The 72,089-nt window shown below is 42.9% G+C and overlaps 1 protein-coding gene and 1 long non-coding RNA gene across 2 annotated transcripts; one reads left to right on the top strand and one right to left on the bottom strand.

The window, feature by feature from the left end:
• Positions 1-13,747: 13,747 nt before the first annotated feature.
• On the top strand, positions 13,748-66,593 carry MAPK6 (mitogen-activated protein kinase 6). Its single transcript, XM_032778615.2, is given in 7 exon segments — positions 13,748-13,889; positions 53,413-54,619; positions 56,068-56,187; positions 56,189-56,216; positions 61,821-61,985; positions 63,373-63,574; positions 64,352-66,593. Coding segments are annotated over 6 exon segments (2,169 nt in total). The 5' UTR covers positions 13,748-13,889; positions 53,413-54,064; the 3' UTR covers positions 65,451-66,593.
• Positions 27,203-45,756, bottom strand: LOC142047326 (uncharacterized). Its single transcript, XR_012656554.1, has 3 exons — positions 45,260-45,756; positions 33,783-33,922; positions 27,203-27,282 (listed from the first exon to the last, which is right to left on the bottom strand). It is a non-coding gene; the product is annotated as an uncharacterized LOC142047326 (long non-coding RNA).
• Positions 66,594-72,089: the final 5,496 nt, after the last annotated feature.

Below are 72,089 nucleotides of genomic sequence, written 5' to 3'. Positions count from 1 at the left end.
AGGTTTTGGGTAGACTGCTGCCTGGAAAGAAGCTTGGAACTGTGAGCGTAGAAACCATCTGCAGTTGTTTGATTCCTGCTGTGTTCAGGAAAACAGGACTTTGTGTACATTCTAAATAAACAAGAGTACACCAAAGAAATATCTGACTCCATCATCAGTTTCTCCAAATGAAAACAACCACAAGACCCTGAATATTGGCTAACTGCTCAGGTCAACAGGGGTAACATTATTATACCTGTGGTTTATAAATACACCATTGAACATATGTCAAGAGTAGGTCTTGATAATAAAAAAATATTTTCAAAAAAGAACCACATGGTGTGGTTTTAAAGTTGTGGGCTTAATAAGGTACATTGTTGGAGTTATCTGGAAACTGTAAGGTTAAAATAATACCACCTGCTACAAACATGTTCCGTTCAGATCTGGGCTTTGAACAGTCAATCGCCTATACTTGTGAGCTCCATGGAATTGCAATTCTCATTATTGGTACTTCCTGCTCCCCATAAGCAGTAACTTCCTGGCTGTGTGAATCAGTGCTTGTTCTTACCCTTTCCAGATGAGTGTGACCCCATGTGTTTATTTTGAAAAGCTGTCTGCAAAACTTTGTTGTTTTTCCATATTGTTAAAGAAAAACACCTGTTTTGTTTGCTGACTTCCCTGCGGCAGCTGGCTCTTGTTCCTAGATCTGAAAAGGATATTGGGTAAAACTTTCAAAAGCTTAAGTGACTAAGGAGCCTACATCCCATTTTCAGAAGTGACTTTGGCTATGTCTATAAGATGAGCTAGGGGTGTGATTCCCGGGCTTATGCACCCACAGTCACGCTATCCCTTGTTGAGCTAGTGCAAGTATAAATAACAATGTAGCCACAGTAGCGCTGGTAGAAGTAGCAGAGGCATGGCTGAGCCAGGCCACACACAACCCTGCCTGAAACCGGTGGGTATTTATTCAGCACGGTTCAGCTGTGCCTCCACTGCCTGCTTTACCATAGCTACGCTGCTATTTATGAGGACAGGAGCAGGGGAATCCTACCCCTAGCTCATAGTGTAGATTTAATGTGTGGCAAGGTCTTCTCTAGAAAGATTTGCCAGTATAGCAGTTTGGTTGGGGGATAATTTTTTAATGATATTTGTATACCAGTAAAAGCCCTAGTCTTTTACACTGGCATAAAAGTGGTTGTGTGAGTGTAGCTTATTTCACTTGCCAAAGTTGTAGCTATACCAAGAAAAGCCCCCTTTTGCTGGGATAAGCTCTGTCTACACTAGGAGGGTTTGCCAGTACAACTGTATATATACAGCAATCCTGGGAGAAGTTTCCGGTGTAGACTAGGCCTTACACATTTAGGAAGCTCAGTCCCATTGACTTTCAATGTCGCTTTTGAAAACAGAATTTAGGCTCCTAAGTCACTTAGGTGATTTTGGACATATTACCCCACTGGTCTGAGTGTTTGGGAACCCTGTGCAGGTTTTGCTTTTTGCCTGGAAAGCAACTGAAGCAGAGAGATAGTGGGAGCTGGAAACAAAAAATGTATCTGTCCTGGAAAATGAGATCTATTTTTTGACCAGGAGAAGTTAATATATTCATTCTTCCTTACAGAAATACTGGTATCGGAAGAGTGAACAAAGAGAATCAGTCCTCCCAACCATGCAAGTTAAGGGAATATCATAGCCGAAACGGAAAATCAACCGATTCAAAGGAGATTCTAGGAACTTTTCATTTTGGTCCTGATTCAGCAAAGTGTTTAAGCACATGCCTGACTTTAAGCATATGAGTAATCCTATTCTTATTCAGCAAAGTACTTAAGCACATGCTTAATATTGCTATAGCTCTGACATCAGTGAAGAGCATTAGCAGAACAGCAGCACAATAGTGGAGATGAGGCAAGTGTAGTGGCAAGTGTAGTGTATCCTAGCACTGGGGTGATAGGTGTCCCTAGAGAGGTGGGGCTGCCGTGGTCTGGAACAGCTGGATTCTTTTTTTAAATCAGTGGGAAAGCTGGTAGAAAAAAGAAACCGCATCAAAATGTAATGATGCCACCGAAGTGGTTGAAAGAAACAGAGGTGACAAAAGGTCTCTCACTCATGTGAACAGGAGTGGGAGCCAAAATGGAGGGGAAAACACTCTCTAGATTTGGATTGATATGACATCACTGTAGCCTGGATAAAGCTTTGACATTAACTTCTTGTTGTTCATGTTAAGTTTTGTGCATTTTCACAATAACTGATGAGAATGGCAGAGGGGAAGAGAAATAGCAGGAGTGTCAGTGTCAGAATGGACGCACAAGTGAGCTCACTTTTGAAAGTGAAGAGATCCAAAGTAGCAATTTATGATTTAGGAGCGCTATTGAGGAAAGCTCAAAAGTCATAACACAGAGAAACAAATTGCTTTTGTGTCCTAGATTTCTAATATCACAATACCTTGTAACAGAGGAGGAGGACAGGCTGCTAAAGAGAATCGGTGAAATAGATTCCTCACTCAGAGTACAACGTTTCTAGAAGGGAAAAACTAGACTACAATTCTGGGAAAAGGCAACGATGTGGCAATTTAGCACAGAGAGCCAGGGGTAGGGAAGGCACAGAGCACCAGGCAAGCACTGCAGAAACAAACAAAAATAAGATGCAGGCACTCAGAAAGGATGCAAGCCCTCCCCCCTGTTCCTGTTGTGTGGTAAGCATAGAAACACTCCCTCTCATGACCTTAAGATGCAGCCATTATGAGGCATAGTCTCATCTTGATGTACAAGGATTTATTCAGCTAACTCCCATTAACACAGCAGGCTCTTTGTCAGCTGAGAACAGAACTGAACCCTTAGAGGCTGATGTCGAGCATCACATGTCACACTCACATCAAGAAGCGCTGTGGGTGTGCAGCTCCTCTGAAAATCAGGCCCAAGGTGTCTGACTGTGCCCAGTTTGCCTGCACTTCCATTCATCCGCCATTCCAGGAGCATCACAACCTGGAGAATTCTAGAACTGGGAGAAGTTATTTTTATAACCAGTTCCTTCCTGATTCCTTGACCAGGCCAAAATTTGTGCCACCTCTGCAAACCTGGATTGACACATTTGTTTTGGCCGGAGATCACACAACTCAAGTGGCTCAGCAGAGTTTTGCTTTGAGCTTTGGTGTTAATTTGAATTAAAAACATAGCTCAAAGGGCACAAACCATGAGAAACAAAACAGCGAGAAAAGTTCACACAAACCCCTGGAAGCTGAAACTGCAATTTCATTCAGCTTTAGCACATTTGCCTTTTGATAGCCAGGATTTTGACAACAGTATTAATAGAAGTGTGAGTTGGTTGCTTTTTAGGCAGCAAGTTTCCCTCCTTTCCATATAGTTTTTTCTTTAAAGTTTTCCTTCAGCAAGGCTATTTTAGCTGGGCAGGTTTTCTATTAGAAATTTGGGTTGGTTTGTTTGACCAAAGGTTGTGCACTCACAATAAAGGAATGTAGGATGCTTGCTCTCAATTTGATGTGAAAGTGAAAACCTGCAGGGCAGGGTGGGGTGTGGCTGACTGGAAAAGCTTCTGAGTGCACCGCTGTGATGCTGGTTTAGGAGGCTAAGAAATATTCTACCTGACCTACTAGGCCCTGCAAAGATCAGCAAAGGTAGACGGGATGTGGGGAGGGAGGAATAACTGGAAAAGCCAGGGTACTAATGCTTACCTTGCAGGGCTTCTCAAAGGTGAGGGGGTCTGGATCACCTGTTGGAGGCCAGGAGAGCTGGTTGAGTAGGAAGTCATGGAAAGGGAGGAAGGGATTTTAGGAGCAAAGGGAAGAGAGCTCTGGGAGTCTGTTGGTAATTGTGAAGGGGAACCTATCTGGGGGTGAGGATTGGGGTTGGTGGTTGAAAAGAGGAAGTGGCCACACTAAGAGAACTATCTTCTATCTTAAAAAAGGGGAATGAACCCAAGCTGAAACCCTAGATCAAAACATCCCCTGACCTTGAGGAGTCATGACCTGAACTTTGCACTTGAGCCCCATCTCCAATATGTTAGAACAAAACCCTGGATCTAAATACACCTTCACTTTGGAGGTGTTTGAATTCTCATCTGTGTCTTTGGGCTTGTCTCTGTGAGGCGTACGTAGAAAGGGCAATATGGGCATGATGCGGGCTTGATGCTGGATGCTTGTATGTTCTTAATGTATAACATGGTAGTCCTTCATGGTAATGTATGCTGAATGTACAGGCCCAGTCCTAGTGTGGTATTAGTGTGTGTTGCACCACTGTCAAATTCTGGGCCTAAAGCTAGTGTAACCTGCCTTTACCCCCAGGCAACCACTCATGGGCTCTTTGGAATGTCTAGGGTGAACTCTGTAAATAAATAAAAACGAAGTCAAACAAAAACTGCAGAACCTTTCTTTTCCTCTTTGGGTCAGGGCAAAGGTGGCTTCAGGATCTGGATCTGGGTCTAAATTTTTGTTTCTTCTTGGTCCCTGTATTTATAAGAGGCTGAAACAAACACTGAATCTTAACACCCCTGAACTTGGGGACATCTATATTAAAATCCAAATGATTGATCCTGCTCCAGTATACTTTGGCTGTGTGCAGGAGCCAGGACTTGCTGATGTCTTAGCTGAAATTTCTAGATCAGACTCTGTTTTTAAGTTCATGGGTGCAGGGACCTAGTCTTCTTCCATATAGTTGCAAATACTGCTGGCACTTGACTAGTAATGACCAGCCAGGTGAGCATCACCAGCTGGGGCTTGAAGCACTAGCTCTACATTCCCAATATGCCCCAAAGACCCACTTAGCAAGTGGGAGCCCAATAAGGTGTGGTTTTGGCTACTTGCTATTGCACCTGTCCTGCAAGAACAGAATGTTTAGAGGTTAGGCTTTTCAAACAGGCACTCTGTGGAACTCACCCAGATGTCAGGAATCATCTCAGAACAGGTAGATCTGTAAGGATCTGGGAGAGTATCTGGTCTATAGGTAACTTGTGGCTTTATTAAGTATGTCTTTGTCCTAAGAGAAGTAACCAGGAGACAATCCCCATTCATCTTTGTAGACAATGGGAGCTTGTCCTACATCAGCAAGGCAGGACTTCAGGCCCATTATGGCCACTATTTGTGGCAGAAGCAAGGGTAATAAAACAGGAAATGCGGTACCAAATAGAATAGCTTGTAGCAAACATAAAACTGAATGGGGAAGGGTGACAATAGAAACTGATGGGGAGCATGCAGTATTCTACTCAGCATCATGAGGGCAAGGCCATAACTAACTAACTGGATAATCTGGAGAAGACTTGGCAGAGGGATGACTAAACTCTATTTTCCATATAGAAGGAAGATAGTGAATAAAACACACTTGTTTTGATTCACAGCCGATGCCTTTATTAAATTTCCTTCCCTATCTCAGCATGACAACTTAGTATTTATTGACTAACATCCTATAAAGCTTTGATGTATGAATAGACTTTAGACAGCTTCCATTTGAACTTGACAAGATGATCTAAGGAGTGCAGTGTACTGGACCCATACATCCACACCAATGTCACCTTAGCAGACACAGAATGAAAAATGGATCGTTACAGCGCTTTGTAACTATATTCAGCTAGTCACTGGAAACAGTAAGACATAATGTCTTCAAAAGCTGCCAGTTATTTTAATCTACTTCTACAAAAACTGGCTTCTCGTTTATTTTCTATAAAGCATCTTATGGCATTTTAAGCAGCCTGATTCTGGAATACAATGCAGTCTATGTAGAGATTTGTGTGGTTTTTGTTTTTTTCCTTTGTGTTCATTGGTTATGCTTCTGTGGCACTCCAGAAGGACCCAATGAAGTTAGGTAACTGGGTAACAAAATGGTACACCATGTTCATTGTAGAAAAATTGAAGATACTGTAATGAACACTGGAAAGCAGAATATAAACTATTTCTGCTCAACGATGAGTTCTGAACTGGCTGTAAAATCTTAAGGTTAGGGAAGGGAGAAGTTACAAGGATCACTGTGGACAGTCCATTAAGGTGACATCTCAATGCAAAGAAACAAGTCAAAAGGAAATGTTAGGATGTATTAAAAAGAGGAATGAAGAACATATGCAGGCAATATTATCATATCCATTTTTAGAACATGTCCTAGACGTAGGACTGAATCAAAACCTCTGACGTAAGTCCAAATGCTGGAGCGTTTGAGGTCCAGAACAGAACTCCGTAGCCCAGACACCTCTCTAGTGTTTCTTTGCCTCCAATGTTGCATTCCATATTAAACTCTCCACATTTATTTTGTTTTTAAAGACTTTAGAAAAGGAAGAGAGCAAAAATGACTAGACACAGTGAACTGCTACAAATGAGATGACTTGATTTACAAGGAAGTTAAATAAAAGCATTCAATATGTTGAATGATCTTGTGCCAAGACAGCCAACAAAAGACCTCCTAATTACATTCTTCCTTATTACAAGAAAAGCAGGAGACTTTACATTGAAGGAAACATTATCAATTAGAGAAAAGGAAATGCCTGTCAATTCAGTATGTGTGGTGTTTGCCACCTTATCCGCTGTGCACTGTATCAGCTATACTGTAGGCGAGTTTAATATTTAGTGATCAGCCATCATTATATGGGTCAGTAAGGAATGTCTCGTTACAGTCAACTGCAGCAGGAACTCTCTGGGATTATTACCATGTAAATATTCACTTTTCCAGAGGTTTGAAGGAAAACATCATAATGGTTTTAATGTGTAACCTCTTAAGTATTGCGTTCTCTAGAGAACTGAACTGTTGGGATAGCACCAACAGCACAGTGTGCCCATACTCATGACATTAGGAGTTCAAGACTATTGCTACAGCCAGCTTAGTAGGCTCATTCTTGCCAGGCATGAGCCTAGGAACAAAAGGGATACTAAATCATTAAAGGACCTGGACCTAGAAAGGAAGGATCTGAAAGGTGGGTTGTCAGCAGCCGCTGGAGATGTGTCTGACAGACGCTGAGAATGCAGCAGAGCAGTCTGCTTTGCCTAGTCCAAAAATGGAAGGTTCCTGGGCTCAGAGGAACTTACCAAAGCTTGCAAGGAAAGGTTAAGGATTAAGTAATATACTTATAGGCCTCTATTGGTTTGCCTGTAGGATTTATGGTTTTAACCCTGGTTTCTGCATGCTATATACTGTTGGGGTGAATGAATAAATTATGCTTTGTTTTGAATAAGCCGTTTTTTGAGTCACTTTAATCAACTGCTATCACAGGCTCCTGCAGAAAAAGAGCTTACAGGTGCCAAAACCAGTTGGGCCTGTTGAGTTAACATTGTTGTAAATAGGTGCTGCAGCCCAGACAGCCAGGGGCAGCTCTAGCTTTTTTGCCGCCCCAAGCACGGCAGGCAGGCTGCCTTCGGTGGCGTGCCTGCGGGAGGTCCCCGGTCCCGTGGCTTCGCATACCTGCCGCTGAATTGCCGCCGAATCCACGGGACTGGCGGACGTCCCGCAGGCAAGCTGGCGAAGGCTGCCTGACTGCTGTCCTAGCAGAGACTGGCAGGGTGCCCCCAGCAGCTTGCTGCCCCAGGCATGCACTTGGAGCACTGGTGCCCAGAGCCGCTGCTGCAGAGAGCCATCTCACAGGACCAAGTGGTTCTGCCCAGAGTGAGGGTCAGGAAGCCAGGCCTGGCACCCCAGACCTGGTGGACTTGAGAGGGACTAAAAGGGGTCTCAGAGTGCAGTTCATCCTTTAACCACAACCGCAGAGGCAGGATGAGAGCTCCAGTCACGGTGGAAGCTACCCTGGCTTGTTACATGCCAATTCAACCGAAGTTTGGGATTGAGAAGTCCATTGTGGTGAAGCTGAAGTCTCTAGTCCCTGACCCTGCAAACCAAACCCCCATTGATAGAGTTTTGGTATTAATTATATTTATTATGGTAGTGTCTAAGGCAGGGGTGAGCAAACTTTTTGGCCCAAGGACCAAATCTGAATATGGAAATTGTATGGTGGGCTATGAATGCTCACAAAATTGGGGTTTGGGGGTATGGGAGGGGGTGAAGGCTATGGGATGGGGCCAGAAATGAGGAGTTCAGGGTATGGGAGGGGGCTCTGGGCTGGGGCAGGGGGATTGGAGTGGGGGGGGAGTAAGGGCTCTGGATGGGGGTGCAGTCTCTGGGGTGGGGCTGGGGATGAGGGATTGGGGGTGCAGGAGGGTACTCTTGGTTGGGATCAAGAGGCTCAGAGGGCAGAAGGGGGTTTGGGGTGCAGGAGGGGGTCAGAGGTGCAGGCTTGGGGCAGTACTTAACTCAAGCAGCTCCTGGAAGCAGCGGCATGTCCTCCCTCTGGCTTCTTCGCAGAGGCATAGCCAGGTGGCTCCGCATACTGCTCTGTCTGCAGGTACCGTCCCTGCAGCTCCCATTGGCCGGTGTTCCTTTTTTTTTTTTTTGCCGCTTGGGGTGGCAGAAAACCTGGAGCTGGCCCTGCCCAGATCCCACTCCCTGGTGAGAGCTTGAGCCTATATTAAAACGTCTGAAGGACCATATGTGGCATACAGTCTAAATAGATCAGACGGGTTGTGGGTTTTTTCAGGGGGAGCGGATTTGAACACACAAGTAGAGAGAATAATGTGATGGTGGCAAATGTTGTGTTACCTCCAGGATTGTATTGTTTTGTTAGTAACAAAAAAAACAACTGTGTACCTACTGCAGGGGGTGTCTCACTCCCTAGTTTCTCCTCTTCTTGCTGAACCTGTCACAAGACATGAAATGAGTGTAAGTGACTAACATGGCCAAAACTGAGATAATGAGGTGGGGAGAGGGGACGAAAGCATCCTGGAAGGAAGGAGAGATGGTATCAATAGTGCCCCATTTCTCTTGTCCCCCGTTTTTCTCTTAGTGCACTCACAATGAAGAGAGAGGTCACTTTCCTATCTGGTCCATTATATAGAGCTGCTGAATCACTGATGGTTCTTGGGGTACCCAGGGCTGTTAGTCACTTGTAATCTCCTGCCTCTAGCAAGAGGTAGCTTTGCCCACGGTACTGGCTGTGTAACACCACCAGCCCTTCAAGAACTTTTCTCTGGGCTATGCCAGCCTGTCTGTGCCTTGCTGGTAAACAAGAGTCCCATTGAACTGTTCTCCTTTGAGAACCAGCCCCTGACACTGGCTACTCACAGTAATCCCAGATCCTCTGCCCCCAAAGGAGCAGTGTGCCCCAGTTTACTAATTTTCCCCTATACCCCTGCTCCTGTATAATACTCAGCAAAGGTAATCAAACAAGGGAAGGGTTATTTAGGAAAGAACAGAGATTCAGCTAGAACCAGTGTGATGGAAACAAATGGTTACAATACAAAACAAAATCATGAAATGTGAATTAGGGCATATATTTACTAATGTTATCTTTCCTAGCGAATGAAATAAGCTTCCCCCCAAAGTTCAGTCTGTTGCAGAGCTGGTTGGCTTCACAGGAACCAGAAGCCAATTTTTTTTTTTTTTCATGAGAACATCGTTCCTCCCCAAGATGTCTCCCCAGTGAAAGGGGCTTCCCCCATCCTCTGTAGTAGTGAAACAGTCTTTTGTCTTTATTCATGCCAGGGCGATCCCCTACTGTAGTAGGTTTGATTGTTTGAAGAAGTCGGATGATCTTTTATTGATAGTCTTCCTTTGATAGAGCAAAGCTAGGCAATTGAACCTCAGGCTATGCTAACCAGGGAGGGGACAATTCCCTCCTGCTTGAATGGGCCTTGGTGGTTAACCTTTACTCTAAGACCATAAAACAGACTTTAAATATAGTTACATTATTCCTTAAATATTACCCATGCATACATTTTGTAATGGTTATGAGTCTTGATAAGTTACGAGCTGTGTAGATACTGCCCATGTTACCCCTTATGGATAAATACCCTGCAAGATATGTGTTTGGTGTAGCGAGTTTGTCAAATCTAAGACAAGTTGTTTGCAAGGAACAGGGGACGTTTTGCCAAAGGGTGTCTGTCACAGTAACTTAATACCAAACTTCAAGAGTGTGCAATGAAAATGAACAAGTCCATAAAAAGATCACTCCCATATTTTGTTGCTTGTGATCTGTAATCTGGACAAAGGCTAATGTTTCAGCAGATAATTATCTGCCATAGGGCACTCTGTCTTGCACATGCGGTTGATATTGTATTTAATACAAACCATTCACTAATTTAAGGAAATAATCTTGAAATCCTTGCTCAGGGAAAATTCTTGGAAGCCAGTGGGATTTTTGTCTAAATCTAGAGGACAAAAGTGGGCTTTAAACTAAGAACTATATCACAGGCTCTTCGAAGCACAGAACTTCTATAACTGGTAGTGGGAGGAGGAATGTGAGAGAGAGGGAGAATCCTGCCCAAAAAAGCCTGCCACTTAAATCAAGCAGAGAAGGCGCTGGCCCTGTCTTGTCATGGAATGAATCCTGAGAAATACTAAGCACAAATAGATTGAATGCTTGGATCCTCATTTTGGTAAAGAACCATTTGGGAGTTCCTAAAATCTGGCCTAAAATTTTTTTTAAAAATGTTAGTGGTTGTTGTTGCATTCCTTCCCCTTCCTGCCATGCCCGCCTTCTCCCCAGTATCTTGAGCAGCCTTTTAATCATCTGAACAGTATGTTGGCTCTGAGGATGTTAAATTAGGTTTTGAATAGAAATATGAGATAAAACCGCCTGTTCTGTTTTAATAACTGCCTCTTTTTATACCTCTAGATAAATGATATGTTAGACAACTCATAGGCTTTATCGCTTTATATAGTTCGTGCTATAAATAACGACTAGCCTTTTCTGACTGATAAGCAGTAGTAAGGCTTGCAGTGTTGTGTAACTCAAAACCTAAGCAGTGCACACTGAGACCTAAGCAAAAAGGCCCTGTGCTTCTGAGCAGAGCATTCGTTAACTAGCCAAACAGCCCCTGTCGCTCATAATGTTCAAAGGTTAACTGTGCCCAAAGTGGAGTAACTCCACTTGCATGACCTTCAACTGAAGTGACTGCTCGTTTTCATCTATTTCATCTAAAATGGCCAAGCAAACAGGACCTGCATGTGTGGGAAAAGTCACTATGTACAGATCTCATCTGGCTCCGTCTGGAGCTGGGCAAGGTGCCCAGTAATCTGCATCTGACTGTCATGAGTTTAAATCCTAGTGCCACTGGTTAATTTAGGATTCAGACTTGTCAAGGGTTTTTGTGGGCCAGCTGTAAGTGGGACTCTGTACAAAGAGTTCAAATGTAATCTTAATCCCTCTGCAGAGTTAGGGTGGATGTTGCAGCAACTGCAGTGCTGTTCATTCCAGAGAGCTATTGTGCTCTGGGAGTTAATGCTGGGTTACTAAATTGCCCAGTAATCATTCCAAAAAAGCATTGTTTTGGGGTGTTGAAAATGAATGCATGGCATTGTCTCCTCCACACTTCCTTCTTCTGGACTGATGCTGTGCAGTGTAGCCATTTAGCCACTACTCACACTGGCAAACGGGGGACTGCTGAAATTAAAGATGTAGTACTTTCCCCTCTTTATATTGGCAAGCATCACCATTAAAAGCCTCAGCACTTCACACAAATGGGCACTAGCCTGGTTTTGCAGACGAAGTACTCATGGTGCAGACAGGTTAAGTGGCCACACAGGAAGTCAGTGCAGCCAGGAACAGAACCAGAATACTTGTGTTCAATTCCTGGGTCTCACCACTAGAGAACGTTCCCCTGAATTCTGTCCCATCTCTCAAATACCTGTGCTGATCACTTCTTTGAGTGTATTTGCTTTTCACTGCAGCGAGAGTAATTGCATTGGCAAGAGCAAGGCATCATGCAGGAAGGAATTATAAAGCAATATCCAAACCACTTTGACCTTAAAGGAGGTATTATCTAGTCCTAGGCCTCTCCTGAGCAGAGACTTCAAATTTGGACTAAATTAGCAACTTCTTTTGCATTTGTAGCCTAAACAAAATCTGAGCCCAGGCCTCCAGAAATGATCCAAGCTAGTACACTAATCCATCATGCCACTTAGCCCAGTTTGAAACAATGCTTGCCCTTGCAAATGATGATATAAAAGCTTTTGCAAGGTTGGCACTTTACTGGGGTTATAATAACTGTCACCTGACTCAATCTGTACCTGCAAATGTTCTTTATCTCTTGTCAGGCATTCACCTTTTAACTACCCATTCAATGATTGCAGAGGCTGTTTAACCCTTACACACCACGTTTTTTTGTTAGGCTTTGCTTCTCTTTGCCAATGCTTATTAATGTCTTAATACCCTTTTAAAAAGACAGGAGGCAGAATGGGCAAAAGAGAACTGAAGCCAACATTACTTTTGCTTCCTAACTTTCATGGGGTACAGGAAGAGATCAGTGAGGCAATTTGAAAATATTCTGCAGATTACCCTAGTAATTATGTAAATGAATACTTGGAAATCTGTATTGCTATTTGCTGCAATAAGGCAAACAGGGTTTGGCCTTGAAATACAATGCATGTGCATGTACATAACATATAGTAGATGATGAAGATTTATAATCAAACTTACACCTAATTCTTGTTATCTTAAATCATCTTTGGTCCTAATAGTATCATAAGCAGCAAATCTCTTGTTCTGCTGTCTAATCGAACTGGACCAGCCACTGATCCCTAGTTCTGTATGTGGAAAGAGATTCTGCTGTTTCCATGACCTTTTTCCTTCTACCGCCCTTGGCTTTGCTTCTGGATCCCGCAGAGACCTGTCCATGCAGACCACCGTCCATGCTGCTGGAGGATTAGGTGTACCAGAGGCTGGGCTGGTAGTATGAGGTTGGGCTGGGGTGGGGCTTGTCTGACAGAAAAGATGATACACTCTGGGCCTGTATTTATCACTTCTGTATTGCACACACCCTCTGCAGCTGTGGCTAGGAAGCTGGATAGCGAGGACTGTTCTCCTAGGTTTGGGAGTGGGCCCTATGACCATTTCTGTTATGAGGGGGACGAACCCCACCCTCCTTACAATGATTAATGTGGTACTAGTGGTGAGGGATCCTCATGGAGACTTCCTTCATCCCATCTCATGGGAGATTGGGTTCAATATTCTCTGCCTCTCCCAGCTTTCATAGTGCCCAGCACTCAGGCCTGGCATTTGACACACACATTTTAATTGCTTGTTTCAGCTGTTTATTATGAAGATCCATTGAAATGGCACTTGTCTGGGGGAGAGTATAACAGTAGGAAAGGAGAGGTTCTGAAGAGAGATGCCCTTTGATAATGCAAACTGATACAGCAGCTATAATTTATCCACACTATGTGAGGCACCAAAAATAAAATCAATTGGGAATTCTCATGAACAAGACGGAAGGGGTAGTTGTCTATGTGTTTTGAGAGCGAATACCCTTGATATGGAATTTGTGTTCATGCAGTGGGAGCTGGTGTTGCAACGTTAGCATATTAACTAGCTTTTAGGATTTGTACTTAGTATACACTATTGGCTTCTCAAGCTGTATGTTGATCTGAGTATTTTCAATGGAATTGTTTCCTATCATAACTATTCTGCATTTTGTGGCTGCTTCTGAGGTATATGTCTTACTTTTCACATTTAAATATAAAAGGCAATAAACAACTGTTTGTAAAACCAAGCACAAGTGGGTCAGCCAGGGCTGTCTTGGTAACAGTCTCTCCCCTAACAAATAGAGGAGTTATGTTGAAAATGAACATGTGATAGGTGGTATTTATACAGAATCACTGGACGCAATTATGCAATCATGAAAGCAACCAAACATAGCCAGGTTTCCTTGTTTCATCTGGGATACCACCCAAATTTGTCAGCTGTACTTCGGCATTAGTCTCATGCTGATCCTCCTGTCCTTGGGTGTTGCTGTACTAATCTGTGGAGCTCCCCTCTGCACTACTCTATCAACGCTTTCCCCTACAGACTCTCTCCTTTCTGCCTCTCCTAATTTTGTGGACCTTCTGAAGCTTCACCAAACCACTCTGACCTTCAACAAGCTAAGGATGATGAACTAGGTATGGAAGCAAGGATACGTCTATTGCATGTGCTGATGTCTCATTAGACATTTATTTAGTATTCCTGGCAAGGTATAGTTGCAGTACTAGGATTTAACAGGGGCAGCCAGAGTTCACTAAACCACCTTTTTGTATAAATCCTGTGGGAATGTACTTGGAAGTGCAAAGTCAATGCATACATGTTTCAACACTACTATCCTGGTAACATTGATCAGCTGTGTCTGGTCTCTCTTTATCCTCACTTATTAGCACCGAAAGAAACCTAGATCCTTTTCATCCCTGGTGTAATTCCATTTAGGTCTATAGAGTTACCTCAGGGATGAATTTGCCCACTCTGTGTTGAAAAAATATTTAAATGACTTCATTCTTTATAAATTGCAAGAACTTTTACTCTGTATTTTCTGAAACACTTTCTGTAGGGATGGTCTATTTTTCTACCTAAGGACAGGGAGTGACTCTGTGTGATTTAAGCAGCAATCTCTCACCCTCCTCCTCGTCTCATTTACATATTTATATGATGAATTATTACTAGAGTAACAGCTGTACACAGCACTCATATCTCAGCAACGTAACCTTCCCCTTCTCATCAGATCACTTCTATTTCTGACTAGAAATCTTCTGGTCGACGTTTTCACTGGCTGTTGATGATTTTTATTTTTTTTTTATTCTGTTGGTTGGTAGATCCTTAGGGATATTGTCTTCAGTATCATTTATATTTATTCTCTCTGCTTAAAACAAGACACCAGATACAATGATGCTGAAGAGACAAGACAGCTTAAAAAATGGTAAGTTAAGTGTGTGTGTGTGTGTGTGTGTGCGTGCGCTCTCCAATGAATTGTGCATTAGTTTAAAGGGGTTAGTATGATGAACTAGAATTTAGGTTCTAACTATCCTAATAGTCTAACATTAAAACACAGAAACAAAGTGTATGTGTGTTTAACTTAAAAATTAAACAGGAATATGCTGACTGGAGTCCTAGTTATACAGAATGCTTTAATACTTTTATGTAAGCTAGGTATGGGGTTATTTTGTTTTGGGTTTGATTTGGACTGGTATGTGTTTTCACATGGCACCAAGAAGAGCGAATGCAGGGTATAATCTCTTTAGATAGATTGTATCTAGTGTATTTTCTGTAATGATGCATGGACAAAAATGGGAGGATGACTAGTTAGACTTTCCATTGTGAGAAAAGATAGGGATGACAAATCCAAGCAGCACCGATATTATATCAGGATGATGAATTGCCCAAATATGGAGAGAACTACAAATGTAAAATCTTTGTTCTTACTAGAAAGTTTTGAAAGTCACATCAAGACTTGAAAAATATGAAGCATAGAGAAGTCTTAGAGTTCTCTGCTGTGTGAACCTGTAACTGCAAGATTTTTTGAAATATAACTTATTTGCATGCCTCTTTAAAACGTGTCTTATGTATTGCATACTACAGAACAAATGACTTTGGGTTGGGCTCCAATGCAGTTATGACACAGAACTTAATATCAGTGGTAATATTTTGGAGGCAGTCTTTTTTGCACACCTGCCTTTTAAATTCTAAGGATCGTATTGTACTACAGGGTTTTGGTTTGGTTTGTTTAAGCAGATTTCCCCTGTGAAATTGGCATGGAATTATGACTTTAAAAGAATCAATTATGGCTTCTTAAAAGAGAGTTCGGTCCATGCTTTTGTTTAGATATGAAAATGTTGCTTTTCTTGTGTCTAACAGGATGTTTTGTAGTTGGAGAGTTAACTGAGCTCTTTATTATAATATTAAAGGCAGCACTAGAGTTTACTGTCTTGTGTATCTCTTTCCCTTTAGTGCTCTTCCTGAGACAAACAGAACTGGGATTACAGAATGAAATGGTGAGAACAATGGTGAGAGCAATAGGAGTCACAGATGCTCAATAGCTCTCAGGGTCTAACCTTGAGATAGCAAAGGATGGTTCCCCTGAGTCAAGGTCTTGCTGACGTCCATGGATGTTGGATTGAGTCACAGGAAAGGGCTCCCATCTTTTAAATTCACTGTTTGTCTCAAAAGTTTGTTTTTTCTTATAAAAGTAAAATGAAAGTTTTGGTATCCCAGACCAGTTGAGAACAATGGTGTTTTTCAAAATGCCTTAATATCTTGCTAAACTTGTAGTGTATCTCTGAGGTAAAACCGCATTTCAAACAATCCCTTCAGTTGATTATCTCCACTGATTATTACCATCTTGCAACAACTGTCCTTCTGGGCAGAAGAGAAACCCATTGCCAGAATTACAAATAATTTACATAACCCAATTTAAAGCTCTAGCAAAATGTTCCAGTGCTAAGAGGATTGTTTTACTGTAATTAACATGTGGGATGAAAATACTTTCTGAAGTTCAGAAACACTCAAAAGATAGATTAGATTCCTAGGAAAGAAAAAAAAATTAGCTTTTTGCCACCACTGGCAATGTAAACAAATGATCAATTTAAAAACAACACATTGCACATGATGATGAAGTATTCCTGGGCTGTGAGAGTTCATGCCAGTTTTGCAAACCATTAGTAACGGTAGTTTGTGTTTTGTTGGTGTGATATATATATATATATATATATATAATTTTTAATGCTCCCAAAGCACTTCACATACTCTACACAAGCAGCATAACTAAAACGCAGCCAACTGGTGCACAGCTCACACACCAATGTATGTGGGAAAGGGGCGGGTGGAATTCTGGCTAAGGGCACTGTGTCATGAGATCGTTAATATCCTTGCACCTCATTTTGGACAGCTATGACTCATGTTGAGTAGTCCTAATGAAATGAATGGACCTACTTATGCAATAAGGTAGTAGTGTGAGTAGAGATTTCTTCCGAAGGACCTTCACACGGTGAACTTTGTGGCACACAATCTATCCACCTCAGAATGACAAAGGCCTGAATCCTCCCTGCTAGGACCAGAGGCCGCTCAAAACAATCTGCTACTCTAGACAAAACTTTGGCAGGCCGCATCCCTCCTTCTAGGCCTAGGGCTGCAGATTTGGCCCAGCCACATTTCTGTCATGATGGAGGAGCTGCTGAGCCAGATGTGAGGGAGTGGTGTTGCAGCCTGGTGGATGGGGCTGCGGTGCCTCTCAGGTTTGGCCCAGCCACCTCTTTGTCAGGAAAGGGTCTCTGGGCCAAATCTGCCACCAGAGGCAGTTGCCCAGAAATCTGCCAACCTAGGCAGCTACCTCATTTGCCTATAGCTAGAGTGGCCTCTGACTAAGACTGGAACCTTTGGTTCCAGAAAGCCTGCATAATCCAAGGAAGATGATCAGATCATTGAGCCTTCCCCTTCTGTTGATCAGTAACTTATTTTATTGTGCTTAAGTGTTAAAGTGTTCCTTTTAAATCAGCCAAATACACCCATAAAATGTCAAATATAATCTCTGGGGACCAGCATTATGAATAGCCAAGCTCCATAAAAGGATGCTTCCGGGATGCTGGAGGAGAGAAGAACCTGTCCTTGACTTGCTGCTCTCAGGTTTTGCAGTCCAGGCAGTTTTCCACTCAGGCTAGTATGAAAATGGAAGCAAATGAAAAGAAATGACACTATCTCTAATCATTGTAATGTGGGGTTGGTGTGTTTCACATACACCCCTACCTCAGCCAACAGCACCTGGCAATGTAAACAAAATGATCAATTTAAAAACAACACCTTGCACGTGATGATGAAGTATTCCTGGGCCCTGACTGTTCATGCCAGTTCTGCAAGCCAATAGTAACAGCCAACAGTTGAGGTGACGAGTTCTTCTGAATCTTCAAAGTAAAAAACTACTATTAAAGGGCCGTGGAAGTGGGATGTCTGAGCAGAGGTCAAACCACAACAGGTCTGTACAGCAGGAGAGCGTCTGTTTAACATGCAAATCAAAACAAGATAACAGAAGTAACTAACAAAGAACTGCAGCCTGGCGAATGGGCCTACCTTCTTCCAGCCATCCGCATCATGTCTGTTCAGCACCCTGTGTCACATCCCATCCCCTGTACCGAGGAAAGGGGAAGCTAGAGTTAGGACCCAGTACACAAGGGGCTGAGCTGAGAGCACCCCTGCACCCTGTCACAGGCTGCTGGACAGCATTAGATGGGCCCACAAGTCCTCCACCTCTCCCTGTCCTTTTAAGAGGCATTTACAGATGCCAGCTCACTGTGGCAAAGTGCATGACCCACTTTTTCCACTCTCGTCTTGCAAGAGAGCTATTTGAACAAATGTGCGGTTGCAGAGGGAGAGTGCCATCATTGAATCTGTACTTGGATCCACATCTGAGGATCACAAAGAAACTAGGAATGTTATCACATCTCATTCATGCGCTGCATGTGATCTGGAATGACCACTAAGGCACAGGAACAGCCTGCAGGGGTTCTTAAACTGTTGCAGTGTTAAAGTGAACAGTGTCTTCCTGTTTAAAAGCGTAATCTCTTATGGCAGTGTATCAAAAAAAGAACTCTTTGAATCTTTGAGTAGATTTAGATGGTTTTTAAGAACCCCAGGAGGGCAGGAAGTGAACTTCCTAGAAAAGGTAACACAGACCCAGACCCGTATTAACTTCTGCTGGGTCAGAGTGTGCACCCTGCCCTCCCTCCCCCCACATCGTTGTGGGGATGAAACATAGGCTGAGGTGACTGGAAGCCAGGATGAGAGGAGGGATGGCTTGGATGATGAGCCATGCAATGGAGGGGGCGGCGGGAGGAACAGGACTGGCTGGGCAAGAAGTCTGGGATGGGGAGTCCAGAGGATTGACGTTAGGACTTGCAGGACAAAGAGGCTGGGCCTGGGATAAGAACCCTGAGGAGTGAAGATTGCAATCGTCTAAGTGAGGAGAATGGGAGTGGGGTGAGGTGTCAGGGATGGGAAAGAGACTGGACTGGGACAGGGTAGAAAGGGGCCATGTTTGAGTGGAAATGAGCAGAAGAGTCTGTGCCCAGTAGAGGAAATTCCCCTCTACAGCCTGGAATGGAATCCAGCATCCCTGAGTCTCAACACTCCTCTGCTGTCAGCATATATCTGTGAAACCCTGAGTCTAGTGCTTGTCGAGAGAGGATGACAACTTACTGCTGTTATCAGTTAATAATGAGCACCTTAGAAAAACTCATCTGGAAATTAATAAGTGGGTTTAAATAGCATGCAGTAAACAAGGAACAGAGCCACACTTTGAACAACGAGGAGCAAACAAAACATTGAGTAGCTGCTTATTAAGTGAGTGCTGTCCGTCTGGTGGCCGGAACGATGCAGGGGTCCTGTGTGTGGGAACAATGTGATTAAAGACTGTATCATAATGCATATTCACAAAAGGACCAAATTAAGGTGCACCAGCAGATTAATTCTGGCATTTCCTAACTTTTGAGTGCTTGACTTGACATTCTCTTAATGTGTGTATGTGTGGGGTGGGGGGAGAGTGAGAGAGGGAGATTGAGATGTATATTCCTTAATTATGGGTTTTAATCCATTTTGTTTGACATATGGTGGGAGATGTGCTGAATATTGCAAATTCAGTGTCTTAATAGTTCTTTAGAAAAGAAATTGGCAAATATACTAGTTCACTTATTTCTTTGCACTCCTGCTATGTGAAACAGTAGAGCAGTCAACAGGTTGATATTCTCTTGCTTGTGTCTGTAAGAAGACTTTTTAAAAAAATTCCATGTCCCTCTTGCTGTCTTATTTAATTATACCAACTAGGTTCTTAGTTTGAATATTCCTTGTCATGCCACAATATTTAAACCCTGCCACTGATTTACAGTTGGCTTGTAATGATTACATTTTTATTGTTTACCAACAAATACTATTGGACCTAGGATTATAAACACAAAGTGCAGTGTGGTACTTTGATCTGAAATTGTACATTCTCAGTCCTTGAGTTGTTTTACCACAAGCAAATGAATTGCCTTCATTATTTAAACAGACCTGATATCTCCAACCATCATAATCTTATCTCCTCTGTACTGCTAGAAAGAATTTAAACAGTCATTGCGGTTGTGGAAGTGCCAGCTTAACTGGTCTCAGGTTAAAAAAACGGGTACCATCTCACACAATTTTGGTAGGGTTAGGAATGAATGATTTACTGGATAGCTGCATCTTCTGTTGGACTGTTCTCTTCTCTTCTCTTGAATTCCAGGGGCAGTAATTGCTAACGGTGTCAATTCAGCACATTGTACAATTAAACTCCTTATTTTATCCTTAGAGCAGGTAGAGATCAGGCAGTGGTAATAGAAGGCTCTTTGGCATTGTATAGTATAGCTCTGGTAGAGGGCGTGAGACTTAATTCAGTATCTATACCCATTCCGTCCTTGGCCTCTGAGCTACTTAGAACCAATTGTACTGGTACAGTTGAAATAATGAACAAGTATGTACTGATAACTGGATGAGGTCCACCATATATCAATTGTTGACCACTTTTGGTTTCTACTGACCTGGCCTAGATTTGAACTAGCTGTCTACACGTGAAAGGTTCCTAATCCCACTGGTAAACTCTTGAGCCTCTTAGATCCTTTCTTGTTCTCCCTTTTTACTGATGATTAACTTTTCCATGATGAAAGAATTTGTATGAGTGGAAAAACACACTATCCTGCCACACTGGTATTCTCAGCAAATTAAGTTTTCTCTTGCTATTGGCTTAACAGGAACAGTTTTTTGGTTGTTTTTTTTAAACCAACAGAATTACACATCTAACTTCCATGATTATGAATGCATATGGCTAATTATCTTCACCTGCATGCACAATCAACTGGTTTCGTGCACGCAGTCAAGGTAACTAATTATAGGCCCATGTATTGTATTGTGCTTAGTACATAGTGCAGCTCTCATTCCATCAACGGCCAATCTACAAGTAGGTTGAGAACAGTATATTAAATCTACAGTGACCGTGAGGCCAGCTGGCAAATGGCAGGAAGCCTGGAATTAAAATTTCTAGGTAGACTTATTTCAAAAAGTGAAAAGCTACCTTTGTGAATAATCTCAAAGTTGTTTTTATTATGGGACTGTTTGGAATGGACTTGCTTTTTTTCCTGAGCAATGTCATGCTTTATCTCTTTTTATCAAAATGGTCATTGAATTTTTTTGTTTACTAAAATCTGCATTTTCAATAACTTTATCAAGAAAAAATATTCTTTTAAAAACCAAAAAGGCACTAAAGTGTTTCACAAGAAAAACCAAAAATGTCAATGAGGCTGCTTTGAAAAATGTAGTTTAATATATTATTTCATTTTTTTGGAAAACGTTCTCTTCAAAACCTAGAAAACTAGTTGTTGTTGCAAGCTTTTAAGGATTTGTTGGAGTTTAAAACTAGCAAACTTTTCAGTGTAGTGAAATATTCATACTACAGAGTTGTACAAAAACATTAATCTCTTACTTGTAACTGAAAATTTTTAACAACACTGAACTTAAAATCCCTGCTCCCGAGCAAATGAAGTATGGACTTTAAGATTTAGGTCAAGGGTAGGCAACCTATGGCACGCGTGCCAAAGGCAGCATGCGAGCTGATTTTCAGTGGCACTCACACTGCCCGGGTCCTGGCCACTGGTCCGGGGGGCTCTGCATTTTAATTTAGTTTTAAGTGAAGCTTCTTAAACATTTTAAAACCTTATTTACTTTACATACAACAATAGTTTAGTTATATATTATAGACTTCTAGAAAGAGACATTCTAAAAATGTTAAAACGTATTACTGGCACACAAAACTAGCATGAATTAGGGTGAATAAATGAAGACTCAGCACACCACTTCTGAAAGGATGCCAACTCCTGATCTAGATCTTAGATAAGAACCTCCAGCTATGAACAGACAGTGGAACATTGTATTAATAACTATCCTTATTAGACAACTTTCTGTCCTGATAAGTCACCCAAAATACATCATATCCCCAGTATGATAGTGAATAATTACATCTGATGATGGAGTTAAACCAGAGAGGAATTCAGTCCAAGCAGAACAATTCTGTTGTACCTTTATTAGAAGAGAATGCCCATTAAGCAATTTATTTGTAAATCCCTTGAGTATGTCTGTGATTCTATGAGTAGGCACTTAAGATGGTTTTCATTGTACTTTTAAGTGGCAAGGAGGATATTATTTGAATTTACTTCCTGTGTTTGGGAAAAACTTGTCCGGCTTTTAAAAATACACGATCATTAATCACCATTTTTTAAAATATGTATGCAAATTAAGGGCTTATTCTAAACTCCACAGGGGTTAAGCAAGAAGTCCCTAGCTTTCTCCTGCCTTCAAGCCCCTCTCCCCCTTCCTACACACACACACACACACACTGCAAAACATGGCCCCTAAACTGTGAGCCTAATCCTGTCTCATTAAAATTGTGGGAGTAGATAAGTGTATGATGTCTCATTTATCTGTATTGTCTTTTCTAAGAAGTTTCATGAGTTACCTAGCTTCCAACATTGGCCATCACACTGGTCTCGGCACAGGATATGGTAAATCCTATAGTTGCAGAAGATTGTTTGAACTTGTTATTTTGTATCTAATTTTAAACATTTACCTGGTAGAGTATTGTTGAATTGTGTTCATTTTTAGACCATCTTTAAACCCATACATTTACTTAGTATAAAGACTCTAGAAAAGGTGCCCTTATACCCTATATAACATACTCACTCCACAAGAAGGACGTACTTCTCCTGTGCTGTTCTGGCTGTCAGAAGAATAGATCATTTATAAGTGATTGAAAGGAATTGGTAAACTTCTGAAAGAAGTGGAGGGACTCCAAGGTACAGTAATAAAGGAGACCCAATGTAGAATCCTTTGTTAAAAGAAAATATTTTTTTTTATTATTTTTTTCAACAGGGGAGACTGAGGGAGCCCCACATGGGACTGTTCCATGGCTCAGAGGATAGAGAACTCTTCTGAGAGGTGCAGAGACCCTGTTCAAATCATTTATCCTCCTTTGGCAGGGAGGGGGCAATTGAACCTGGGTCTCCCATATCCCAGGTGAGGGTTCTAACCACTACGCTAAATGTTATAAGGTAGGCACCACAGGCAGCAGTGACTCCTCTATCATTTTGTGTAGGGAGAGACAGGCTCCTATCTTATTTCTGAAGGAGGTGCCTAAGGCATCTGACTCCAGGCCACAGGTGTCTGTTCAAGCATAGCTAATTTGATGTAGGTGCCTCCCTACAGCCTGGATTTACATGCCTATGTGTGAGAAAGGGGAGGGATTTAGGACACACCCATAGTGTTGGCATCTCCCATTGTCTAGTTTTAGGTGGCTCCCCGCCTACCATGTGGTGCTTTGTGTATCACATTCTAAGGCGCTGTCTGCCCCTATTCATTGCATAGGAATCTAGGCACCTCACTTGGCTTTGTGATTTCTGGATTTTCTAGGCACCTAAAAGTTAGACAGTGTGATGCTCTGCATAGCAACATTGAAGTCTCTTTGTGAAGCCCCCTCAGCGTCAATAATATATAAGCCCCCACAGTGCCCAATAGAAGCTGCAGAATAGGCAGGGAAGGGAGGTGTTTATTGCTACTGTGAAGAGAAACCACTTGCAATGAGGTTGGAGTTATTGTGGGGAAGTGTCTTCCACACATACTGTGAAATCCTGGCCCTACTGAAGCCCATGGAAGTCTTGCCATGGGCTTCAATGGAGCCAGGAGTTTGCCTATAATCCAGATATTGCTATTATTTAGAGACAAATCATCAGACTTTTATTCCTAAAGAAACATGAGCTTATGCCAAGAGATTCCCAATCCTATATTATAACAGCAGAAGAAAATGAACAGGCAGAGGCGAACTCCTAAAAAGCCATTGTCTGATTCTGATAACAAGAGTAACTCCCCTGAAATTGAAGAGGTTACTCTAGTATAAGTGAGAAGATGATCACGGTGCCTAATCTTCATCAGCATCATGGGAATCTCCACAGCCCAATTAATCCATCACCATTTGTAGGCAGTAAGAAGGCCAGTTACTACTCCTGGAGAATGGAGAAACAAACATTGGTCTAACCGGTCCCACTCAGTTTTGCTGTATGTAGATAATTCATTCCCCTTCATTTTAGTGGCAGCTTAGTTGCCAGTAAATTTGACTCTTGGCTGACATGTAACTGGGGGCGGAGGGAGATACCTGGCCTATTTTGGAGCCCTGATGCAATATGGAGTAAAGATGCATGCTGTGTTTAGGACTTAAGGGAAATACATGTAATACTATCTGGCCAAGTGGCATGAGTATTCCTTTTTCTTGGGCAAAATAGACAAGTGCCATCTATGAAATGGATTGAGACCTCAAACTCATTTCTCATAGGCCAGTGTTTCTCAGACTGGGGCCGCTGCTTGTGTAGGGAAAGCCCCTGGTGAGCTGGGCCGGTTTGTTTACCTGCCGTGTCCGCAGGTCCGGCCGATTGCGACTCCCACTGCCCGCAGTTCGCCACTCCAGGCCAATGGGGGCTGCTGGAAGCAGCCCGGGCCAAGGGACGTACTGGCCACCACTTCCTGCAGCTCCCATTGGCCAGTGCACAAGTGGTGGCCCCAGTTTGAGAAACACTGTCATAGGCCATCAAATGGCCAACCCATAGTGACTACTGATTGTGGCATATAGACCAATTGCAAGGGACCATGTCAGGGAGGGGAAGAAGTAGTTAGGAAATACACTTAATGATATTGTTGAGAAATCACGAAATAACTCAGAAAATATTAATGAATATTGGTGAGATGTAATGAGAGGAGGAAGGAAGATGCTTTCCTATATGAAGTGAAAGTCTTGAGAAATAGGTTGTGTAGTATTTACTGAGAAACATAATAAAGAGACTAGATTGTGTCATGGCTGCTCAGTTGCTAAAAGTAGAGTTGTTTTGAAACTTTTAGCTTCTGAGGGTTTTAAAAGCCATGCAGCACAAAGAGCTAGCTAAAACAAACTGAGATGCTTCTGCCTTCCTTATATCAATTAATTGGTGACAAAGTGAAACAAAGGGGAAGACAACTTGGCCAACCAGGATACAAATAATAAAAAGTAATGAGATAGTGCCTAAGGGCCTCAGTCATGGTCCAGGGCCCTATTGGGCTAGGTGCTGTACAGATATGGTCTCTGCCTCAAAGAGCTTATAATCTAATTATGATGATGATGGTTTCATGTGATAAAGAACAAAATTACCAACCCACGACGCACAGATCCTCAAACAGCCTTTTCGTAGACAGTAATGACTTTCAGCCATAGCTGGCCAGGGCTGGATTTGAACCAGAGTTCTAATCAAGGAGGCTTCTGCAATCTGTTATGAATCTCCTAAAAGTAATACTATATTTGAGACCATTACGTTATAGCAAACTAGCACAAACTTTCTGCTCTCCTAATTTGTTCTGGCAGTAGGAGATCTCAGCTCAATCTGAGGCAAAAAGCAAGATTTATTCTGGGGCATATGTTGATTTACATAAACAGTTACTGCAGCGGCTTTTTGATAGTGCAATACCCATCCCATTCTGTTCCTCCCCGCACATCCCATCCCCAATTGTTTAACTCTTTAGATAACAAATAGCAGTTAAAATTATGTAACAATTCTGCAGCTTCAGACTGCAGAAGATGTGTATTTGCTGCTCGTGGATATTTATATTGAGCTTTACCACTATAAACTTATTTCCAGGGGGAAACATTATTTCTAACGTTGATGAAAATGTCCTTTGGCCAAAAATGAGGCTTTTCTCTGTATATGATAACCACTGCACATGAGCTTTATTTACAGATGAGCAGCAAAGGTTTCATCTGTGCAATGTAATAAAAATGCAGCTGTGCTGAGCAGTGCTGCATCTGTTCAATAGAAGGAAGGTTATTCATTCCTCTAGAAAAATAAAAGTATTTATACCATAAAAATATAAACCTTAACATCAGACCCTACAATTATTCTCAAACTCAAAACACATTTAGGGTGTGCCAACATAAATAATGTCTACACAGTATTATACTGACTTTGCAACTGTAGTGTAAATGCTGTCACAGCTATAACTCGAGGAAGGTATCTTAAGCAACTACTCCAATATCACCTCAGTAAGCAAAGTGTCATGTTCTCTTAACTACGTCACTTTAAAGATTTTTGAAAGCAGAGAGAACAAGCTTCACCTAGTGCAGCGTAACCCGAAATGTGCATCAGTGGGAGAGAACATAAAATGTTTTAGGTACAGGAAAACCTATTAGGCCAAAGGTCCCATTGCTTGTTTTTTTGTTTGTTTGTTTAATCCCACCTTCCTGCTTTTTCACAAAACTCTTAATCCTCTTCCCTCCTTCTCCAGAAATAAACCCAAGCACCATTTTTCAGTGTAGATGCTTTCACTGAGGAACCTTAAAAGGTATGTTTGCCTCCCCATCCCAAAAAAGGACTGAGCACTTACTCCTCTTATGAACTTCAAGAGGAGTGCAGAGGGACCCATACAATTTAGGGCACTCATCTTGATAATTTTGATACTAGTCACCTTTTAAAACTCACTTACTGGTGTTTCTCTCCATCTTTTTGTTTTGTTAAGTGGCTTTCCTTGGTAAATTATTCTATATGTTTACTACCCTTTACCTAAAACGATTCGAGGCCTGGTTTGTGCTAGACAATGAAGTCTGCTTAACTACATTGCTCAGCGGTGTAGTTAAGCCAACCTAATTTCCTAGTCTAGACCAGGCCTTGGTATGTATACATTACAACTGCTACAGCCTCACAGCTGCAGCTATGTCACTGTACTGTAAACATTTACTACAGCAATGGAAGGGGTTTTTTCCCATCACTGTGGTAATCCACCTCCTTGAAAGGTGGCTGATCCCTTGTTCAAATCCCTTCTCCCCCACCCCGCCCTGGAGGACTTGAACTAGGAGTCTCCCAAGTGCTGGGTGAGTACCTTATCCACTAAGCTAAAGACCATGAGGGAGTGTCTCCTCCTCCCTGTTTTGTGTGAACTAGCCTGAGGGCCTGATCACATAGGTGTGCTCAGAGGCTGCCTACCAGATCAGGACCACTACCCGACATGTAACTTGAGCTGGCCAATGCCTATCTTTCCCAGTTTGTGAATCAAGCTGGGGCTTAGGCATCCAGATGCATGCCTGCCTCTCTGCTGCGTATCATCAGGCAATAGTGTGCATGCTCAGGCAGGGGATAGGTGCCTGATAATCTAGAGGGAGGCTGCGATGTGCATGCCCAAAGGAAAAAATGTAGGTGCTGAAGTGAGTTTAGGCACCTAACGGGTTAAGTGGCAGCCAAGCAGCAGTGTTGCGGATTGCAACAGTGTCTGAAAATGGGACATAGGCATCTAACTTCCTTGGTGGATGCCACCTGAAGTAATATATATACCAGAGTATTACAGGGAGGTACGTTCTCCTAAGCTTTTCAATCTTTTACTGCTCTTGCCTGGGTTCTGCTTTAGCCAGCTGCTCTTCCTCCAGGTGCTCATTTTGATCAGGCAGTGAGAAAGCTGGGAGATGGTGTCCCATATCTGTGACATAAAGGAGATGTTGAGCTGGATGTGGTCTGCACCCAGGTGGCATTTCAGCACCTGTTGTCACACTGGCTGTCCCAATAACTTTGTATAAAGGTTGAATACTATTGTGGGAGAGGACTGAGCTGTTCTGCTTTAGGTGTTCAATGACATTACATTTTTGCTGTAGAAACACAAACCCCTGATCTCTCAGGTCTCGCAGAGAAGAGTTCATTTACTTCTAAAATGCAATGTAACTTGAGGGCTAAACATTTTCTGTTAATGTTTTTAGCTATTTTGCAGTTTTTACTATTTCACTTTAAATTGCACTTATGAATTGTGTTTTTTCTCTGCATTCATCACTTTGTTAATACAGTTTGAGCTCTCCCATTCTTCTACTATTTTGAATAGGGATGATGGTTTCAGTAATCTCCCAAATCCTTTTTCCTGATCAGAATGCAGATGGATACTGAAGATGGATACTGGTATCTTTCTTTATTCCATCAAATGAGGAGATAATACAGTGCTTCTTCATAATTGTTTGCTTGATCATCAAGTTTTGCATCATCCCCACTTGTTTCAGTAGGAGCTCCGTACAGAAAAGACAGCCTTGAGACTACACAAAACTAAAAAGGATTTTGACTGAATTGTCCCCTGTATACGATTTAAAACCAAATAAAACTCACTCGCTTTGATAAATGGAGCTTTTCTATCACTACTAATAATACTCATGTAGAATGTTCTTCACACTTAAATAGTTTTCCCCTAGAAAGTTTTAAAAGAATTCAGAAAGCTGTATTTTGGGAAGTGCACATTTGGATTCAAAGCCCTATCTGTGCGGCTACTACATGTGTCTTTAGAATGACCTGTTCCACCAAGCAGAAATACACTGCAAAATGGTACCTTGCAGCAATGACATTGGAACAATTTGTATGGTGGGTGTGTTGAAAGCCACTGAACAAAACTGCAAATCCTGTATATCATGGAACCCAATTCAAGCCAGGGGGTGCTGCCACAATGCCAGTTCCAGCAGCCCTGCCTTGCAGATGAGATCAGCCAAACTGCAGGGTTCTCAGTTAAACCCCACTATACCTGCCCTGGATGCTGAGCGTTGGCCCTGAGAAGCTACAAATTGAAACAGCAGTTGTCTTTTAATGGGGCTGCGTTAGGAATGTGTGTATAACTGGGCCAAAAGGAGAAAGCAGCAGTTAGACGATACCCAACCAAACTGCCAGACAGCTCTCTGGAGCTGGGCCAGTAAACCTGATCTGTACAAACATGTATGTTAAGAGGACATGAGGAAAACCTGATTCATTATGCTTTGGAAGATGGGGGAAACTGGCATTTGCACAGAATAAATAAGATGTTGCCATCTAGCCATGCACAGCCCCATCTATGTATGCATTTATACCATGCTTATCTCTGGTGTCTTAGGATCCATGGGAAAGCCTCTGTTCAGCCCTGTGGAGATCCTGCCTCTCTGACCCTCCCAAACCCACACAACAAAACTAGAAATGTGTTTGGCTCAGGTGCAATGCTGCCATTGGTCCCCTCCAAGCACAAGGTACCTCCCCATCTGAGGTTAGTTAAAGGAACTGAGAGGGAATTGATGGTGCAACAAGGAGCACTAATTTACATGGCAACTTGCCATGTAATTTGACTGAGACCATGTTGCACAGGGTAAATAATCCCTACCACTATCCCTTTATGGACAGCCATGTTCACCAAACTGCATTTATAACCTGATCTGGTACTAGCACGGAGCAAGTGTCAGTCATTTGACCTTTCCACCTGCTTCAAATGGCAAACATGGATATGGAGCCACTCTCTACACAGTGCAGTGGAAGGCTGTATAGGGACTGTACTAAGGCTGCAAGATCTTGTTCTCCTTTCTGTTGCTATTGTCCTTAGTTCCTTTCAGTCCACGGCTGCAATAATATAATGACTGTGTAGGTTGGCGGATTCTTATAATATAATGGAAGTCACTCTGGCTTTTAGAAATAACATTTCTTCTCCTACCTTTGCATCCCAAATCTCTCTCTAATGCAAGTAGCCACAACCACCCCATAAGTTTTGCTGTGTTGCTGCCTTTAAAATATCTCAATTCTGCATTTTTTTGGGTTGTACTTAAATATAGGCCTCGGCCCCCTTGGGATGGCAAAGTCCTTGTGCTCAATTAGGCATAAGAACTGCAATTATTCTGCTCCTTATCTCCTATGCCCTTCCAAGTGCATCCACTCATACGGAGGGAGGGATGCAGGGATGGACAAGAATAATCTGTTTGTTTATGCATGTGAATGGGGACAGGAATTTTTCTCCTTCTAATAACTTGGGGGCTAAGGGAGTTCACTGGTCATGGTTTATGTTAAGATTCCATTTGATAAAGGGTTAAATGTTTTAATCTGTTGTTAGTGCCACAGGACAATAGATTGGTTATAACCATTTATAACCCCTACTGTTGTGTTCATACCTATAACCCATACTGCTCATGTCTGGAATGTGCTTACAACATCTATTATTATTTATTAATGGAACCTTTAATATAAAATATGTCTGGTAAACTGATGGATTCCATACGCATTTTGGCTCCATGCTGTAGTAAAAAGGTCTAGGAATTTCCAAGATCGCCTGTTCTTCCATCCCCACGAGGCCCACAGGAAGGTGTAGCGAGGGGGAAAAGTATCCACAAAGTCCCCTCTGTGTTTCCTGTACAGCATCCCCTCAAGAGGAAAGGTTTCAGGGGCTGTAGAGCAGGGACAGAAGCAGGCCTCCCAATGCTATGGATCATGGTGATTCACGAGGAAGGTACCCCAGCATTGTACAGGCAGGTGCCTTCTGGAGGGATAACAGCCCCTCTCCTACCTTGGTAGTATGGCTCTTGATGTGGTTGTTGGTTGTGTCACTGGGGTTGCTGAGCAACAGGCACATTCAGGGGACTCAGGGAGAGAGTTAGCAGAACATGGAACATGACTCCTAATTGGCTTTCTACACAGAAACCCACCTGGTTTGCAGGCAATAGTGCTGTACAGTACATCTAGAATAACTTCGGCTGGGAGGCAGAGCAGCAATTCTCCAAAAACAATAAATCAGCAGAGCCCTTTTTGCACTGAGCATCCATGGAGGGATATTGTTGGGGTGCTGGGGCAAGAACGGGACAGAGCTCTGGAAGAGAAGAGCGGCACTGCAGAGGTTCCCTTCTGCAGAAGACATGCAGAAAAGATGCACTGGGCTAGCCTGACACTTCCCACAAAACTGATCTGTGTGTGTCAATGCATGTCCTGCCATCTAGTCGTGAGTGGGTGGGAGGAGAAGTCTTTAGTAACTGATGTAGAGCATGGCTAGAAACACCTATTAAAGTGATAAAATACCAGTTGATGATATGATTGTGGGGATGCAGATTGGTTTTTGTTTTTGTTTTTAAATCTGTAATAAGAGGCCAGAGCCACACATGGATACATGCAGCAAATTTCCAAGCCTCTGGCAGTCTGATTATACAAAGTCCACAATCCCTCTCCATGTGCAGATGGTGCCTATTGTGCTCTTAGCCACAGAAGCATTTATAATTTCCAGCGCTGAGGAATGGATTTTTTCCTCTTTTTTTCCTGCTGCAACTTACTTTTGCTATTTCATAAGAATGGCCATACTGGGTCAGACCAAAGGTCCATCTAACCCAGATCTAACTTCCGACAGTGGCCAATGCCAAGTGCCCCAGCGGGAGTGAACAGAACAGGTAATCATCAAGTGATCCATCCCCTATTGTCTATTCCCAGCTTCTGGCAAACAGAGGCTAGGGACCCCATCCCTGCCCATCCTGGCTGATAGCCATTGATCGACCTATCCTTCACAAGCTTATCTAATTCTTTTTTAAACCTGTTATAGTCTTGGCCTTCACAACAACCTCTGGCAAGGAGTTCCACAGACTGACTGTGCGTTGTGTGGAAAAAATATTTCCTTTTGTTTGTTTTAAACCTGCTGCCTGTTAATTTCATTTGGTGACCCCTAGTTCTTGTGTTATGAGAAGGAGTAAATAACACTTCCTTATTTACTTTCTTCACACCAGGCATGATTTTACAGACCTCACTCATATCCCCCCTTAGTTGTCTCTTTTCCAAGCTGAAAAGTCCCAGTCTTATTAATCTCTCCTCATATTTCACGGTAATACTCTGATTCCTGCCACACCTCCTCTACTTCCCATCCCCCAAATGCTTCTCCCTCCCTTTTGCGTGGGACCATTTTTGTGCTGCAGGTCAGTACAAAGTGGCAGCATACCAAGTAGTAAGTTTTAGCTTGCGTGTAGAATTTGTAATAAATTGCTACGGTGTTCAGCACGTAAGCCATGGGAGCGTATGGCTCATTGTTCTACGTACTTGAAATGCTGGCACCAAGTAGCAGAATTACATCAGTAGAATTACATGCAAGATGTTGCTTTTTATTTTGTAGCTTCTTCCTGTAGAAGAGTTAATAATACATCTGGCTAAGTTAGAGCACTAATGCTTGGCTTTATGAATGGAGATTTTGATTCTGCCCAAATGAGTTTCCAGAAGTTGTTAGGGAAGAAATAAATATTCTGTGGAGGCTGATATATGACTGACTGTTCTGAATTACCAGTCAAAATTTTAGTTTAGCTGCCATGACCCAGTTAAACTAAATTTGGCTCCACTCCCCACATGAGAGCAGATGTAAGCACAACGCCCTTAGCTAGTACTAGTGTAACATTTGCTTATATTGGTTTCTGTTCCAGTAGCTAATTTATCTGGTTGAAGTACTTTTTTTTATTTTTTTTAACACAGGGGGGATCCCACAGCCTCTACTTTGTTAGTCATGTTATACTAAAGAGTTTACACACTGAACAAAACAGGGGGAACTCCACACTGCCCTGAAGAGTTATACTGAAACTGAGCAGCAAACAGATTTCTTCCTGTAACAGGTAGACCCAGTACTTACAGATGTCTCTGACTATCTGGAACAAGTGAAAATCAGAGTGTTCGTTCTCTCTCTCCCATGATTTATTGTGTTTAAATTGTTCTGAGCCACTAAAGCCTCATGAAGAAATCTTTGAAAAACATTAGCTGTTGCTCTATTTTTTTTTTTTTTGAGGAATCCTTTGTTCCTCAGCTTCTACTGTGAGGAGGGAGACAATGTCATGGCGAGAGAAATGAAAACCATTTCTGCAGAGAGGGAAGGCGGTGATAAACGGACTCGGGACCAACAGTGATATCAAAACTGCAGACCATGATGCAGGTGTGAAATCTGAGTCAATGTAGCTATATTTGAAGATGGTTTGGGGGTTTTTGGTTTTTTTTGCTTTTATTTAACAAGAAAGGCCTGTCTCCCAGCCTGTCCACGCTAGTTTCCAATCATGGCTTTTTTTAACCACATAGTGACAGAGATCTGAACCAAATCAAGCATTATTGAACTTAGTCCACATACCAGTTTCTCTGTCAGCCAAAACTGTGTGCTAACCATGCAGTCCCATCCAAATCTACGATGCTGCCTAACAGTATATATGCATTGGTGCATGGTGGGAAAATCTGAGCAGCTATTGTGGAGTGCAGCGGTTCTCAAACTGTGGGTTGGGACCCCAGTGACCCTGTTTTAATGGGGTCACCAGGGCTGGCTTAGACTTGCTGGGGCCTGGGGCCAAAGCCAAAGCCTGAGTCCCACAGCCCAGGGCTGAAGTCGAAGCCTGAGGGTTTCAGCCTGGGTGACAGGGTTCAGGTTACAGGCTCCCTGCCTGGGGCTGAAGCCCTTGGGCTTCAGCTTTGACCCCCATGCCCCACCCAGGGCGGTGGGGCTTGGGCTTTGGCCCTTCCACGCAGGGCACCAGGGCTCAGGCAGGCTTGGACTTTGGTCCCCTCTCCTAGGGTTGTGTAGTAACTTTTATTGTCAGAAAGGGGTCACGGTGCCATGAAGTTTGAGAACCCCTGGTGTTGTGCTTCCACTAGTGTAGAGGATTTTGGATGGGGGTTTTCCAAGATGTCCCCATACTGCTATTCAAGACTGTGGGATTTGCCTAAGAATCCCAGATGACTCTTTGGCCACTTTCCATTATGAAGATCTCGGCCCGGGCCTGGCAAGTTTTGAAAGTTTGCTGCTTGACAGCCTTGAAAGCAAACAGGTCAAAAATGATTGCAGAAGACTGACCATTGCTCTCCCTACATGTTGCTGAGCTGAACTGCAAAGAAACCAGACTCTCTCTGGGCTAGACCCAGCAATCCCCATGGGTGGACTATTATTGTGTCTGGCTTGCTTGACATTGTCTGCAATATTGTATGCAGAACCTAAATGTTGTTACTGAGACTTTTTTCATTAATAAAAATGAATATAGAGGCTAATCTTGAAGGTTGTACATTAATTCCCACAATAATCTCATGATCATCAACAGACTTCCATACAGCTATGTTATAGTTAGTTTCTAATTTTTTTCAAGCATTAGGGGAAAAAAACAGTAACTTTTGACATTGCTAGAAACCTCACCCTTAAGACTGTATAAAACGCTGCACGAAAAGTCAACATACCTGGGTTTTGTATGCAAAACCACTCTCGTTTTTCCTCCTGATAGTTTCAAAGTTATAAGTGGGTGTTTTTTGTTTTTGTTTTTGTTTTCATTTTCTTCTTTGTAGGCCCCACTGGTGTCACTCTGGTCCTGTAGACTGTTCTTGCTGAGGAAAGTAAGGGGAGTGATTCCTGTGGTAAAAGCCTGGGAGCAAAGGCTGTTGCCAACTTAGTTATTTTGTCACTGGATTTTGTGACTTTCTGGTTTTCCTAGTGTAAAAAGAACTGTCAAAGTGACCAGTGACAAATCTAGTGACTTTCACTGCCAATTACAGTGACAGTCAGAGAAAGAAGTCACCAATATATATAATCACAAAATCATTCACCAGCAGCTCAACTGTGTTAATAAAATCCATTCCATGCTCTTCTTACTACTTTCTTTTGCACACCAAGTTAATGTCATTACATCTCAACTGGGATTATGTCATCAGTAGGAATCGCATTCCAGGGTTTCTTGGGCTGAGATCACTATAATCTGCAAGCAAGAAAAAGAGGTTTGTGGAGGCTAATAGCTTAAGCTAGGCACATTATGGAGAGAGAAGTACGTTAGCCAGTGATTGTTTTTGGCCAAATGTTTTTAATTTCTCCCTGCATGGGTAGCATACCCTGTGATGCAGGGAAAGATGGCTAATGAAGTGGGCAGGGTGGGGGAGGCAGGTTAGTCAGTGAGGAGAGCCGCACAGATGGAAGACGAGGTGGGATGAGACAGAGCCATGTGCCCCAATGGGGTAGGAGGCACCATGCCTCCAGGGAGGAAGCCCTTACTACAGGATGAAAGGTGGCGCTTGCTTGATTTTGGCTCCCGTTTACTTATTGCCCTGTCTTGGCCTGGGATTAGCTGCCTATCTGTTTTCAGAAATCAAACCCTGGAAGAGGGCAGAAGGGGTCCGGCTAGTGGATTTGTTTTTAAATCTACTTTCTTGGCTCCCTCTGGCACTGCGCTCAGGTCAGGCGAATGCCCCCCTTCCCCTGGCTCTGGGTCCTCCCTTTCACTAACCTGTCGGCTCAAATCCAGGCTGGCAAGAAAGGCGAGGCTGATATTAACCAGCCCCAGCCGACCTGGGCTGCAGTGGGACAAAGATACTTTGCAGGTTTACGTATGCCCAGTGCTTAATTTGTGATGAAAGAGGGGCCAGCGCTCAGCTGCCCTCAGTCCTGGTATGCCCTGGCACAAATTAAACACTGCCCAGAGGTGCTGGGACTATGAGCTGCCAAATGTGTCCAAAGGACGACTGAGTTTGGTTAACTTCTTTCTTGCCAGCCTAGATCTGAAATGACAGGTTAGCGAAAGGGAGGGCCCAGAGCCAGGGGGGCGAGGGAGGGCATTCACCAACAACCTGCCTTCCCCACTCTGAGCACTTCATTAGCCATCTTTCCCTGCATCACAGGACATGCTACCTACCATGGAGCAGCAAGAAAGAACACATTTGGCTAAAAACAAGCCCTGGCTAATGTGCTGCTCTCTCCAAAGTGCACCTGGCTTTAGCAAAATATTTAATTGGCATCCACAAACTTCTTTTCCTCGCCAGCAGATTATAGTGATCTCAGTCCAAGGAGCCCTTGAATGCAATTCCTTCCAAGGACATGCTCAATTGAGAGGTAATGACATTGTCTTGGTGTCCAACAGAATGTGTAAGAACAACATGGATTTTAACATTGGATTTTATTATCACTATTGAGCTACTTGTGAATGATTTTGTGACTATACTTGCCTGGGCATGCGCATGCACACACACACATATATAAAAAATTCTCTGTTGAATTCTCTGGAAGTTTTGTTTAGTGACCTTTTTTACTCCTTTTGAGTGCTTAAACAGCTATATTTAGTGACTTTTCAGGGTTTGTCTTGTGACTTCCTGCTATGTCGAGTTGGCAACACTTCCAGCAGCTGATTCCTTTTTTCCTCAGCTCCTGTCTTTTTGGTGCCTGAAACTCAGCCCCACAGACATAATGACCAATTTTCCTGTTTCATCCTCCCTGTCCCAGAAAGCAGGCATACCCCTCAACAAAACAAAGACGTTGGAACATAAGAGGTAAACCACTGTGGCAAAATGACAAAATTCAAGAGGTTAAATGAGCCAAATAGATTTTCAACAGGGATTGAAATGGAGGGAAGGGGGTATTACTATTCCTAGTTCTAATCACAAACAACTTTGCTCAGATGAATAATCAAATGAGATGCTATTCACAGGATCTGTGGATGTTCAGAATAGGATATTGTGCATAGTTTCACTGGGCTCCTTGATCCTAGTTTAGCCTCTCTTGGGCATAAATTTGCCTATGGGCTTGTTGTCTCTTTCTTAATTGGGGGAGGGGTAGTGATTATATGGCGTGTCTCAAACCCCACCCCCATTGGTGGTACCAAACTGAGACATAATTCAGGACACTTTTTGCACAAAAAGTGTGGGGAGTTCACACTAGACTCTACAACAATGTTAGGTACAGGGGGTTCCCGGTATACATTTCCCCTTTATTCGTTGTTTCAGATATCTGTTGCTCATCAATAAGGGTACACGTTCTGCTTTACGTTGGTCCTAATCTGTATATCCATGTTTTACATGGATTGGGACCAACATGAATTGGAACATGTTCCCATATTGTACTGTACTTGTGTCCGTTGGCCACATTCAAGGGTTATTACCTACAGAGGATGTTCTCCATGCTGATTACAGAGATGGCAGGTGAAGGAAAGCCCAGTGTAAATGAGTTTTGGAAGTCCTACAACATCTTGCACTGTGTGGAAAACATTGATGTGTCATGGGAAGAGGTCACTTTGCAATGTATGAATGGCATTTGTGTCGTGCACGGCCAGATGCTGTCCACGGCTTTGTGGGATTTGATACCGTTCCTGCTCTTAAGCAAGAAATTGTCAAGTTGGTGAAGGACGTCAGCTTCGAGGAGATGGTGGAGGAGGATATGCTGTACAGGAGTTGTTGAGGTCTCACACTGAGCAACTGACAAATGAGGAACCGATTGAACCGGACCAACAACAGATATCCAAAGAAAGCAAGGATGATGACAATGACATAGGGCAGGAAGCCAGGAGTCTGACAATAAAAAATCTCTCCCATTTCTTTGGATTGCTGAATAAGATGACACAAATCATACAGAGCAGTGATCCTTTTCATGAATGGCCTGCCAAAGTCTCCGGGGCTCTTGATTCAGTGGCTTGCGGCAGGGAGATCTCTCGTTCAAAGATTCATGCAAGAGCGCAGACGTTGATAAAATCCTTTTTTAAGACTTCTGCAACCAAAAAACCCAGCCACGGAAAAGCCAGCCCAAGAAAACCCTGCTGCCACCCCTACCTAAGTTTACACCCCGCTTATTCCATTGTGTCTCAATGGGAAAAGTTCCCCAGTATACATCATTTTGATATCCATCACCCTCTCCAAGAATGCAACTCCAATGCATACAGATGGCCTCCTGTACCTCAAGTTAATCCGCATTCAAAAATTAGTGACGCCAAGCCCAGAGATCAATGGGGTAGTTTATGTCTCTCAAAGCTACTGTTCCAGGTTCTCTGCAGCCTTCTCTCCAATCAGTGCATATTTTTGAGGCTTTCTTAACCATACACTCAAGTCTACACTAGAAAAAGTTTGCCTTGCAATTCCTTCCTAGTGTAGACACAGCTTCTGCTGGTACCAGAATGCTTTTGCTGGTGTAGTTTACATCACTGTATTGTCTAAAAGCTGTGGCCAACTGTTTGAGTACACTCACAGTTTGTTCTTAAGAATGGTCAAGAGACCACATAACCAAACTTACAGTTGGTCTACACTAGAAAAGTAGAGCGAGCCATCTATGTTGCTCAGGAATCCACATCTAAGAGCGAAGTAGTTAAGCTGACCTAAGTCCCCACGTAGACAGTCTTTCGGAGATCTAGCTACCGCCTCTCAGGGAAGTGGGTTACCTATGCTGACAGAAGGCATTCTCCTGTCATCATAGGCAGTGTCTACACTAGGGATCGACAACCTTTCAGAAGTGGTGCTGAGTCTTCATTTATTCACTCTAATTTAAGGTTTTGCGTGCCAGTAATATATTTTAACCTTTTTAGAAGGCCTCTTTCTATATGTCTATAATATATAACTAAATTATTGTTGTATGTGAAGTAAACAAGGTTTCAAAATGTTTAAGAAGCTTAATTTAAAATTAAATTAAATTAAAATACAGAGCCCCCCGCACCAGTGGCCAGACCCGGGCAGTGTGAGTGCCACTGAAAATAGGCTCATGTGCTGCCTTCAGCACGCATGCCATTGGTTGCCTACCCCTCATCTATGCTGAAGCATTTCAAGTGTACACAAGCACTTAACCAAATCTATTGTCTAAAGACAAAGCAGTACAATATGAAAAGGAGACATATATCTCCCAGGAAGCAATTCTTATCTCTCAGCATGCTCGCATTATACAGAAGGTATGTTTCAAAGATATGCATTTTAGCTATTTATAGTATGTTTACAAGTTACAAAAGTCCTTACACTACACTAAAATCGAATCCACCAGTCCATAAGAGTTCCCTAACTTGTTGCTCGGTTTTGTACTTTTCTTGTCTCTGGTCTGGATACTACGTTCCAAACCAGCTGCCCGTGAAGGTAACTATTCTAGGACACAGAACAAACATATTTTGATTTTGACAGAGTTTGAATTTTTGAAAGCTAACTTCAGTGTTGCAGAGTGTTATGGGATATGTAGCCAGAATAAGTATGATTCAAATATGTAACCTGGCTCCAAGTATAAAACTTTAGCCTAAACGTTTATATAGAATGTATATTACATATTAATATGGTGTGCAATATGTATAACATGTGTATTAGCTAACCACTGCCCCAAGCAAAATAAACTGTACCCACAAAAGCATTTTTATGCAGGTAGAGCTTCGTCTACACTAAAAGGGTTTACCAATACTGAAATTTTGCAAGCCCTCCGCCAATTGCCATTACTAAACCAGTTTTAGATTTGAAACTTCTTTTGGTATAAGTTCAACATTCATTTCAAAAAAGGAAAACAGTTTCTAGCAAGCAAGAGAGCACCTTCGTGGAGGTGTAATAATCTGAATTGGTAGGTGATGGTCCAATCTGGGCCCTACAAAGGAGCATAAACTATGACAAGTACTATGGAAGAAGGAAACTAGGAGGCATAACTTTTAAGCCCTGGTACAGTAGCATTGTTTTTATATAACTATGCTGGGTAGGACTGTGACTTTTTTCTTTTAACCGATATAGTTGGGCCAGCCCTGCTATATAACTGTGGCTCAAGAGACGGCTAAGGGGAGAGATGATTGAGGTCTATAAAATCATGACTGGTATAGAGAAAGTAGATAAGGAAGTGTTTACTTCTTCTCATAACACAAGAACTAGGGGTCACCAAATGAAATTAATATGCAGCAGGTTTAAAACAAACAAAAGGAAGTATTTCTTACACACAAAGCACAGTCAACCTGTGGAACTCCTTGCCAGAGGATGTTGTGAAGGCCAAGACCATAACAGGGTTCAAAAAAGAACTAGATGAATTCATACAGGACAGGTCCATCAACGGCTATTAGCTAGGATGGACAGGGATGGTGTCCCTAGTCTCTGTTTGCCAGAAGCTAGGAATGAGCAACAGGAGATGGATCACTTGATGATTACCTGTTCTGTTCATTCCCTGTGGGGCACCTGGCACTGGCCACTGATGGAAGACAGGACACTGGGCTAGATGGACCCTTGGTCTGACCCAGTAGGGCCATTCTTATGCGGCTCTTTTACTGTTAAAAAAGTGCAGGATGCGGAGCCCCCTGCACGCCATTTCTCATTTACCAGACTGCAGGACTGTGGGGGGAACTTGGACCTCTGTGCCTGTGCAGCGAGGTGGGGGGGGCGTAGTGGCTTTCTGCCCAGTGGGGGGGGGTCTCAGGGTATTCAGCCCTGTGGGGTGCTCCTGTCGGGGTTTGGCTTCAGAGGTGGGGCTGAAGCCCAGCCCCATACGACATCTCCTGCGGGGCTGAAAGCCCGAGCCCTGGCGGGTGCCCGGCTCTTGAACTTTACGAAGACTGTTTGTATATGTGCTATGGCGAGGGCTGGTTAAAATTTGGCCACCCGTGAATATAGATACAACCCCTAGTCCCAGTTGTGGATGCAGTAAGTGATATAGAAAGAAGCCTGATGCCGCCAAGGGCTTTGGCCCTTTATACACTGCTCGAGTAGGCGACAACTTTTTTCTACTGTAAACAAGGGCCCCAGGTATCTCCTTGTATTGGTCTTCCACCATGTGTAATAAGGAGACACTTATTCTTTTCAAGTAATAATATGAGGTTTTGAAAGCTGGAGTGGAGAGATATAATAAGTGGGAGTAGTCAGACAATCTTTACAGTACATTAAATTTTGGGGAGAAGGTTCAAAATACAACATTGCTAACAATTCGAGAAAAGTAAATGGGCCCAGCAGGTGCTGATATGATGTGTATAGGAAGAAGTTTATGAGGTGGGAAGGGGGAGATTGAGGCTCTGTTTTATCGCACCTAGAGAAAACCAATTTCACGAAAAGATAGTGAGTTTTTGTCAGTGATATTACTTATCTTAAATTTCATAGAGTCTTTGACTTTATCCCAGCGGTCAGTGATTTACTGCTGTTCAGTTTATTTCTAGCACATATCCTTCATTTTCGTACTGTATGGAGTGCAGTCCCTCTCCTTGCTCCCAGTCGGCTCCAACAGCCTGCACTAACTCTATTATAATCCGTACGAGCACTGTGAACTCAATTATCTGCACCCAGTCCCCTCATAATCCACCACACTGCCTGTCGCCTGTTCTGCCCCCCTTGTTGCTCCAACAATCCATGCCCCACTTCCCATCAATTTGTGCCCCAGCCATTTCATGACACCCTGGGTAAAGCCCCCATCATCCTTCCTCCCCACGACGGACCTCCCCCCGTATCTAGCCTAATTCCCTCGCTCTCCCATCTGCAGCGCCTCACAGCCCTGGCCCCACCCCAATCACCTCTCTCGCCCCCGCCCCGCTCGCGAGGCGGAGTTGCCACTGGGCCCCGCCTCGCCCCCAGGAAGCGGAGCCGCGGCGCCGCTCTCTCTACCCTTGGGGCCGCGGGTCATGGCGGCGGCTGGAAGCGGTAGCGAGGCAGCCGGGAACTGGAGCACGGAGCGGAAGCCGCCGCCAGGGCGGGCGGTCCAGAGCCTGTGCGCGCAGCCCGTCAAATGAGACCTGGGAAGCCCCGTGAGTGCGGCCGGCTGGCGCGGGGCCAGGCCCGCAGTGCGCGCCGCGCGGGCCTGGCCCGCAACAAAGCGCTTTGTTCCTCCTCGTGAGCCGGGTCCCCCCGCCCTCCCCTGCGGCGGGCCGCGGTACCGGCCGGGCCTCCGCGATGCGGCGGGCACGTGCCCCTGCCCGGCAGGGCTGCCGCCGGCCCTGGGGTAGGGTCGACCGCCAGCTCTCTCGCCCCGGCGGGATCCTTAGGTCCCCTGGGCAGCGTGCTGTGCGGGGCCTCTGGGGTGGGGACGTGGGTTCCCAGCCGGGCTGAGGCAAGCTTGGCCGGCCGGGCGGCCGCCCCCAGCGGGGCTTCTGGTCTGCGATTCTGAGCGCTGGGGGGAAGGGTCTGGCAAGCGCGCGGGGGCCTGGCTTCGCTGCGCCTGGGTCGACTTTCCCCGCGGGGGCGACCCCGGCCGCTGGTGCCCCGCAGTCTGCCCGGGGCTCGCCTTCCGTTAGGCAGCCGGTGACTCAGTTTACGGAAGGGTTGGCAGCGCGAGCAGGAACGGGCTGTCCCCGCTGCTCCTACCCCAGTGGCTCCAAGCAGCCTGCCTTGCTCTTGATTATAATCCGCTATTAAGAGACCTTGCCTTGAACTAATTATCATGCAAGCCAGTCCTGAGCCCCGGTCCACTGTTAACAGGCGCTGGGGCTCCCTGCCAGAGGTGGCTGCTGAGGAAGGCAACCGGTGTCGCTACTGATGTGTGGGGCGCTTTGGGGGCCCTGGAGTGGAGAAACTGTGTAATTGAGGGCATTGTCTCTGCCTGCAAATGAATCGAAAGGACGTTTGACAGTAACCTCTTTGTTGCTGGAGTAGCTCGCGGCAGGATAGCTTGTCAAATATTCAAGTCAAGTTGTAATAGGTGCAGCACAAGGTCACTGCGAATTGTCTTTGAACATTACTCTTGTCACTGATCTTAATTCTTTCAGTCATGGCAGAGCAGTAAACTGGGCAGAGTAATGCTAACTAGGTAATTAGAACCTCTCCTCTTTGGGACCTACCAAATATGGAAGGCGTGCATCTGTGTGTATAGTGCCTGGTTTTTAATACAAATTTTATCTTTCACTCATGGAAATGGGATGGGTGGTTGTTTTTCAACAGGTACAAAAGCAGTCCTTATTGGCAATTACAAGTTTCTGTTATATGTTCTTTGAAAGTTGATTAGTGACATGTCATATAAAATCCCCCAACCTGTCCCCCAAAAAATAAAATTTACTAAAATGTATATTTCTGGTGGTTTTATCTTTTCTTTTCAAAATTAAAATAACACTGGCAGGGGGGGGGTCTCAGGGCTTCAGCCCTGTGGGGTGCTCCTGTCGGGGTTTGGGGCTTCAGGAGTGGGGCTGAAGCCCCAAGCCCCATCAGACATCTCCTGCGGGGCTGAAGCCCCGAGCCCTGGCAGGTGTGCCCCGGCTCTTGAACTTCTGAAGACTGTTGTATGTGGCTTGGAGGGCTGGTAAATTTGGCCACCCGTGTAATATAGATACAACCCCTAGTGTAGTGTGGATGCAGTAATAGTGATATAAAGAAGCCTGATGCCCGCCAAAGGGCTTTGGCCATTATACCTGCTTCTGCAGTAGGCGGACAAACTTTTTTTCTACTGTAAACAAGGCCCAAGGATATCTCCTTGTATTGGTCTTCACCACAATGTGTAATAAGGAGACACTTATTCTTTTCAAGTAATAAATATGAGGTTTGAAGGCTGGAGTGGGAGAGTATATAATAATGTGGGAGTAGTCAGCCAATCTTGTACAGTACATAAATTTGGGGGAGAAGGTTCAAATACAAACATTGCTAAGCAATTCGAGAAAAGTAAATGGGCCCAGCCAGGTGCTGATAATGATTGTTATAGGAAGAAGTTTATGGAGGTGGGAAGGGGAGATTGAGGCTCTGTATAGCACCTAGAACAACCAATTTTCACGAAAAGATAGTGAGTTTTTGTCAGTTGATTTACTTTATTCTTAAATTTCTACTGAGCTTTTGACTTTATCCCAGCTGGGTCAAGTGATTTACTGCTGTTCAGTTTATTCTAGCACTATCCTTCTGTTTCAGTACTGTAGTTGGAGTGCAGTCCCTCTCCTTGCTCCCCAGTCGGCTCCAACAAGCCTGCCCTACTCTTATTATAATCCGTACAGAGATCTGTGAACTCAATTATCTGCACCCAGTCCCTCATAATCCACACAACCTGCCTGCTGTCCTGTTTCTGCCCCCTTGTTGCTACCACAATCCATGCCCCACTTCCCAATCATTTGTGCCCCAGCCATTTCATGACACTCCCGGGTAAGCCCCCCATCATCCGTTCCTACCCCACGGGACCTCCCCCCGTATCTAGCCTATTCCCTCGCTCTCCCCATCTGCAGCCCCTCACTAGGCCCTGCCCTCACCCCCAATCACCCTCTCTCGCCCCCGCCCCGCCTCGCGAGGCGGAGTTGCCACCTGGGCCCCGCCCCTCGCCCCAGGAAGGCGGAGCCGGCCGGCGCCCGCTTCTCTCTACCCTTGGGGCCGGGTTACATGGCGGCGGCTGGAGCGGTAGCGAGGCAGCCGGGAAGCGGAGCCGGAGCGGAGCCCGCCGCCAGGGCCGGGCGGTCCAGGAGCCTGTGCAGCGCAGCCCGTCAATGAGCCTGGGAAGCCCCGTGAGTGCGGCCGGCTGGCGGGCGGGGGCCGGCCAGGCCCGCAGTGCGCGCACGCGCGGGCCTGGCCCCGCAACAATTAGGCGCTTTGTTCCTCCTCGCAGCCTCGGGTCCCCCCGGCCCTCCCCTGCGGTTCGGGCCGCGGTAAACGGGCCGGGAGCCTCCCGCATGGCGGCGGGCACGTGCCCCTGCCCGGCAGGGCTGCCGCCGGCCCTGGGGTAGGGGGGGGTCGACCGCCCAGCTCTTCTCGCCCCGGCAGGGGATTCCTCTTGTCCCCTGGGCAGCGGTGCTTGTGCGGGGCCTCTGGGGTGGAGACGTGGGTTCCCCAGCCGGGCTGAGGCAAGCTTGGCCGGCCGGGCGGCCGCCCCCAGGCAGGGGCTTCTGGTCTGCGATTCTCGAGCGCTGGGGGGAAGGGTCTGGCAAAGCGGCGCGGGGAGCCTGGCTTCGGCTGCGCCTGGGGTCGTACTTTCCTCCCGCGGAGGCGACCCCGGCCGCTGTGCACCCTGCAGTCTGCCCGGGGCTGCGCCTTCCGCTTAGGCAGCCGGGTGACTCAGTTTACGGAAGGGTTGGCAGCGCGGAGCAGGAACCGGGGCTGTCCCCGCTGCTGCCGTAGCCCCCAGTCGGCTCCAAGCAAGCCTGCCTTGCTCTGATTATAATCCGCTATTAAGAGACCTTGCCTGTGAACTCAATTATCATGCAAGCCAGTCCCTGAGCCCCGGTGTGCACTGTTTAGACAGGCGGCTGGGGCTCCCATGCCAGAGGTGGCTGCCGTGAGGGAAGAGCCGACCGGATGTCGCTACTGAGTTGTGTGGGGCGCTTTGGGGGCCCCCTGGAGATGGAGGAAACTGTGTAATTGTAGGGCATTGTCTCTGCCTGCAAATGAATCGAAGGACGTTTGAAGGTAGACCTCTTTTGTGCTGGAGTAGCTCGCTGGCAGGATAGCTTGTCAAATATCAAGTCAAGTGTAATAGGTGGCAGGCACAAGGTCACTGCTGAATTGTCTTTTGAACATTACTCTTGTCACTGATCTTAACTCTTTTCAGTCATGGCAGAGGCAGTAGAACTGGGCAGAAGTAATGCTACTAGTAATTAGAATCCTCTCCCTTTTTGGGGACCTACCAAATTGGAAGGCTGTGCATCTGTGTATAGTGCCTGGTTTTTAATACAAATTTTATCTTTCACTCATGGAAACGGGATGGGTGGGTTGTTCAACAGGTACAAAAATGCAGTCCGTTAGGGAAACAAGTTTTCCTTGTTAATGTTCTTTGAAAGGATTAGTTGAGCAGATAAAAACCAACCTGTCCCCCAAAAAATAAAAGTTTAACTAAAATGTATAGTTTCTTGGTGGTTTATCTTTTCTTTTCAAATTAAAATAACACTGCATAGGCTTTGGCCTGCAGTTGATAACATTGAGGGGCTAAATTAGTATCATAGGGCTTTGTACTACCAGTTGGGACATTAGGGGTGAAATCCTGGCTTCACTGAAGTAAATTGGTTTCAGCAATGGGGCTGGGATTTTGCCTAGGGTCTTTTGCTACCAAAGTTAACAGTGCATTTTGTTAGCTGAGGAAATCCTTCTAGTACCACTGGCCATCACTCAGTTAAAAGGAGTCCTCTCCAGTTATCAATATTCAGAAGGATGATGGCAGGTACAATCTTGAGGTGAGAAGCCTTCATGGATTTTCTCAGGGGACCTTAGATGACCTTGGGAGGGGAAAGAAGTTGTTTGATTTTTTTTTGTTTGTTTATAAGTAGCTAAATTACAGAACAAAAGAGCACAATTTACTTGATTGTGAATTATTAAAAGAAATGGGCACAGTTGATCAAACTAGCAAAATACAGTAATGTTTAAAGGAACTGTGAATGGTGAAAATACTTTGTTACATTAATACAGTATTATTTTTGTTCAACTTTATAATGGTTAAAGTAAATGTTGTGAAAAAACGTTGTGATCGAGCCAGTACAAACATTATGCTAGGCACTACCACCAACAAATAATGTATTATATTTTGATTACATAAAACAAGTTTTTTAATCTAGCTATAAATTCCAGAAGGTGGTGGTTGATAATGAAAATAGACTTTAGGTGGGAGCAGTAATACAACCTGATACTTTTTGAAAAAGGATAGTGTAAACTACAGTTAGAATTTAGATGAGCAGCCAGAAGCCTGACTGAATATAAACTCTTGTGATCAGTCTTTTTATATTTATTTTCGAGACTCTGGTTGAAAATCATGTCCTAGTGAAGCAGCGAATTACAGCCACCTTGCAAAGTTACTATTATCAGAGTTTACCAAATGAAGCTTCTATGTGTGAAATGTTGACTACTGCATGAAATTACCATAATGGGACCTCTAAATATTGATGTTTGTGCAGAAAAAGAAAAATGCGTGTTTTTTCTGTCCATTAGTCTTGAGAGTAAACTAATAGTAACATCTGCTGACTCTCAGCATACAGTTTCCTAAACCGTGTAGGGAGTAAGTAAAAGGGTTTAGAAAAGCAGCAGTTCCATGATGACTCATTCTGCCTACTGACTGCAACGTGGCTGATCTAAAAAAAAAATATATATGTGCACCAAATCTTTTATAGTTTAAGGAACAGGGCATATCAGGTTGTGTAATAGCTTTCTTTAGTGACTCTTTATTAGTCTTGTATTTTCCTTGTGAGTAATTACTCTAGCTGTAACCAAATGATTACATAATTAAAATTAGCTGTGTTTTTCAGTAACTGGGATCCCTGAAAAAAAACAAATATCTAGTGTAATAGTTTACAGCAGTGTTTTATTGTCTGTAGCATTTATTATATTTAAATGTAAATATCGATGTAGTGTGCAGTTGGGGAGAAATTGGAGATATTTAAAAGACCTTTTGCAAACTGAACTAAGCTTCATGACATTGCTTGTGTTAATGTTCTGCTGGGCTGACAATTTCAAGGAAGATGGTCTGGCAGGTGACTTCTGAAAAAAGCAAGTTTTTGTTTGGCTCAAAACTAACTTTCCTGTAAAACATGGCTGTACAAAGATGGTAACCCCTTCATTCATTTACTTGAAATTTATTTTGAGGCGAGAGGGGCTGGAGTTGTAAGAGTCCTACTTAGAGTGATTACCTTGCGTGGTCCGATTGGTATCACAAATAGTCTAACTAAAAACTACAGTACTATACTTAAGTAGTTCTATTCAATATGTGTAAGGTGGCAGAATCTGGCCCTTAGTCTCTTGTACAATGCACTCCTTGTATAAGAATCACATCTGTCCTGGATGATTTCATTATTATGAGTGGTTGATTCTTGCAAGCAGAGTATAGATTAGTATAGGAATGATTTTTGGTCCCGTGGTTTTGATCACTCTGTGGAGTTGATTTCTTATATCGGTAATACTTACAAATAGAGTGCACTGTACTGTGTCCTATACTGCGCTATATTTAGAATGAAGATATGTTATACATGCTGCATTCTCAAATATTTATAGCTGTTCAGTGTATCTGTTTCACAACTGGAAAAAGAATTAGTAGCTACAGATTGCTTTTCAAGCAGCTATCTTTTTTTATATTTATCCTTTTATACTGAGTCCCAAGACAGGGAATTGGACTGACTCTTCAAAATGTAGGCCTTGTATATGAGATCCAGATTTGACTGACTTATGTTTAATAAATGTCATTCTTGGCAAGTTTGAACTCTTATAAAAACTTCAATTTTATGTGTAAAAACATAAAATGCACGATTGAAACTGTAAATGTGTTACCATTCGGAGAAAAACAAACTTGCATCACCATTTGAGGTTATTTGAGGTTGGAGTGGAAAGGGCCAAATAAGAAGTTCCAGATAACTTATTGTCCCTTCACTCTAACAAGAGCATACAATAATGACTTTAAACCCAACTTTCCTTAATCTTTTTTCCTCCCCTTCGCTTCTTATGGTCCAATAAAACTAAACACTGTACTTATTAACTTGTCTGGGAAAACAGTTGTTATGCAGTGTTGCTGCTTAACCAGCCACTAGAGGAGGCAAAAGTATGATGAAAGCTGAATTCCTGGAAGAGAATAGCTTGCAACTGCTAGTTTTTACCCAGAGCCAATCCAAGAGGTGATTGCAGTGAGCACATTACAGAATTTGAGCACAGTGATGCACTATTGAAAAAGCTCACGCTAGTCCTTAATGTATTTGCCTTCTAGGTGGAAGATAATAGGGAATTAAGGGCAAAAATTTTTAATTTTTGTTTTCTAAAAACTTTATTATAGTAGGAATTGTAGCTCATCTTCCTCTTACTCATTGGTGTGAACTATGTTTAGGTGGTGATAAAGACCTTGAGTATCTCCACCACATTATTAGAAGCCACCGTATTTATTTTTTTTACATTGTGGACAAGGGTGAATAAACTGACTTTTATAGTATATTTTACACTATTGTAGCCATTTTGGTCCTGCAGTATTAGAGAGGCAAAGTAGGTGAGGTAATGTCTTTTATTGTACCAGCTGCTGTTGGTGAAACAGAGATGCTTTTGAGTTTATATGATCTCTTCTTCACATCTGGGAAAAGGTACCCAGAGTGTCACAGCTCAATACAAGGTTGAACAGATTGTTTAGCATAAGGAGTTAACATGTTGTAAGAAATCATTCAAAGTGACATGGGCAGTTAACACCACTGCAGTTGTAGGACAAAGAGGGTTATAACATGTTAGTCCAGTGAGTTAGTTCCTACAAAAGAACTGTGTTAAGGCAGACTAACTGCAAGACACCTTTCAAATGGTTGAATGCTTGTATATCTACTTATCTGAAGTGCTTCCGTGGCTCCCATTGCTGTTGTGTCTGAGTGCCTCGTAATCTTTATTATAGTTCTCCTCCCAGCACTTCCTGTTGCAGGGAAATATTTCTGTTCCCATTTTACAGATGGGGAACTGAGGCCTAGAGAGTCTAGTGACTTGACTATTGTCACAGAGGAAGTCTGTGTATTAATGTTTTACTCTCCAATGTGATATATTCCATCATGTGCCAAACTGGATACCATCAGATTACAAAACCTAAACTTAATTTCCCGAATATTAATTTCTCACTACTGTTACTCACACCTTCTTGGCAACTGTCTGTAATGGGCCATTCTCTTACCACTTCAAAAGTTATTTTTCCTCCCTTCATATCCTACTGTTAATTGATTTATCTCGTTAGACTGACCTCACACTTGGTAAAGTAACTCCCATAATTTATTTATACCTGCTCCTGTATTTTTCACTTCATGCATCTGATGAAGTGGGTTCTAGCTCACAAAAACTTGTGTCCAAATAAATTTGTTAGTCTCTAAGGTGCCACAAGGACTCCTCCTCATTGTTTTTGCTGATACAGACTAACACGGCTACCACTCTGAAACGTAACTCAGCAGTGTTTTTCCATACTTCCTCTTCAGGTAGCCCGACTTATATTTCCTTTGTTTTCATTTTAACAGAGTTCTTATGAAAATTGTCTTAATATGTCATGCAGAGAAAGGATATTGCATGACCTGATATATTTTTAATGGGATTAGGAACGAGACTTGGGGAGAGAAGAAATGGGGAATGCAACTTCCTTTTCACATATAGTTAATACAGCTGCCTTTGCTGCTTTTTGACTTTCTTTAGTGTTATCACGTCCGTGCAAACTCTGAAATGATGATGGGAAGATTAGCAGATTTTGCTTGCTACCTCTATTTCCTAGCTAAAGGACTGACCAAGTACCTTCTTTCCTATTCCTGTTCAGTGAAACGTATTAAAGTATGGACTCTGGATGCAGTATCAAACAATTGGAGCAGTGACATGACAACAGTGTTACTTATGGGGGTAAAAAAGACCCTAAAGAATGGAAATAATATTAAAATTTTAGAAATACATATGTAGATGACCTTGGATATTGAGTTAATGAAAGATTTCAATGAATTCAAGTTTAAAAATGATCCTTCCATAACAATTTTCAAAATATTTAAAGGAAAGGTAACACTCAGTGAGTTGAATTGATTTCCAGGGAGTAATCTGACTGAGATTTCCTGTTAGATTGTGTAGATGAATTGCCTGTTGACAAAATGAAGCTGTCTTTGCAACTGACTGTCATTTTATTTCTGATGTACATCACAGATTCCTCTAAGATAAAAGCAAATTGAATTAACAGTCAAGGTCTTAGGAAGAGCTTGATGGTAGCTGACTACATCTTAGGCCAATTTATACTAGAATAGAACATATTTCCTACATGGAAAAGGTGTCATCTCCATAGGATAGGTCCTCATATGTTCAGGTAATAACTTCTGTTATAAACTAAAAATGGACTTTGGGGCACAGGAACAAGTGTTCAGAAATGTTACATACAGCAGGTCTGTTTTAGAGGATTAACATACGTATGCTAAAGATAATCTTAAAATGATTCAAGGTAAGGAGCCCCTAAGAGAGCAGGGAGATCGTTTAACGTGAGTTGCTCAGATGAACTCCCAGAATTCAACAAAATAATGTAAGGCACACTCACTACCCCATACAAGTATGTCATCAAAAACTAGCCCACCACCCACTCAGAATTCAACTGCACAATAATAGAATAACTCTTTGCTGGGCGTCACACATTACTTTTTTTAATCTGCAATTAAAAGAAAATCCATTCCGAAGGAATTGTTGTCCATGCTGCTGTCAGGTCTCGCGCATATGATCCAAGGTATGGACTGGATGCATATCACTTGTATGCATCTGAACAGTAGACCCCAGCAGAAGGTGTATTCTTTGCTGACCTCGTTCGCGTCTGGTAGTTTCTGCTTCGGCCTAGTGTCTTGCTCTTTAAGATTACAAGAGCTGTGCCACAACCTCATCCCGTTTCAGTATTTGGAAGGCCACGTTCCGTCTTAACGCTTCGTTGGCTATCTTTCGATCTCACTTGGTACCTTGGCATTTGTCAGATCTGCGTACAGAGTGTTTAAAATGAACAAGTGCTGGTCATCATCCAAGACTGTCAATAATGTGAAGTCAGCGGTTAAAACGAGTCAGGAGCTACCTCTCCCCATGGAGTTTTTTCACGCTCACAAATTAACTGGACACTTCGGGTTTGTATTAATGGTTGTGATCAGCAGGGAGCCAGTCCTCTGGATGGTGTATGAAGCATGAAGGCACCAAATGTTTAGCGTTCTTCGGCAGGTAAATGCCTGCCAATGCTAGCGATACAAAGTGCTATGCACAAAATCACCCTGTTTTCCACTTTCAGTACACTGTAAAATAAGCGGCGCAGATTATGTCCGATAAATGTAAGACAAACGTGTTGTCCTTAGCATTGGCTGCAACACAAAGTAGGCCGAGGGAACTTGTTTAGTTGTTGAGTGCATTATGTAACACAACTACATTGCTAAGTTGTCTTCCGATTGTAGAGATTTTTACCTCATGCAGTGCTCTAGTGCATTGAGACAATTATTTCTTATCATTGTTCAGCAATATTGTTAGAAAAAATATAAAGTTGAGTGCAGTTCCTTTGTATTTTGTGGTATTGTAATGAAATCAGTGTAGTGAAAAATGTCAGAAAAACACCACGAAATAGGTTAATACGGTCAATCGGTATTCTGTTGTTCAACATGCGTATAGTCCCAATATTTTTTTTAGTTAATTGCTTGAAGTTACTGCAAGTTAATGACGTCCTACTATAACGAATCAAGTTTAACAGTGTAGTGCCTTTAATGCTCAGGTACCGGTTGCAGTGATGGTCTATCTGGGCCGTACTCGAAGGGATCGTTATATAAAGGCAGTAAGGTCATGGATCTTTCGTTTGGGGCGAGGTTACGCGAGCCGAGAGCCCGTAGGAGTCGGGGAGTTCGTTCCGAGAGAACCCGGGCCTCTTCACCGCGAGGCCTGCATCTGTCAGTCCCGACACCTCAGGCCTCCCCACCTCTTTTTCCCAAATCACCCTTAAGCAGGAAAAAGCATGGAGGGGCCTAGGGTCCCGGTTCACCTTCATCACCATTGGGAGGGTGTATTCTAGTATACGTAATACCCATTCAGATCGACAGAATGCTTGTGCCACCTTAGGGACTGGACAGAATTGCGGGCTAGGGCGTCGTGAGGCTACAGCTCACTTTTCGGCAAAATAACACCAGACAGAGATGATTAAACAGAAGGACTAGAATGGGAAGTGACAGCACAACAGGAAGTGTTAGCAGAGTTATCATGAGAATGAGTTCATCAGCAGGAGAAAAAGACTTTGCATGATAATGAGATGACCTTATAGAAGTGGGGAGAAACTTCATCTAGGAATAGATTCATCGTAGGTATGAACCGCAGCTTCCCAGTTCTCTGTTTGCCTAATTATTGTATCTAATGTGCATATTATATTGGAGTTCAGCAGTTCTCTTTGGGGTTTGTTTTTGAGTTTTTTGTCGCAATGCCCTCAGTCTGTCACTCAGTAGTAAACGTCGAATGTTTCCCACTGGTGTTGTAATGTTATGATTCCTGATCTAGATTTTCATGAATTTTTCATGTCTCGTATATTCAAATATCACGCTGTCTGGGGTTCATTCTGTGGCATCCCGAGAATGAGCTGGAGCTCGAAGGCTCGATGCGGAAATAAATTGTTAGTCTCTAAGGTGCACACTATCCTATTTTTGTGGATCAGACCTGACTCGACTGCTACTCTGAACCCAGTCAGATAGAATTTCAGTTCCTGTAAAAGTTCAAATTCATTGTCAAAGCCCAGAACATGAACACGTGTCATCCGACTGATCACACATCCAAAAAGGCCAAATGATACACGAGTAAGGGGATACTTCCGAGGAGTTCTGCACCACAAAAATAAATAATTCTTGCTAATTTAAAATTCGCATATTTATTTGTCAGTGATGTGATCTCCTATATCAGTGGAGAGACAGGCACTGCTGCAGTTACGGTGGAGATCAACCTGCCGCCTGCCCCCTCCCACACACAGATTCAGCGTGACGGCTCCACCGTGCCTGACAAGCCGAAGCGCGCCCTGCTGTCCAGAAACACCCTGAGGCCCTGCCTCTCCACCCTGACGACCAGATAGTGAGGCAGGAGGACAGTGTTCCGCTGCACAGCCCAGCTCTGGCCCGATCCAGGTGTGAGCAAGCAGGTCTGCCGTGGCTCAAAGTGTGGAAGTGTAGTGTAGGGAGATCCTAGGTAGGGGTGAGAGGTTCTGTGTGGGGAATCTGGTTGAGGGGATCTGTTGCACGGCTCAGGCAGGGTTCGGTGCAGGGGGGTTGGTGAAGGTGATGGAGCTCAGCAGAAGGGCTAGGTGGGTGAAGGGCTCGCAGGTCTGGTGTGGGGGCTCTGCCGATGAGGTGAGGGGGAAGAGCGCTCAGTGGGGTGGAGGTCTGGTTGGGAAAGGGGCTTGGTGGGAGGTCTGGTGCAATGTGGTTGGGGCTTGGCAGGTGGGATCTGGTTTCAGTTGGTTGGGCTCGGAGGAGTTGTTGGTGTACCGGTGGGTAGTCGGAATGCAGGGTGTAAGGGTCTGGCAGGAGTTGGATGCTGGGAGCGGTGGCCTCGAGGGATAGGGGGTTTGGGCTGACTTGGGGTTCAGGGTGGTGGTGGGAGCTAAGTTCACCTTTCATCGCAAAGGAGCATAAAAGTATTGCATTTTCTAGTTCTTCAATATGTTGGTGTTCTTTGTGGTACAGGTGTGGCTCAAATAATGACGAATAACGTGTCTCGAAGCCATCTAAAGTCTTGTGTATAGAAACACTGACCATTTTTTCTTCCTTTCTCTCTCTCTCTTGCTCTCTTTTTTTTATTTCCCCTCCAGGTTGTCACGGAATAAAATGGATGGTAGCTTTGATTGTGATTGTGGTGAGCTGGAGCCACCTGATCATTAACAGAAGGCATCTTTTGTAACTCAAGATCTGCTAGTTTCCTGTTTAACTAGACTGTAAACAAAGGAGGAAGAAAAGGAAGAAAAAAACATAGTGCTTGCCAGCACCATAGAATGACGCTGCTCAGGACCAGTCCAACACTGAATGTATCTGCACTGTGAGGAGGAGGAGGATGTTAATAGAAGTCTATTATGTGCATATTTATTCACATTTTTGTTAAATGTTACCCAGTTGCATGGTAGAGCTGAGTGCATAGTATGTCATTTCATTTCGTTTGTTTCTTGTGAGTATTTTCTTTAACGTCTGCAGAGATTCTGCACCTTTCTTGAACTATGAATGCTGCAATCTTTCTATCTTATGCTCAGTTTGAGTTATAGCATTTGTCAGCTCTAAATTTAAGGGGACACAACAGGCCTGGTTGGCTGCTAATGCAATGAGAGTGTCAAAAAAACATACTGCAGTCAAAGCCGAGTTTTTCTTCTCCCTTTCTGTAAGATCTTTCCTTCAGATACCAGTGGAAGAGTGTCTACATATTTACAGAAGTTTGGTAGCTTAAGAGGAAAAAGAAACGTGAAGAATTTCAAAATGGCAGAAAAGTTTGAAAGTCTCATGAACATTCATGGTTTTGATCTGGGCTCTCGATATATGGACTTGAAACCACTGGGCTGTGGTGGAAATGGCTTAGTTTTTTCTGCTGTCGATAATGACTGTGATAAAAGAGTGGCTGTCAAGAAAATTGTCCTCACAGATCCTCAGAGTGTTAAACATGCTCTGCGTGAGATTAAAATTATTAGAAGACTTGACCATGATAACATTGTGAAAGTATTTGAAATTCTTGGTCCCAATGGAAGCCAGTTAACGGATGATGTGGGCTCCCTTACGGAACTGAACTGTGTTTACATTGTTCAAGAGTACATGGAGACAGATCTGGCTAACCTGTTAGAGCAGGGCCCTTTACTGGAAGAACATGCCAGGCTTTTCATGTACCAGCTGCTACGTGGGCTCAAGTATATTCACTCTGCAAATGTCCTACATAGAGATCTCAAACCAGCTAATCTTTTCATTAATACTGAAGACTTGGTGCTGAAGATTGGCGACTTTGGTCTTGCACGGATCATGGATCCTCATTATTCCCATAAGGTTTGTGGAGAGATGGAGTCACTTTTTAAAAAGTGATATCCCGATAGTCTATCCGTCTTAGAATGGTCTCTCTTTTTCTAGGTACTTTAATAGTATTCATCATTATATTATAAGTGCTTGTTGGTTCGTGTAAGTGGAAAGTTTCTGAAGCCTGTCCTGGATTGGTAACTAACTTTCCCTCCCAGTATTTTACAGAGTTGCACCATTTGCTGCTCAGCTAAGAATGCTGGCAGAGTAAGGCTGTGTCTGCACTTCGTGGTTTTCAGTGGCGCGACTGTGTCGTTGCAGTTGCGCCATTGTAAGTTGCACTGTGTAGCTCTCTCCCAGTGACATAATATCGCAATAATACAGCGTAATATAGCTTTGTCGCCGGGCATGCAGCTTCCACTGATGAAGTGCTGTTCACACTGGCGGTATTGTTAAAGCATTTGTCGTTGGGGGAAGAGGGGGTGTTCTTTCACACCTCTGAGTGACAAAAATTTTGATGAAAATGCTAGTATCGGCATATAGCTGAAGTTAAAATGTCATTATTTCCATAGGTAGGCATTAATGACTGCTAGTGTGCCATGAATGTCTTGCCTTCAGCCCCAAAACACTGAGATTTTTCACCTCTGATGGCTTTGTGTCTCATCTGGTCTTTTAAAAGTTCTGTACATGCTACTTTAGTTAACTAACTTACTTGTAACCTTGCCATGGGAGATAATCTAGAGTTGCAGTGTTTAAAATCTTGGCAAATGCGGTGGATGAGAGCACTGCGCTTTTTTTTAATCATAAATTTAATAATTTGGGGGCAGGTTCAGACCTTCAAACAATTTGTTTACTTCTAAGGGGAGATTGCATGCACATAATCAGGAAGGGAATTTAACTCTGAGTATTTATAAAAGCAGTATTTAGATGAACAAATGCACAACTTAGGTTTTAAGAGCAATCCACAGATGTAGAATTACAGGAACTTTAGATTACTTTAAAATATCTGTGCATCCCCAGCGTACAAATGAGACTACTCACTGGGATTTATTAGTAGTAGTGGGATCTTCCTGTTTCTTGTTTCATGTCTCAGAAGGGGTTTGTTTATTATCTCCATTAACTTGATGTTTGGCAATAAGGAACTTTTAGGAGCTATATGTCGTTTGACTAATCAAGTTGCAAGTGATTCATTAAATACAATCACCACTGTACTTAACTCTGTTTTAAAGGTGTTGTATAAAATAGCCCTTTCAGGATCAAACTTGGAGCTCATTGCAAACAGTATTTAAACTTGTTTAGTGTGCTTATAAAATATACAGTATTGGTATGCATGGTGCACTAAATGTAACAGGTAGGATGATATATCTGATCAAATAGTCTAATATTGTCCTTATCTCTGGAGGCTTGGATTAAAATATTTTTTTTTATCTTAAGGAAATCTTATTTCTGGTTTTTTTTTGTTTTTTTTTTTTTCTTCTTAGGGCCACTTACTGAGGGATTGGTTACTAAATGGTAACAGGTCACCCCGTCTACTTACTTCTCCTAACAACTCACCTACCGCCATTGACATGTGGGCTGCAGGTGCATGTTTTGCTGAAAATAAGACTGCATGGAGAAACCCTCTTTGCGAGTTAGAGTAGTTACTGTTGTCACTTCACCAGGCACACGGGCTCGCTGCATGGGCAGTCTTACCCTGCCCAAGCCCACACTGTAGCAAGCAGGAGTTTGAGGAGGCAGGGTGGGGAGACCAGGACGAGGTGACTACCTAGGGCGACTCCACAACAAAAGGGCAAGAAGAACCTCCTCCCTCAGCTCTCAACAGCTCCATGGCTGCCTACTGCCATGCGACAACACACCCACAGCTCCCATTGAGCACGTCCACCGCAATTGGGAGCTGCAGTACTGGGGCGGAGCCAGGGAGCCAATTCGGCCACTCAGCGAGACTGTGAGGGGCCTGCCCCAGCTTTGTCACCTCCACCCCGACGCACCGCAACAGAAGGTACCACCCTGTCTGCTCCCAGCATCCAAACACCCGCTCTCAGCCATGCGCCTTCCCCCAAAGCACCTTTGGCACCCCCGCTAGTACTGTCACCTCCAACTGCCCCCACCCAAGCTTATACATCCAAGAGGTATGTAGTCAAAGTTCATGGACTGGCACGGCAGGCCGTGTATTTATGCTTGACTTGTCCTCAACTTTTACATAAAAATACCACGACTAAAACAGTAGCCTGATTATCAACCATCTTCTGTGCTCACATTGTATGACAGAAGAGACGTTTTAGGGTAGTGATACTCCTTGACCTATAATGAGCTCACAGCCCTTGATGCATGTGTGGCTTGTGCCAGCAATAACTTGTAACCTCCATTATGTTATCCGATCACAATGGGCATGCAAGCATACCTACTCCTGACGTTAGATGTATTCTCAGGAAAGAGCTAACCTGTCAATATAACGATACGGTACAATTATGAATAGTCTGCAAAAGTGAGCTCAACAATTCCATTTCAGCTGTATTAGAAGTTCAGAGTAGTAACACAGTTTTACATTGCATTTGAAAACAACAACAACAACAACAAGCTGTAACGGAAATTCCTAAGTTCAGCCATCAATATAAAGTCTAAGTTGAGAGCATTTGTGCTTTAAAATCCATTTAATTGGATCGTCATAGTCTTTGAATGCGCTCGGGAATTGAATTCATAGCAGATCTGCTTCTCTCAGAACGTTGTCTGGAATTAGTAAAGTATAAACTCTCTAGTGTATATGGAGAGTGTGATATTGAAGTGTGTCTTCGGTAGCACTTTATATAAATACTTCAGAAAATGGAATTAATTGCTCTGCTTACTGAGACTGAGTGAAACAGAAGACAGCTCGATGGACATGATTAACACAAGTCAGTAACACAAAGTCCTGAATTTGGTGCTATGGGTGCATTGATGCATTCTTAATATAGCCACGACATAAATTCTCTGTATAGTAAATTTAAATCTAAAATATTTTAGTGACAATGTTGCTCACTGCATTGATAATTATCCACATTCTGCTTACTGACCAGTGAACCAAACCCCATTGCATATGGGCCAAATGACTCTACTTTGCTTCAGAACACCCTACCCCTTCCCTGCTCCTCTTGGCTAGATGACACTGTCTTGCATTTTGTCTTTTGTATCATGCTTTCCTCCTCCCCTGCCTATGGACTGGCAAGCTCAATCTACTCTACCCTCCATGGAGGGGGTTTTTCAGATGTTTCACCTCTGTTTTGCCCTCTAGGCATGGTTGGAGATCATGCCCTCCCATTACAGACAGATTCCCCACTACACTCTCTGCTATGCCCATAGACTGAGACTTGTTCTTTATCTTGGATTGATTTGATTTAAATATCAAGATTGAGTATTAATCCAGACATCTGTTATATTACATGAAAAAAGTGGGCTAAAAAAAGTATTTAGATTAAAGCTTGGCTGCTATGTATCTCTCAAAATGCTGCAGTACAGCTTAATTTTGAGTGCCGAACGCATGGTAGCTTCAACAATGTATCTTACAGGGAAAAGGAGTTAGGCTGGGCTGTTGACAAGGATATGTGTGGATAGTTGTATAAGGAGACTTGCTTCGTGGGGATGCTTTGAAACTCATATTTAATAGGAGTTTGACAGAAGTACTTGCAAACCTCTTTCATATTTACCAGGTATAACAAAAAATATAGGATGCAATTATGTTGGGGATACACAGAGTTTGGTGCATTAATGAGAGCTTAGTGCTATTGTCTGTTTGTGGTCTGCTAAGAGGTAGTTTCCTTGAAAAGCCAATGACTTCTAATGGAAAATGTCACTGTAGCTGGAAAGATGAGTGTGTGTTGTACAAAATTGTAAAGTACATCTTGTGATATTGCTTGTACTATGAGGGTAACTGAAAAAGGCTTGTGCAGGTTTTTCCTCTCTCTAATACTGTAATGTCCAAATTAAAACCACTACAAGCCATACTTCCAAAAGTGCTTAGTGTCCACAATTAGGGCCAAATTTTTGAGAGCTAATTGTTCTCAATGGAAAATTGTTGGCAGCTGAGCACTTTTAACAATTTGGCCACTTCATTTAGGTGTCTGAAGGGGAAGTAGCTGAGCTTGCTTGAAAATCTGACCCTAATTTCTTAGTAAAGACTTCTCTTTCTAGCTCTATGCAGTTTTGTCACCAGGTGTGGGATTCTTGTATCTAATGCATCCTGTGGTCACAGGTTGTACAAATGCATATGTGAGTCTCTTGTTTTGCCACCAACTAGGATACTTGTACATCCTTTCTTCATGTGTGGTGTCAGCTTAAAAAAGTTAAGAGTAAATCATAAGAAGATGAAGTTGTAAGCCTGTATATCTGGAAACATACCTCCATCATCCAGACTTTTCAGTTTTGATTCAGCCCTTATAGGGAGAATCCCAAGTTCAGCATGTCTGTTTACATGTGATATCAGATAAAGAAGCAACTAGAAAAGACTCATGCTAAGTCCTAGCTCAGGAAGCTAATTTAGTATCATCTTAGCTTCCTGAAAAAGAGAAGTAAACTTTTAGTGTCTTTAGATAGGTGGGAGGAGGGGAAAATCCAGCAGGGTATCTAACAGTTAATATCAAGACATTGATATTTTCTGATTGGAACACTGTTCTTCTGAGGTTTTTAATGTTCATTGCCTGTCTGTTCTTCCAAGTTATCCCTCAAAATCCTGCTTACTAGAAAGCAACTTCAATGAAAGAGGAAATAGTAGACATCCCAGAATACGTGGAGCTTGGGAAGAAAGTTGATCATAACTATAAAGGAATTTTTAGAAGGCTTTTTAAGAGTAGTGTAAAATACAGGAGTAATAGATTTTTTACAGCAGTTATACATTCACATTTCCAAGCAAATATTTAAACAATAAGTAGTTCATCTTGATTGGGGAAGAGAGAAGAGATTTCATTTTCTTAAGCAGATTCTTAAATAGATTGAGAGAGAAACAAAATCATCTGCTGCTCATCAGTCCAGGCAAGTGAGGTACAGTCTAACCAAAGAATTCAGAAACTAATTCCCAAAAGCTAAGTTTTTTGTATATATACAAATATGCTAAGGACAGTTAAACATGTATATGTTTAAATAAGCTCACATAACTCCACAAGAAGTGCTTGTGATTTGATTTAAATAAATCTCACTCCTATCTCCCCCTTCCCCCCAATCTCCATAGTGAAATGTAATGCCAGAAAATGAAAATATGGGTGGGGCTCAAATTGTGATTTAGGTAACTGCTTCAGGAAGCTGTCTTGTTACCATGGGAACTTACCATGCCCAGGAGTCATTTTGTGAAGATGTTGCTGTGGTAACCACAGCTCCATGAGGCTGCAGCAGTTGCGACCAGTTCTGACAGTGGGACTAGATCCCTGCATAGCCAAGGGACCCTTGACACCGTGACACAACATGCAGGGTGACTGCTGCAGTCATCCCAGCTCAGTGCAGCAAGACCCCTAGCTAAGATTGCAAGGAGGATGACAATCCTGCAACCACAGGGCAAGCCACCCCACTGCTGAACAGTTCCTGGCTGGAAACAGCTCCCAGTGCCACACTCCTGGTTGACAAGTGAGGGAGTGGGGCCATCACAGCAAAGCTGCAGGGGAACCCTGCACTGCTGCAGAGCCAGTGACACCTAATTCCTAAAGGGGCAAGGTGCAGGGAAAGCTGTGCTCCTTTCATGGGAGAGCAGAGGCCCCCTGGCCAGGAGTATTAGGATAAGTCCCTTGCAGCAGGGGAGGTCACCCTGCTGATGAATGGTTCCTGTTGGGGTTCTCCTCCTCTTTGCAGTCCTGGCTAGCAGTCAGTGCTCTGTCTCCTTCTTGCACCTTGTGCCTAAAGGAATCAGCTGTCAGCAGCACTGCATCGGTGAAAAGTGTCCCCTGCGGATCTGCCCGCTCCCTCATCAGCTGGGAGTGTGTGGGGGCTGTCCTGCGTAGGAGCCATTCAGCAGTGGGGCAGCCTCCCCTGCTGCATGGATCCTGCAGTCCTGGCTGGGAGTGTCTGATCTGTCCCGCCAAGACCCACTTGCTCACTTCCATGGTAGCAGGGCTGCAAAAGGTTCCCTGCACAGCCAGGATGTTGCTGACACCCAACCCAAACTGTGAAGGTGCGGGAGGGAGACTGCAGTCCTGGCAGGGCGGAGCAGAGATTCTGACCAGGGCCGCAAGTAGTCGTCCCTGGGCCTGGCCGCAGGGGGGCCACCCTAATACTGAATGACTCCTGCTAGGGGCTTATTGTTCTCGCAGTCATGGCCAGCTGATCAGTGGAAAAGCTCCGTTCTAATTTAGTAAGCTTTTTGTGTTTGCCTGTTGTCCCATATTTATAGTCTTGGTTTTTGAATAGTCTTAAAGGCAGTGTTGCATGGCTGCCTTTTTAATATGCATAAGTACACTTCATTAAGTATTTTAACTATTTTAATACTGCACTTCAAAAATAAAAAACAATATTTGTACAAATTGTATGTGGAACACTTTTCTTTTTAATCAACTGATATTGATGTATTGTAATAGTATTCCTGATATTACTGCAAGATTTCAGATCCAAATTGTACTTCAAATGGATCAATTGGTGGGTCTGTGAATTACTTTAAAGCGATTAAAAGCTGAGATGAATCATCACTGTTATAATGGTAGAGGAGCACAGAACCTAAAGTGCTCCAGATAGTGAATGTAATATTGAGTAAGCAAAATGGAACAGCTGAGGGGGCAGGATATTGGCAAAAAACAAGTGGTGGGACCTATTCTTGGAGTTTGATGTAAAGAAATTTAAGACACTGTAAGGCATAATAGGCTAATATCTAGCTAGCCATACTACACTAATTCCTTCCAAGTGTACTAAATTACTTTTGAGCTCATTTGTCAGAAATTAAAAAGAACAGGAGTACTTGTGGCACCTTAGAGACTAACAAATTTATTTGAGCATGAGCTTTCGTGGGCTACAGCCCACTTCATCGGATGCATAGAATGGAGCATATAGTGAGGATATATATACACACATACAGAGAACATGAAAAGGTGGGAGTTCCCCTACCAGCTGTAAAAGGCTCATTAATTAAGATGAGCTATTGTCAGCAGGAGAAAAATGTTGGTAGTGATAAGTACTCCTGTTCTTTTTGCGGATACAGACTAACATGGCTGCTACTCTGAAATCAGAAATTAAAGAAAGTTGTTTGGAACATAACCGACTTCTTGTGTCTTGTCTGCTTAACTTTTAGGTGCACATGAACTTGAACAGATGCAGCTGATTTTAGAGTCAATTCCTGTTGTGCATGAGGAGGACCGTCAGGAGCTTCTCAGTGTAATCCCAGTTTACATTAAAAATGATATGACAGAGCCGCACAAACCTTTAACACAGCTGCTTCCAGGCATCAGTCCTGAAGGTAAGTGGTTCTGGAAAAAATCTAATTAAAAACCTTAAAAATCATAGCAGACAACTTTACAGTGAACGTTTTTGACACGTTCACTGTAAAGTTGGTTATGTATTAAGCACGTTTTCATGGATGGCAGGGTCAATACTAAATATGACGTCCCATGTTTGACTCCTGGTCATTCTCCAGAATAAGAATTTTGTGGAGGCAGTTGTTTCCAGCCCTTGTGAGAAATGGAGCATCTTGTATCACTTCATATAGCTACTTCATCAGTCCTAGAGGAGTGTTACATGGCTTTGCAGGGAGTTGTAGAAAGAGAAGGTAATGGGCATCTTCGTGACAATTCAAATAATGCAGAGATGGGGAGAGGGTTGTTGAGGCACTAATCCTCTAAGGATGTGAATGTGAGCGTGAACATGCGAATGATGTAATTGCTTCAGGAGTATACAGTAATTGTTCTGAAAACATTTTAGGGACTATTTTGTCAAAATAGAAAAATTTTGGTTCAAGTATTCCTGCTTGAACAAACCATTTTTAATCTTTTTTTTTTTTTTTTGAACATTCCTGGATAGAAGTCAGTGTCACTTGCTAACTTGATTGAGACCGTGCTAACTCAACTAACTTAAAACTAATAAGAGATTCTCTTTTAAAAATCACCACTTATTGCTGTATTCTGCCTTTCCAGATTTATAGTTACAGTCAATGTTCCCTCTAATTTTTTACATCCGTGTGCGGAATGAATTTTATGTGCACCAATATGGAGGTGATGTGTGGTGGGAGTGGGGCCAAGGGGTTCGGCGTGTGGGAGGGGTCTCAGGGCTGGAGCAGAGGGTTGAGGTGCAGGGGAGATGAAGACTCAGGCTGGGGATGATGGGGTTGGGCTGCGGGAGGGAGCTCTGGGCTGAGGCAGAAGGTTGGGGTGCTGGGGGGTGTGAGCTCTATGGTTTACCTGGGGATGAGGGGATTGGGGTGTGGGCTGCGGTGGGGAGAGAGGACTTCTCCCCTCCCAACTCTCCCCCAGCCCTCTCTTGACACAGCAGCCCGGGGCTGAGGAGAGGTGCCTCTCCCCAGCCATGGCAGCTCTGGGCCTGGGCTGGAGCTGGGGGAGAGGCGCCTCTCCCTGCCTATGCAACCCTTGATAGCTTGCTGCATGGCCACGCAGCTTAGAGGGAACTTAGGTTACAGTATGGGTTTTTGTCCACATTGATTTTATCACCTGGTTGCTTTGTCTTAAAATCATTCTATAGCCTTTAGGTCTCAGTGTTTTCAACAGTCTTTGACATAGACATACATATGTAAAATAAAGCAGTGTGTTTATAATCCCCAAGTGTAATTGTTTCAGGAATAAAGATTTTCAGCTTCTAATTACTGATCACTGATATGGTTGTATTCTCTACAGCACTGGACTTCCTGGAGCAAATTTTGACATTTAGTCCCATGGATCGATTGACAGCAGAAGAAGCTTTGTCCCATCCTTATATGAGCATTTACTCCTTTCCAACAGATGAGCCCATTTCAAGTCATCCTTTTCACATTGAAGATGAGGTTGATGATATTCTGCTCATGGATGAAAGTCACAGCCATATTTACAATTGGGAAAGGTAAATTTATTCCAAATGCTGTTGTTTAGATATTAATGAATTGTCTTGTGCTGCTAAATCATGACATCTTCCTTAACTCTAAAATAAGAGGCTATATCTGAGATGCTATGAGTACATCACTTTAAGAGCAGTAGAACTCTGCAGAAAGCAGGAATAAGTATTCCCATAGTGAGAAGTTTTTCCTCCTCCTTCCCCCTCTACCTCCCCAGAAACCCCAATTGCATTTTAATTGATTTTTCTAAATTAACTTGAGGATAAGAATTTTCCCACAGCTTGTCCCTGTAATTAGTCTTTACGGGCTTTATAATTGTCTGCTGCAATATAAAGCACAACAAAGACTGACTTGGATATGGTGTTGTATGACTATTTTTCAATCTGCTAAGCTTTTAAAATTAATTTTGTTTTTAACTGTCTTCAGTAAGACAAATTGGTCAGGAATGCAAATTTTCCGTAGTCTACATTCAGTAAATATACTAGTAAAAGCGTAGAATTGCAATAGTAATATTTAAAAATATCTTTACTTAAAATAGCATTTCCGATAGAGGAATATTTGGGGGACGGGGGAATTTTTAATTTGGGTTAAATCTCATATTTTAGTGATTTATATTCTGGGATTTAAAATATACAGCCCAGTTCAGTTAAGAAAATAACTTGCATATGTTGAATTGTAAATGGTCTAGCAGTGTTTTTTGTTTTTTGTTTTTTTGGTCTCGGATAATTTGTAATCAAGAAGGTTTATTTTTTCATTCACTAACTCTAGGAAATTACCTATTACAGATACCATGAAAGTCAGTTTTCAGATCATGACTGGCCCATTCATAATAACTTTGAAGCTGATGAAGTTCAGCGTGATCCAAGGGCTGTTTCTGATGTCACTGATGAGGAAGAAGTGCAAGTAGATCCTCGCAAATATTTGGATGGAGATCGTGAAAAGTATCTGGAGGATCCTGCTTTTGACACGCACTTCTCTACTGAGCCTTGCTGGCAATATCCCGATCACCATGAAAACAAGTACTGTGATCTGGAATGTAGCCACACTTGTAATTACAAAATGAGGTCATCTTCATACCTAGATAACTTAGTTTGGCGAGATAGTGAAGTTAACCATTACTATGAGCCCAAGCTTATTATAGATCTTTCTAACTGGAAGGAGCAAAGCAAAGAGAAGTCTGATAAGAAAGGCAAGTCAAAATGTGAAAGGAATGGATTGGTGAAAGCTCAGATAGCTCTTGAGGAAGCATCACAGCAGCTTGTTGAAAAAGAAAGGGAGAAGAATCAAGGATTTGACTTTGATTCATTTATAGCAGGAACCATTCAACTTAGTTTACAACATGAGTCTACTGATGTTGATAAATTAAATGACTTGAATAGCTCAGTGTCCCAACTGGAATTGAAAGCCTTAATATCAAAGTCAGTAAGCAGAGAGAAACAGGAAAAAGGAATGGCCAATTTGGCACAGTTGGAAGCTCTGTACCAAACTTCTTGGGATAGCCAGTTTGTAAGTGGTGGGGAGGAGTGCTTCCTCATAGATCAGTTTTGTTGTGAAGTCAGGAAAGATGAACAAATCGAAAAAGAAAACACTTACACCAGTTATTTGGACAAGTTCTTTAGTAAGAAAGAAGATACAGAAATGCTAGAAACTGAGCCAGCAGAAGATGGGAAGCTTGCGGAGAAGGAAAGAGAAGAGAGCTTTCTTAGTAACAGTGGGGAGTTTCTCTTTAACAAGCAGTTAGAGGCTATAGGTATCCCTCAGTTTCACAGTCCTGTTGGTTCACCACTTAAATCAATTCAGGCTACATTAACACCTTCTGCTATGAAATCATCTCCCCAAATTCCCCATAAAACATACAGCAGCATTCTGAAACATCTAAACTAAAACACTCAGCAGACATATTTTTTTTTGTATTCTTCATGAGATGTTTGTCTTTTTTATTACTAATGTAAGTAATTTTTTTTTACTTGAATCAGATGGTGTAATTTTGGTATGGATTTCATTAGCTTTCTGTTTACCATCATTTTTACAATCCAGAATTAATTTCTATACATGACTTAGTTTTTTGTTTTTAAACTGGCATGTCGTTTGCACACGAAATAAAAGAATAGAGCAGAATAATGCAAAATGTAGGAGGAAACAGAAAAAAATGCACTAAACCAAGTAAAAACATTGTCAGTAAAACATTTGTCCATGTTTTGCAGAAAAAAGAATCTTGCCTTGAAATTTACACAGTGAGACTGTACATAATTGCATGAAAATATCTATTTTTTCCCTGAAACATTTTTTCATTCGTGTATTAGTTTTTCATACTGTAAACATTTCTTAGACACATGATACCAGCAGCAACTGAAAATGAATGCAGAATTTGGTACGCATGTGTTATCTACCTCAAGGTAACAGCAGTATGTGGCAAAACATTAACCACCCATAGTGCTTCTCATTATGCACTTCTCTTTAGCCAGCATTATTATAGTAGCTATTTTTCCTGAAAAATCATTCAATATTTATAAATGTTCTGGTATGCATTCTTTATAGTGAAGTGTTAATATGTGGCACTTTTATTTATTTTAACAAATAAATTTTCTGTAATTACAGAAAGTCAACTTAATTTTTGAAGTTTCTTGGCAGATAAGGTTTTTGTTTAGCACTATGGTTTATTGCCTACATAGAAGAATATATAATAACATTGGCTTATTCTGAGGCTGTCCAATACATCTATATGTTTTTTTTAAGTTTTCATTTCAAGTAAAGCACTCACTGTGTATAGGAATCTGTAATTTGGGGGTGCTTGATCTCTCTACAAAAATTAGGAATTGCTTTATTATAAAATGCTCCTAGAAATCTTAATTGTGTTCATTTTTTTTAAAAGATTTGTAACGTTAGTTGTGTGCATGGAAATAATTAAGGTACATTATTATTGTAGGTTAAAAGTTCTTTATGGTGAGACATTTTGCTTTTACTGTATGTTTTTACTGAATAATTCCCAGCCCCAAAACAAGCATGAATAAAATTAGGTTAAATGTAGCATGTAGCATCTCGGTCTTCTGGAAATTTGCTTTATCTTCTGATTTGTTTTGTTGTTTTTTGTTTGTTTGGGACACTGTATGTATTATTGGCTCCCCTGTTTAAAGAAAGACGACAAATAAAACATGGCCAGCAAAAAATGACTCTCGTTTCACTACTTTTATAATGCAGCAGGTAATTCTCATTGTACCTTAGGTAGCTGTCACCATTTACATTGTGGCCTGTATGCCTGCCCCCAGTTTTAAATGGTTTCTGTTGCACCTTCAGCCTATGATAACTTGAGTGTTGCCCAGATACAAAACAAAACTCACTTTGTAGTGGAAACAAACCCTAGGTGATGTATTACTGGAACTCCTACTGTAGCAGTATCCTGTAATATTACATTTATGAAGGTAAGTATTACTGCTTTCATTGGCAGCACACAGCAATGAAACAGCATGGTTGTGAGCACAATGTTCCAAGAGTACCAGCAAATTTTTAAGGTATCCTTTGTGTTTTGGCCACTGCTCGGAGCCTTGCTTATACAGGGTCAGATTATGCTCTCCTGTTCCACATCCATAAATAGGTCACATGATGGGGAAGGAAGGGGCTCCCCATGTCCTGCCCCATCACCATAGCCTATGCTCACTGAGGCGCCTAGGCAAAGGAAGAAATTAAGCCATGTCTGTCCCAAATGCATGGGACAGCAAAATTGGCTAGATTGACTAGTGTGTGCGGCCTGAAAGCTAGTCCTACCTGCAGTTCTGGCATGATGTACCCTCAACATGGCACAAGTGAGCATTGTTTTACAAATTGTTAGGAACTAGGCTTCTAGCCCTTTCATAACGGCATATCAAATAGGCAGCACTTCATAATGTGCATGTGGAGAAAACTAAGATGGTGTTGATGCTGTAGCCTTAGCCCTTCTCCCAAATCTCTCCACTCCTCCTTTAAGGGGTTGTCCAGTCCCATCTGCAGAGCTCCTCAAATGATGGCACGACAAGCTGAACATGGCAGACAAATGGCCATTTGGGGCTAGCTAGTGTAAAGTATTTTTTTAGCAAAGACATATTGTGTCCTGAGTTCGAACTGTCATCTTGGTGTGCTAGACCCCTCTGTGACCTCTCTTTGCTGAGGATGGAGAGTGGGAGGAGGAGACTGTTTTGAAATGAACTATGGTAGTAGTCATCTGAAACTGGATGAGAAGAGTAGGTCTGAAATTATTAGAAATTGCAAACCAAATTCAGCCCAGAAGCCCACTACTGTCAGTGTGGGCTGATTCTCCACTGCTTCACATCATATGTAACGTGAGTGCAAAAATACTACCACCTCAGAATGTGAGCATTTACACCCATAAATAAGATATTTTGTGAAGAATCTGAAGCCAAGTCTAAATCGAGTATGGTATTTCACAGCTGTAGACCTCCAGGAGTTCTGTGTAGAAAGGAGTGCTTTATGGACATTACTGGTTTATTTTGGTGGGAAGTAGTATTCTGAGAGAGGCCTGGGTCTGTGATCACTTGGAGCGTCCAGCTGGTCTACACTCTTGCAGAGAGGCCAATGCAGTGGCTTGGTAAGCAGAACAAATCCTCTTAAAGCAGATAATTAAAGGAGGTGGAAATGCATCAGATGTAAGAGGCAAACTTAAGTCTATTGCTAATAACTGACAACAGGCTGGTCAGGTCTTTTGGTCCTCCTTTGCCAGCCTGCAAAAATCCCGCTTTGGGAGAACAGAGGGTACTTATATAGGTCTGAAACTGGTTCATTCTGGATGAAAGATTGCTTTTTGCCCTGGGTTTCATTAAGGCTCATCACCAAAGCAAAAATAAAAATGACAGGTAAATTAGTAGTTCAGCTGTGACCTGGTAACTGTGTCTTTTTTTAAAAAACAAACTATAGAGTAGAGTTAGAAATAAGCCAGATGAAGGCTCCTCTGGTAAATGCCAAGGTGCTTGCCAACTCAAATAAATTCTATTGTTTCTTTTAAGAGAAAACAGATCAGTGAAGAGAAATGCTTATCATTTTTTATTTGTTTTTCCAACTTCTGAGGGGTTTTCTGGGTTTCTCTGTTAAAAAAATTTGAACATGATTAACGATAGGTGAACTAGATGAGATAACGCTGACCACAGCTTAATAACAACACACTTTGTCCTGGTTGATGAGCATTCCGTTGTGCACCAGAGATTTAATCACAGTTAGCTGGCAGTGAGTTGAGCACTATTTGTTCTGGTTTACACTTAATACCGACCCATGCCTTCGAGGAGCAGTGGGCTCTGTCCGGGGTTCTCTGCTTGGTGTCCCCGTCAGGCTCCCTTCTTTATGACCCTTTGACCGCACTCCTGTCCCTGTTCTTTTATTAGTTGTCCCCCGAAATCAGTGGGGTTCTGAGGTCCTGTGGGGGTGGGGGGAATCCTTTAGCATTGGGCAGGCTTCCACCCGCCCTCTTCCCAGAAACCCAATACATACACTTACAAAGGGTTTTCTCCAGTGATGCATTACAGTTGGGCCTACTGTACAATGAGGAGACCCAAAGGAATCTTGGAAACAATATCATGACTTAATGGTAACGTAGTTAATTGTTCACAACTGTATGATGTGTCCTCATATACATACTCCTTTCCTGTTCCATCTTCCTGTTTTTTTTTTAAAAAATAAAAATCTTAGCCTTCTCTACTGTGGAAAGCAATTTGAACCTTGCCTGGCACCTAATTACCATGGCGGATTCTCCCTTTTCCCCAGGGTTTAGTTCATTGCCTAAAACCAGTATATTGCGCCTGCACACAGTTTCTAGTTAACTGGTTTCTTGGCTCATAGAATTTTCTTCCCAGCATGTTAGGAACATTCAGTGTGGTCAGTGAGTTCTTTTCTCTGCCACTTCTGAACTTCATTGTAGTCAGCAAGAAAGAGGGTTGGTTTTTTTGTTTTGTTTTCCAGTTTACATATTAGATGGACTTTTTACAGACACAAGAAATGGCCATGAGGGGAAAGTCAAGCGGGAGAGAGAGAGAGAGCAAGCGAAAGAGCAGGTTCTTTGCTGTGCAACTGGGGCCACAAAACTCTTGAAGAATTAGTTGGGACTCCCTGAAGAGTCAAGTGATAGAACTGCTGAACTGATCATTCCTGGAAGCAAGAAGTGGGGGGGAGGGAAAGGGAGGGAGAGAGAGAGACCTTAACGACATTTGCTGTCCTGAATCTATTTTCCCCCAAGCTGTGTCTGAGTTGCTCTTCCTCTGCAAAGAGATTGTTTTAAATCCATCAGCTTGGGATAAAGAAAGGGCAGAACCACCATGTAACTCCCAGTGTGTTCAATGTTCATCTTTATCGTGGGATGATGTCAGGAGTCCTAACTCCCTTTGCATTTTAGTCCTTGAATTATTTCTGTGCTTATTTAGTCTTGCAGTTTATGGCTTGTTGTTCTACATCTGTTTACATAAGGTTTAGGTCTAACAATCTGTGGAATAATAATTCCCCGTGTGTAGTAACAAACCAGGGAATCAGCAAACCCATTCGTGCCTGCCAGGCTCACTCTTTCAAACACGGGGCGCTACATTTGAAATGCGTGTCTGTTTATTCTTGAGTGGTATTTAGCGACTGCTCAAAACATTAACTAAAAAGTTCAGTGACCTCAATTTTTTTTCAAAGAATCAGAGCTAATGACTGTAATTTACATACAAGAATCGGTATACGGTGAAAGTCCTGCTATGATAGCGCTCTCATAACGCATTGATAATTCGGTACCACCATCTTCTAGAAATAGTTTTTTTAATGATTGCCTAAGGCTGCTACGAGGTACAAATGTTGTTCTCTGTCATTTGGCTGGGTGCAGTCAAGGCAGACCTTTTATAATGAATTCAGGCACTAACATTCCTATTGTAACTAAAATGTTATTCCAGTGCCAGCCAAAATTACTGTTAATGGGTGTGTCACCCAGGCTGAAAGATCGCGTTTATGAAAGTGTAGGTTTTGGTATAAAAGAGGTGAGCTTTCGTGGTCTGGTTGCAGAAACGGAAGCCAGAAACCTACTGGAGTCTATTGCTGATCCTAATGTAGCATTCTACTGTGCTGTTTGGCAAGGCACTGAACCTTCCTGTGTTTGTTTCCCCATTAATATAATAGAGAGAACATCCCTGTGATGCTGATGTTATGAGGATCCCATAGCTGGTATTTCTAAGTGCTTTGGTGAGGAACATATAAGCACTATGCATGATGATTTTCATACAATGTTGGTGTGCTTTTTTTGTATTTCCCCCAAATTATAGTCACGTGTCAGGAGCAAATTCATTCCTAATTCTTAATGGGAGTGTTGCTCTTGCTGTCCAGTGGGTACAATTGGCCACTTAGAACCCCATCCTGGAAGTCAGTGGGAGTCTTTTTATTGACTAATGGGAGTTGTATTGACCCCTGAGTTCAGGGCCGGCTTTAGGCCAATTCCACCAATTGCCCCGAATCGGGTCCCGCGCCTAAGAGGGCCCCGCACCCAGTGAGAATCCCTTCCCTGGCTAGAGGCGCCTTTTTAATTTTTACTCACCTGGCAGTGCTTGGGGTCTCCAGCAGCACTTTGGTGGCGGGTCCTTCGCTTGCTCTGGGTCTTCGGAGGTACTTTGGTGGCAGGTCCTTCGGTGCTGCCAAAGACCTGGAGCGAGTGAAGGACCCACCGCCGAAGTGCCGCTGAAGACTCAGAGCCGCCGCTCGGTGAATACAAGCCCCATGTGTTTTTCTACAGGTATTTTTTGTTGTTGTTTTGGTTTGGTTTTTTTTTAGTCATCCCTGCTGGGGCCCTGTTGAAACTGTTCGAATTGGGACCCGCACTTCCTAAAGCCGGCCCTGCCTGAGTTAATGCTCCCCACCCATACCATCTAGAATTTAACCCTTCAAGCTGTAAGCCCACGCTTTATTTCACTGCTGTGCCAACAGTAATAAGTGATGCACAACATAAAACATTGACTAGGATTATAATTCTCTTTAGGAGCATTCTTTCTAGAGTGACTCCTAACAGTTTCCTAGTATTCCTGATGTAACAAAATAACTTCTTATAAAACTGTGCCACATAGAAATGATTTTTTTCACTTATTTGAATTAGCTACATAATATCACAGCTTTGTTCCTATTCTCAGAGTGACTTACATTCAGATTTGTTGTCCAGTCACATGTATCTAGACATCCCTAAAACACATACAAAAATGGATTTTTTTTATAAAACAAGGTGATTTAAAATCAGATATTTACATACTCCCACATTTCCTTCCCAACCATAGATTGCAAGGCGAAATGAAGTTTTTTAATTAAAACATTTTTTTCATAGAATAGTAGGAACCGCAGGAGGTCATCTAGTCCCACCCTCTGCTCAAGGCAGGACTAATCCCCAGACAGATTTGTACCCCAGTTTCCTAAATGACCCCCTCCAGGATTGAACTCACAATCCTGGGTTTAGCAGGTTAATGCTCAAACCACTGAACTATCCTTCTCTTTATTTCAGCCCAATGTCAAATTCGAGTGAAGGAAAGATGGAGAGAGATG

Source organism: Chelonoidis abingdonii, chromosome 9 (genome assembly GCF_003597395.2).
Source record: "Chelonoidis abingdonii isolate Lonesome George chromosome 9, CheloAbing_2.0, whole genome shotgun sequence".
NCBI lineage: Eukaryota > Metazoa > Chordata > Testudines > Testudinidae > Chelonoidis > Chelonoidis abingdonii.
This window is presented reverse-complemented; position numbering and strand designations above follow the sequence as displayed.